Below are 72,089 nucleotides of genomic sequence, written 5' to 3' on the forward strand. Positions count from 1 at the left end.
ACAGAAGAAAATATATGGATTCTTTTATGAATTTTGACTTATTGTTGCTTTTTTTCTTTTCTGAGGTGTTGTTTTTGATTGAAGCATTCAGAATATTTTTAAGCTTTTTCTCCAGTTTGGGTTCTTTTTTTTTTTTTTTTGTAAACAAGGTTTATTAGCATTCTCAAGTGCAATATATACAAAAATAAGATTTCATACCTCACAATGGCAGAAGAAAATATATGGATTTTTATATAAATTTTGCTGAATTGATGGTGTGTTTTTTTCTGAGGTGTTGATTTTGATTGAAGCGTTTCTCATATTCAGAATAGTTATGTTTTTCTCCAGTTTGGATATATTTTTTTTTAATAATCTTTATTAGCATTCTCCAATGCAATATATACAAAAATAACAGATTCCATACCTCACAATGGCAGAAGAAAATATATGGATTCTTTTATGAATTTTGCTGAATTGATGGTGTGTTTTTTTCTGAGGTGTTGGTTTTGATTGAAGCGTTTGTCTTATTCAGAATATTTATGGTTTTCTCCAGTTTGGATTCATTTTTTTTTTTTTTAAATAATCTTTATTAGCATTCTCAAGTGCAATATGTACAAAAATAACAGATTTCATACCTCACAATGGCAGAAGAAAATACCGTATATGGATTATTTTATGAATTTTGACTTATTGCTTTTTTTCTTTTCTGAGGTGTTGTTTTTGATTGAAGCATTCAGAATATTTTTAAGCTGTTTCTCCAGTTTGGATTCTTTTTTTTTTTTTGTAAACAAGGTTTATTAGCATTCTCAAGTGCAATATATACAAAAATAACAGATTTCATACCTCACAATGGCAGAAGAAAATATATGGATTCTTTTATGAATTTTGCTGAATTGTTGGTGTGTTTTTCTGAGGTGTTGATTTTGATTGAAGCGTTTGTCATATTCAGAAAATTTATGTTTTTCTCCAGTTTGAATTCTTTTTTTTTTTTTAATAATATTTATTAGCATTCTCAAGTGCAATATATACAAAAATATCCATACCTCACAATGGCAGAAGAAAATATATGGATTCTTTTATGAATTTTGCTGAATTGTTGGTGTGTTTTTCTGAGGTGTTGATTTTGATTGAAGCGTTTGTCATATTCAGAAAATTTATGTTTTTCTCCAGTTTGGATTCTTTTTTTTTTTTTTTTTAATAATCTTTATTAGCATTCTCAAGTGCAATATATACAAAAATATCCATACCTCACAATGGCAGAAGAAAATATATGGATTCTTTTATGAATTTTGCTGAACTGTTGGTGTGTTTTTCTGAGGTGTTGATTTTGATTGAAGCGTTTGTCATATTCAGAAAATTTATGTTTTTCTCCAGTTTGGATTCTTTTTTTTTTTTTTTTAATAATCTTTATTAGCATTCTCAAGTGCAATTTATACAAAAATATCCATACCTCAAAATGGCAGAAGAAAATATATGGATTCTTTTATGAATTTTGCTGAATTGTTTGTGTTTTTTTCTCAGGTGTTGATTTTGTTTGAAGCATTTGTCATATTCAGAAAATTTATGTTTTTCTCCAGTTTGAATTCTTTTTTTTTTTTAATAATATTTATTAGCATTCTCAAGTGCAATATATACAAAAATATCCATACCTCACAATGGCAGAAGAAAATATATGGATTCTTTTATGAATTTTGCTGAATTGTTTTGTTTTTTTCCTGAGGTATTGTTTTTCATTGAAGCTGTTCTCGCATTTAAAACATTATTTTTCTACAGTGTAGAGTCTCTCATGGAGTCTAAGGTTTTGCATTTGGCACCCCAGTCTCAGCTTTAAAGAGTGCCAGAATCTTCTTTTTCCACCTGTTGTATATGAAAGAGTAACAGCATTGTCAGATACAAACAAATATGCTACCCTAGTTGTCTCTTTCACCTACTTCCACTGTTTTTCATGCCTTTATCAGAGTGAATCTTCTGCTATCTAAATCCCACGGCATAGGAAAGGGAATGGGGTCTTGTATACTGCCTTTTTGTGGCTTTGGCATGCAAAGCTGAAATTCAAAGCAGTGGGCACTGGAGGATTAAGTGACTTGCCCAGGGTCACAAGGAGCAGCACTGGGATTTGATCTCACAACCTCTATCTGCAGAAGCAGCATCTCTACTTGTTAGCCACTTAGTCATATCAGAGTTCTTCCTCCACTAAATTTAGCCCCTTCAGAAGAGTGAGAGATCGCAATTTAAGATTTCAAAGTTTAGCTTCCTAGATTTAAGAATGATCAAACGTGATCACCTTATCTGCCTGTGCCTTAGTACTAATCCCAAACATGCCTGTCACTCTCTGATTGACCCTGGGAAGGTTATTTTAGCTCTATGCCTCAGTACTCACCGTGGAGAAGAACATAGTGTAGATGTAGACAGATGCCACCGGAACCCCCCCAAACCCACCTAGACCCCAAAATACCTCATTATAAGTTGGCTGACCAGACGGATGCTTTCTCTGTCCGTCCGGCAAGCCCGCCTTCACTGAATGGTGGTCCTAGTCCTTAGGCCCTTTTGTCCCAAGGGCCTAAGGCCCTCACATAGGAGGGGCATTAGGTGCTTGGGCCCAACGGAATCTTAGGCCGGTCCCACAATGCATTCTGGGATGCACTGGGAGTGGCCTAAGATTTTTTTGGGGGGTGGCCTAAGGGATCTGGCCAATCGGAATCTTAGGCTACTCCCAGCGCATCTCTGAATGCACTGTGAAACAGGTCTAAGATTCCGGTTGGCCCAAGGTACCTAAATTTTGGTGAGGTGTTCCAGTAGGAGGAATTGGGCATCTCTCCTCCCTACAATCTTTGCTCCCCGCACCAAACTGATCGCACCTCGGAGATATCCGAGCTGTGATCAGCTCAACAGCAACCCAATCCAGCACTTATACCAATCCAGCACTAAGTCACAAGGTACAAGTTCTGTCCAGGCAACCTTGTAAAACTTTCGGTTATCACTGTAGGACAACTTAGTCTAGATCAGCCCACATCCTGCTCACCTCCCACCCTAACCACTCCTCCAAAACCACCCCTTTTGAGCTATGGGCGCACAGCAGAATTCAGAGGCCTAAAAAGTCTCTGAATACATCCAAAAACCCGTTTTGATTATCGGTACTTAGACGACTTATTTTTTAGGTCATCCAAGTACTGACTTAGGTCGGTTTAAGGATGTATTTTTGTTTTGATTATGAGCCTCATAGCCTTTGCCAGGAGGGAGGATTGACCCTGGGTAGGTTATTTTATTTCGATGCTTCAATACTCACCGTGGAGAATAACATCGTATAGATGTAGACAGATGCCGCCAGGAGGTAGTGGCTGTGTATGGCTTTGGCGAACAGAGGCATGACCATAAAGTTCATGAGAATTTGCAGCAGAGTGGAGCACAGATGGTATCCATAGGAGCAGGCCTCGATGTTAGAAGTGAAGCCCTGCTGTTCCAGCCTTTGTGAGGAGACAGACCTGGATAGATAGATTGAGTGAAAAATATTTTCTCTAGTTTGTTGTAAAATTGCATATTATTAACTTTGTGGTGTGTCCCCTCATCTTTGTACTTCTTGAAAGACAAGTAAGTCCTTCAGCTTTGCCCATTCCATTCCACCTCTCTACTCCACTAAATTTAGCCCCTTCAGAAGAGTGGCAGATCGAAATCTAAGGGTTCAAAGTTTAGCTTCCTAGATTTAAGAATGATCAAACGTGATCACCTTATCCCCCTGTACCTCAGTATTAATCCCAACTCTGCTTGTCACTCTCTGATTGACCCTGGGTAGGTTATTTTATCTCTATGCCTCAGTACTCACCGTGGAGAAGAACATCGTGTAGATGTAGACAGATGCCGCCAGGAGGTAGTGGCAGTGGATGGCTATGGTGAGAGAAGGCAAGACAATAAGGCTCATGAGGGAAGCAGCAGCGTGGAGCGCGGCTGGAATCCTTAGGAGCAGGCCTCGGTGTTAGAAGTGAAGCCTGGCTTTTCCAGCCTGAGTGAGGAGACAGAGCTGGATAGATAGATTATAGATTGAGTGAAAAATATTTTCTCTAGTTTGTTGTAAAATTGCGTATTACTAACTTTGTGGTGTGTCCCCTCATCTTTGTACTTCTTGAAAGACAAGTAAATCCTTCAACTTTGCCCATTCTATTCCACCACTCCACTGCACTAAATTTAGCCCCTTCAGAAGAATGGCAGCTCGAAATCTAAGGGTTCACAGTTTAGCTTCCTAGATTTAAGCATGGTCAAACGTGATCACTTTATCTGCCTGTGCCTAAGTACTAATCCCTCTCTTTCCATTATTCGCTGTGACCCCGAGTGAATAACTTTATTTCCCTAAACCTTAGTGATCTTCTCCAATCAGTTGGCCTTCCAACTCTGCCTGTCACTCTCTCAGGGACCCCCAAGTAGGGTTTTTTTAAATCTCTATGCCTGAGTACTCACCGTGAAGAAGAACATGAAGAAGATGTAGACAGATGCCTCCAGGAGGTAGTGGCAGTGGATGGCTATGGTGACAGGAGACACATAAGGTTACTGAGGGAAAGCCGCAGATTGGAGTGCAGCTGGAAACCATATAAAGGCCTCGGTGTTGTCAGTGAAGCAATAGCCGTTCCTGCCTGTGTGAAGAGACAGAGCTGGGATTAGAACTCGAGGAGATGCACACAAATATAGAAACCGATGCACATATTCATATATACAGCTCAGGCAAGAAAAGAGTTGGATCAGAACCAGAGGAGACAGATACCTATACACCCACCGATACAAACGAAGAGAGAGCTCGGATTTGAACCAGAGGAGACACGCTCACATGGACACAGAAATGACACACCAACATACATCCATACAATATTCTATAAGCAAAGACAGACAGATCAGAACCACAAATTACTCACAACCTTAGACATACAGCCTGTGCAAGCCTTCCATTCTTGAGGCAGGTAAATTTCCATTGAAAGAGGGGCATATAACATGTGACATGTCTCAAGGTTATTCATGCACAGTTGTATCTCAGTGTGAGTCTCACATTCCAAGAGACAGGATGTCAAAAGAGTCCTCATGCGCACAGTTCAGTGATAAAATTTCTCACAAAAGGAGGGAAAAAGCCAAAGTAGATCCATGAACGCATGATTGCAGTTTTTGGTGAGTCTGCTCCATTTTCAATAAAGTAATATTTTGGAGCAAGCAATGTAAGTGCGGGTAGAGAACCCATTGAAGATGGCCCTCACCCTGGACGGCCTGTTGGAGCAACTTCAACAGAAGTATGCAAGAAAATAGAAGATTTAATTTTGTTTGACAGACGAGTTAAGATTTCCCAAATAGCTGAAAAAGTGGGCATCTTGGCAGGTACAGTTTAGAAAATAATTCATGAAAAGTTGGGCATGTCCAAGGTTAATGCAAGATGCGTTCCAAGAATGCTGACGCCATGTCAGAAGGCCTAGAGGCTTCAGTGCTGTCAAGAGAACTTGGAGGTGCTCTGTGAAGACCAAGTGAATTTTTTTGCAATGCAGTGGAAGCACAAGTCATCCCCCACCCCCAAAATGTTCAAGACAGAAAAATCTGCAGGAAAAGTCATGGCAACTGTCTTCTGGGATGAACCACCCACCCTACGGTCCTGACCTGGATCCCTAGGATTATTTCCTGTTCCGTGTTTTGAAGAAATCTCTCTGTGAATAGCGGTTTTCAAGTGATGAAGACGTCAAGGAAGCTGTAATGTCCTGGTTGGAAGGGATTAAAGTCATTGCAGGAAAAGTGGATGGAGTATATGGAGCTATTTATTGAAAACTCTTTCCTTTCCTACTGAGGTAGATAAATTATTGAACGCTCCTTGTATTTGTTAGAAATCTTACCTTTCACTGACATTTAAAACAGGCACGCATATTCTGCCACATTCTTTTCAGTCTGAATATAATAAAGCAGATAATAAAACAGATTATTTTAAGTATAATAGGCAAAATAAATTATAATCAAATATAGCCCAAGAAAGTTATCAGTCAAAATGAAGTTCCATCTAGTCTGTCCAGTACTTTGCCTGTTCACCCTATTTGCACCGAGACCTCAAATAAATCCTTTCCTTAAGGGAATTTTGGTTTTGAGTTCTCCAGAATCATTCTGAGGTCACTATTCAGAGTCTCCTGCCCACTTAGGCCCACTGAGCGGACCAGCTGCTGAAATTCTGCTCTTAACTACAAGCTCAGACTACACAGGCCATATACGGAAAGGCCATATTCTGGGTTGGTGCCCACATAGCTAAGTGGCCAGACAGAACTGCACAAAACGTTAGCCTATCTTTCTGTGCTTAACTATGTGGATGTCTGCTTCCTGAATATGGATCAGCACCTGCACAGCTTCAGGGTCACTAATCTGTTTCCCTCCCATGATCTCCCCATTCCCCCACTTGGTTCCTACAATCCCCTGGGTTCCAGAAACAATCCCATCAGTTGACTCCCCAATCCAATCCAATCTGTAATTTAAGTTCTGGAATTCGATTGAAAATGATCCTAAAGAAAAGTCCATAAACCATCCTTAAGATGGACTTGGGAAAATCAACTGCTTATTTCTGGGTTCAGCAGCATGAAATAGAATCTGTTTTACTCTTTGGGGTCTTACCAGGTACTTGTGACCTGATTTGTCAATGTTTGTTTGAAACAGGATATAGGGCTTGATAGACCTTCAGTTTGCCCAATATAGTGAATCATTTTATAATTACACCCCCTGCTCCCCAATCCCTTAGCCCCCCTGGATCTCCATCCACCCCTAGAACTTATCCAAGGTGATCCTAGGTTGCTAGTGGGCCCCGTCTAGCACAGGGTTCCAAAAGGCAGTTATAACAAATAGTAGTAGTCTCACAGTACTACCACTAGGGGTCAGCCTTTTATACAAGGGCAAAAGTATTTTTAAAAAAACCTCCTTTATCAATATTTTAAAAAAATTGACTATAATTACCCATTCCTTATTCTCCTCATTCTCCCGTGTCTCCTGGAAAGAAAAGAGTGAAAACTAATTTAGGATTTTTCTATACTATCTTTCTGTGGTTACAATAGAAACAGTTTTCATATTCTATACACTCTCATTTATTTACATACTTATCAAGTCAGTTTTAATGGGGTCTTGTCAGATACTTGAAGTAATCCTTGTGGAGTTCATCAAGGATCCCCTCTTTCCCCAGTATTTTTCAATATTTATCTTGCCTTCCTGAGTTCAAGATGATCAAATTTTGATATCAATTTTTTAATTATGCAGATGACATAACTTTAGTAATTCCTGTTTTCTAATCTTTCATCAGCTTCTCAGTTAATTTTAAAGGTTTTCAGACTGTAGATTATTGGATGAGGGGTTTTAAATGAAAGCTTAACCCAGATAAAACTACATTTTGCTTTGCATCTCCTACCAAACGTACAGAACATTTGACTCTGAATGGAGTGTCCTACCCTATTACCCCAACAATCAGGATTTTAGGGGTATACTTTGAATTAAAAAAAATCTATCCATGAGTGATCAATCACATTGATGTTCTAGTTCGAAAAAGCTTCTTTACATCATGGAAACTATGAACAATTAGATCATACTTCAATATTACTCCACTCAGGTTATTGGTACAATCATCAGTGTTGAGTATTTTGGACTATTGCAATATACATCTGGCAGGTTATCGTAAACATTTTCAAAGATTACGTATTGTTCAAAATACTGCCCTGCATTTAATATTTAATTTGGGAAAACTCCCCAGATCATATTACACCTTCACTGGTTGCCAGTAGAGGCTAGGGTGTTTTTCAAGTTTGGAACCACGTGTTATTAGGCCTTGCATGGTTACATATACCCAATTATCCAGTTGATCAGTTTACGTTCACTCATTTCGAGCCACTGCAATGCCTGTTTTCCCTTCTGCTCGTGGTTGTACATAGAAGAGATTTTTGACAAAGATTGCTGTCTTACCAAGCAGCTACTTGGGATGCAGAGTTTCACGGACTGTTATCTCTTTCTTCCTCTTGTATGGAGAATTGACTTGTTAATCACTGAGATTGTTCAGTCTTCTTAGTTTTTAAACCGCACAGAACTGAAAGGTTTTGTGATATACGTATGATTTTATATTATGCTATGAACTGAAAAAAACCACATCAAAATGGTTTTTGTTGTATCTTCCACAGAACTCGGTCGATTCTTATGAAATTTAGTGCGTCGTATTCTGAATGAAGTTGACTTAAAATGTTGAAACTATTTCCTACCGCACCACAATACTGCCTTGTGAAAATGAATTGTGAACTGAATAAAAACACATAAAACAGTTTTATGGCGTATATTGCAGAAAAATGTAAAGTCAAAAAGAGGGAGAGTGTGGCGCAGTGGTTAAAGCTACAGCTTCAGCACCCTGAGGTTGTGGGTTCAAACCCACACTGCTCCTTGTGATCCTGGGCAAGTCACTTAATCCCCCCCATTGCCCCAGGTACGTTAGTTTGTGAGCCCGCTGGGACAGAGAGGGAAAAACTGTTTGAGTACCTGAATAAATGCATGTAAACCGTTCTGAGCTCCCCTGCGAGAACGGTACAGAAAATTGAATAAATAAATAAAAAAGTAATGTTTCAGTTAACTCCCTTTCCTCAAAGGCACACCATCAGCCTTGGCCGCCAATGATCTATGGACTTGTCAATGACGCCCTGTTTCAGCTCAGCCCAAACAGAGATGAGATGCTGTTTGACATAAGACATAGATCTAGTACTTACAAACGGAGAAAGCGTCTCGGAGGTCTCGGTGGGAGAAACGCTAGCCTCCAGTGACCATAACATGGTATGGTTCAACCTTAGGAAGGGCTTCCCTAAATCACAAACAAAAACGAGGATACTCAAATTCCGGGGCGCGGACTTTGCACGCATGGGAGATTTCGTCCAGCAAACGCTACAGGTTCAGGAGGAAACTGATAATGTGGAAGCTATGTGGTCAATCCTGAAACTGACCCTACATAAAATCAGCCTTGGCCGCCACTGATCTATGGACTTGTCAATGACGCTCTGCTTCAGCTCAAGCCAAAGAGAGATGAGACGCTGTTTGACGTAAGATATCGCTGTCTGGTAGTTGCGTTCCTCTATCAGCCCCCAGATCCGGTAGTCAACTGGACTTAGATTTGATGAATTCGCAGGCCAGAGGTCTGGACCAATGAAGTCTGGGGTCTCCCGAAGTAGCAGTTCTAAGGTGTTCTTTGTCTGATTAACTGGGGCATTGTCCTGTTTGAAGCTGTGACATGCGACTTATCGCTGGCAACAGCTTCTGCATCAAGAAGATGTCCCAGTAGTATGCGTCGCTGATCTTAACTCCAGGATCAATGAAGAAGAAATCTGTAAATCTGAGATTGCGACCGAGATCATGACTGATTGGCTGGAGGTCGGGCAGGTTCGTAGTAGGCGATTGGCATTAACCTCACGCTTCAGTGTTGTTGAAGGTACGAATAGGCAATCATTCTGTGTGTTAACCGGTAAATATCTTTTCATCTGTAAACCAGATGAAGCTGACACTCTGCTCTGTGCACTTGGTCAAAAGCTGATTGCACCATTTTAGTCATGTATCTTTGTTCTGGACACGACACATTTTAAGACACTTTAATTTCAGATCATCATGAATTATTCCAACCACAGTTGACTGGCTTATTCCAGTTTCTCTTGCTATTTGGCGAGTTCTTCGGTGTATTTGCAGCGCATCCTACTGGCTCAGTACAAGATCGCGTACAACTTCAATGTACTCTTGTGTGCGAACCGAGCGCAGTCGTCCGCTGCCTTACGATCCACAGTGCTGGTTGCTCGGATCTTGCATAGCAGCACACCAAGGCCGTTGTTGTCCCAACCCTTCTGTGGGAACGCTTTCAACATTCGTTGACTGCTGTAACTTTTGAGCTCTTACATCTACCCCCACCCCAAGGTAAAAACACCACTAAAATTATTTCTGTGACATCTCAGAATCGTACCTCAGGTCACTCTGGACTCCTTGCTCTCTGAATTGGAAAAAGAGAGAATATATTTCAGATTTAAACTTAGAGTACACAAACCAGTATTATCTACACATAATTAGATAAAGTGAAGTTACTCATCTGTAGCAGGAGTTCTCCCAGGACAGCAGGACACAAATTCTCATACATGGGTGATATCATTCGATGGAGACCCAGTGCAGACGCCACTCTGTATTCTAGAGTTTTCTGAAGCTTTTTGCAGCATCCACTACACGTGTAACCAGTGCCTTCCCACCCAGCATGGGACCAGCAGTACATGGGCTAGATTCACTAATGTCAGGTTTAGCGACAATCCTTCCTGCCATCTTTTTGGGGTTTGGGGGGATGGTAGCTCACGCTTTAGGGGCTTTTTCTCTAATGGGACAGGATATGTGAAGTTACAGTGACAGGAGGCTGCTTACCCTGTCACTACTGCTAGGGATCTGGATTGTGTCAATCACTCAATGAGGGATTGAGTCGGTGGATTTGCATGCAGACTTGAGAGTGAATCAATCGCTGTTGGAGAATCGGTCAACAGCGATTGAGTCGCTATCTTTAGTGAATCTAGCCCAATATGAAAGCAAAAGAACACAACTCCTAGGGAAGGCGGGAAAGGAAGTCCTCAGAGAACACCTGCTAAGGGTGAGTAACTTTGATTGCTCAGAGGACAAGCAGGGCAATGATTCTGATGCAAGGCAATCCCTCCATGCATCCAAAAGAGGAGAAAGAGGATGGGATTTGATCGTCCCCTTTTCGGTGGTTACAAGCAAGGCAGTTGACATATTATATACAAGTGCTCAGTTTGTACCTGGGAGTGTTAAGTGACTTGGCCAGAACTACAACAGCCGCAGTGGGAATCGAACCCAGTTCCCCAGGAGGTGAGGAGTGGCTTAGAACTGTTGCCTCAGCACCCTGAGGTTGTGGGACTGAATCCCAGCGCTTCTTCTTGTGACCCTGGGCAAGTTACTTAACCCTCCATTGCCCAGGTACAAAATAAGTCCCTGTATATATGTAAACTGCTTTGAATGTGCAACCACAAAAGAGCATAGACAAGTCCCTTTCCTTTCTCAGATTGCTCTCCTGTGGTGGGAGGAATCTAAGGCTAGGCCTAAAGATAGGGTTACCAGATTTCCTCTTTGAAACAGAAAGATTTTATTTCTCAAACACAAACCACGTTGCACTTGTTCTGGTCAGCCAGGAACAGCAAGAGGTGGTAGTGGTTTGGTGAGGTTACCCTTAAACCCGGAGGCCGGGACTCCCCTGTCCCTGTGCCTTTAGGCATGCAATGGATAAATCTGTCCCTGACTCTCACTATATGGGTTAACTCTGCCAAATGAAAATTAAATGCACATCTTTCCATATCGGCCACAGGAGCACACAGAGGTGAGAAGGTGAGTGGAGGGAGCCGGGGAGACTGAAGGAGAAAGGGGAAAGAAGGCCTAATGGGGACCTCTAGAGTATCGTAGATTTTCTGAATACTCACGTGGCCGCACGCATCTCTCGATCTTGTCTCTGACAAAAAAAGAACAATGAAGCCATCAGTATCTGGAGAATTGATTCTTCAAACTTGAAGCAGAAAACACAATTTGGCAAATGTTTAAAGTTACTTTTCCTACTGCATTTCTCAGATTATATAAAATTGAAAAATGAGCAAACTGATAATTATGTGGTCACGTCTCATCCTGCTACAAATCTAAACCCTTTAGCACATATCCACCCACTTATTCAGACTTTGCCAACTAGTCTCCAATCAGATAACCAGGAGCTCACAAACTCATCCCTCCTGCCACATTCATATGGAACTCTTTTAACCCAGTAACACAAGACGGCCTTGACAAAATCCCAAGACCTGCTCCCTCCATCCCTGGCAGAATCCCCTATAGGAGGGAAAAATACACTTTTCCACAGAGTCCTCATGCAAGATGACGCCTTTGTTGTATCGTTCAACTAGCTTCAGGATTCCTGCAGAGAAGGTTTTTGGCTCTCCCGAAGCCAGGTGAGCACCGCTTCCTTTACTTCATCGTGCTTTGATCTATGGGTTGGAGTGAGGCACCCATGTCTCGTCGCCGGTGAAAATTCTCTCCAGAATACTCAGATCTTCTTCATACCGTCTCAGGAACTGGGTCGCAAACTCCACACCATGTTGCTAAGCTGTTTGGGAACCCATCGTGCACAGACTTTCCTGAATCCCAAGTCATCACGCATTATGGCACAGGCAGATCCATAGCCGATATCCCAATTTGCAGCCGATTGAGACACCGTTATGTGTCGGTCTTCTCTAATCAAGGCATCAGCCCTGTCAATGTGCTCATGTGTGTTGATGGGCAGCCAGAATGACCTTCATGGGTTACACATGTTCTTCCCGCTTTAAACCTTTTCTCCCACTCATAAACCTTTTCTTGATTCATGGTGTTCTCTAGATACTGAGTCAATATCTGAAGGTGGCTTTCCACAGATGTCACTCCCTCTGCCAAAAGAGAGAGCACCACTGCACGTTGTTCTTCGATGGTGCAATCTTCCAATGGAGCGTCCATGTTTCTGACCTTGTGGCTGCCACATGACTAAAGGCCGAGCGCTGCACTATGTGTGGACAAACTATTGTGACATTTCCGCTCCCTGAGACGATCATGTCAGAGTGATACCCCATAGTAAATCCTTTGACCGAGATCAGAGACTGACCGAGAATGATCAGGCAGGAGATCCTGAAAGCAGAGTTGCCTATCCTGAGCAGGAGCCAGAATACAGGTTAGCTCCACGTCCCAGTAAAAAACCCAGCTCCCTTAAGAGGTTTAATCAGACTCCCAGTTGTATTCTGGGGGGGAGCCAAAGAGCAAGAAAGCTAGGAAAACAGACACCTAGAACAGGGAGTGGCACAAACTCTCTTAAACAGCTCTCCAAGGCAGTAAGGCAGGCTGCACACGAGGACCTGGCAGAGAAGGTTCTCCGGGCCAGGCAAAGGCCAGACCTCACACAGGAGCCTATGGAATGGGAGGATTCCATTGACCAAGAGTCAGCTGAGCAGTTGGGGGCTCCAGAAAGTATGGACACAGCTGAAGAAAATGTGCCTGGAGCTGAGAACGTGGAAGCCATGGATGTCCGCTTGGCAGTCTCTCACTAAGGACTGGAGGTACTGGTTTCCATAAGGAGATAGTTATTGGGACTGTTAGTTTTGGTTCTACTGAAAAACCAAGCTGAGAGCAGTGCTGCAGCAGCATTCAGCATTAATTACATTGTGCAAAAGCCAGGGGCAACTCAAAGGAGTTTTCTTTTGGGCTTGTGGAGCAGTTTCCCTGTTGCCTGTTATATTCCAAGGGACTTTCAGGATTGGGGTAGGATCCCCGAAGATCTGTGGGAGCTTGTTAAAGCTATTGAATAAAGGGGAACCAGCAATTCTGCTGCCCAACTGGAGACTAGCTATTGCTGGAATGACAAGAGCCTGCAGTAAGGCCTTACTTTTCTTTTCATGTTTGAAGTTTGCTTTGCAATGTGAAGAAACAGGATTATATGACTGAAAGTCCAGGACTCAAGAGTATTCTTGAGGACTTTTCCTTTTTGGGACTAGTTTTGTTTTCTCTTGCTGGGGAAGCCGCTAGAACCTTTATTGTGGACTTCTATGGACTTACCTACTATAAGAACTGCTGTTCTTCCATTGAACTCTTTTGGGAGGATAGAAACCTTTTTCCTTTGGAGCAAAAGGAAGATAGTGCTAGTGCTTCCTTGTATGATTTTTGTTTTTTGTTTTTGGTGACAAATTAAACCTTGGACATTTTTTATTTGACTTGGCTCTCGCTGTGGTTTATTGTAGCGAAGCCCGGAGTATTGGGACACCAGTGAGGTCTTCCACTTTGGGAGCCACGCCAGGGTCGTGCTGCCGCCTGTCGGTGGTCTTCCACAAGCTTCCAGAGACCCCGGCAGGTGACACTATCCAACAGGGAATTTATGAGTACATATGTTGAATTTTGCTAGCTCTGTTCTGGTTATCGTGTAATTTAAGAACTGCCTTTCATTTTTGATTCACCCTCGTAGTAAATTACCATTCAGTTCATAGAGGAAAAGTTCATAGTCTGCTACTATCTATTACGGACTTTTCCTCCAGGAAGTTGCCCAAATCTTTTTTGGACCTGATACACTAACCACTGTTACCACATTACCAGAGGATGCGTTCCAGAGCTTAACAATTAATTGAGTGAAAAAATAGAAAATGGGGAGCAGAGAGGGGAAGACATAAGAACATAAGAATAGCCTTACTGGGTCATACCAACGGTCCATCAAGCCCACTAGCCTGTTCTCACAGTGGCCAATCCAGGTCCCTAGTACCTGGTAAACATTCCATGCTACCGATCCAGGGCAAGCAGTGGCTTCCCCTTGTCTTTCTCAATAACAGACTATGGACTTTTCCTCCAGGAACTTATCCAAACCTTTCTTAAAACTTGCTACGCTATCCGCACATCACTACCCCCATGTAACCTAATCTATCTCTATTAATTCTAAACATAGTAACTTTCATGTGAACTTAGATATTTCATTATTATTTGATGTATATTACATGAAGCTAAACTGTAAACTTTGAGCAGGATCAAAACAGCCCAACAGTTCTGGAGTCTGAAAAGAAATGGTGGATCTTTCATTCACACTACGAGGGAGTCGTGAGGGAAGGATGTCAAGAGATCAGCCAAGAGTGTATTGTTCAAAAAACCCACTTTCTTGATGGATATGCCGTCTCTGAGACTTACCTGACAAGCCGAACTGTTTATAATGTACTCAGTGGATGGCCCACCATCAACTTCGTGGCGATGGAAGCATTTATGGCAGATGTTAAGCCCCAAGTTGAGCATAATAAAAGATGCCTCTAAAATAAAACAATGCTTTAATAAGCAAAATATCCCTAACAATATTATTATCAACAACTTAATATACTAGAACTGAAAGTTAAAGGTGGAATAGAAGTCAATAAATGTAATGTAATATGCATTTACGCCTCCTAGGTATTTAAATGTCTCTATCATATCATCTCCCCCTTCTGCCTTTCCTCTAAAGTGTACAGATTGAGATCTTACAGTCTGTCCCCATACGCCTTATGATGAAGACCCAGGTCTATGGGACTCCCATGGGGACTCCCACGGGGAACCGGATTCCCTGGGCCTGAAAAGAGAATTAGTAGAAGAGAGACAAAAGCAGAAACTGGGACCAAGATGATGGAAAAACAAAATGTCCCACCAGCTACAGCAAGGGAGATGTTCATTTTGAGGGGGGAATTCCCCTCTCTTGGTTATGCCACCAATTGTGTTTAGTCCAAAATGAAGAACTTGCTGAGTTTGTTTTGGGGCTTCCAGTACAGTTTTGGCCCATTTTTCTTAGGCAACCCTTGTCCTGAAAAGTGCTTGAAATGATTTTGATGCTGAATTGTTTGATTCTTTACTCGTTGCTGCATTAAAAACCATTTGTGGATCTTGGAAGGACCTCTCACAAGTTACCTGTGCCAGACGGTGGAACCAGATTTCTTTGCTCTACAGATATGAGCTTTATATTGCCCAACAAGAAATGGTCGACCCTACAGTCACATGACCTAATGTCTATTCTAATTCTTTATATTGTATTTTATTGTTGGTTTAAATAAACTAAGACTTTAAAACCAAATCAGAACTGTCAGAAGTAATTGCTGCTTTTTATGGGGACAGGAGTTTGGTTTTCGCTTAATAGTGAAGTTACCTCCAGCGCCACATTCAGCGCATCCTTTAGGGGACTGATTATAGACCATCCACTGAAATCGATGCTCCACAGCATATCTGTTGGTTCGGAGCATGTTCCAGATAAAACGATGGCACTTGTCCATCGCTTTCAGCCATCTAAAAGAAAAAAGAAAGAAAGAATCTAAGCTAAAAGCCAAAACAAAGTGGAACAGTCGCTCCTGGAAGCAGCAGATAAAGGAACGAAGTCTTTTAGAGAACGTGTGCCTTACGCCTCGTTATGCTCCGTGCTGGCATGGATGGTGTAGGATTTTTCAGCTGCAGGAGACAGAAAATAGAAATCAGTCAGCAAAAAGTCCCCGCTATGAATGCTGGCATCTTTTGGGTACTTTTTTTCAACCTAAGCCAAAAATCAGAGACCTTAAATTCAAGCTGTATGCTGCTAGATATGGCCATCTTGAGAGAAACATTTTGAGCCAAGGGAAAGTTTTGTTCCGCACTGTTTCAGTTTATCCCCTGACGAAGCCGGTAAAGGTGAAACAGCGGCCCCGCAGTGGTGTTCAATACCGCTAACAAGATAAGTGTTGTTTTGATTTTTTGATATATATTTGAAAACTACAAATATTCACGAAGTATGAGCCAATGATCAAGATTCTGACCTGTTAACACATCTAGCAGCATACTGCTTGAATTTAAGGTCTCTGAGGCTTGTCTTCATATAGTTATTTATTCACTAAGGTGCTATCAGAGGTGATTTTTGGCTTAGACTGATTATTTGTACCTCTTTTGTATTTGTTTTTCTATTTTTTTTCAACCACAGCAGAAACTTACGAGTAAGGATTAAGATGATGTGCTCATCATCCGTCTCCTCCAGCCGGCAATTCAGAGCATATTCCTTATTAGGAGGGTCTTCTCCCTAATTAAAGCAAAAAAAAGAGACAAGAATCAGTATAAAGAAACCCCAGGTTTTTGAACAATCCCAGTCTATTCCCGAACTAGTGGGTTATGCATCCCATTTCGCAAGATCTCTTGTAGGAAGCCTCCTTTACATATTTTTGATCCTCCCCTCTGACTTCCAGACTTCCACGCTCTCCTGCAATCCCGACTGACCCCCCACCCATGGCAGAATGGAAGGAGGGATGCCTACCGTCTCCTGCCATGAAGGACCTCCCACACCAATGGCCCCCCAACACTCCCCCTGGAGCAGGCTAATGATTCTGCATATTAAAAGATAAGTATTAAACAACAGTATGTATTGAGAAAGACATCAAGGAGAAGGTGAAAATAAGGTTCAAAGACGAATATCATTGCCCACTGAAATATGCATTTGCAATTAAGTGGATTTCACCATATTTGACACTCGGAAGTGGGGTGTTTTGTTATTGTGGATGTTGCCATTTCAAAAAAGACCTAACAGCAGTGACAGGAGGCTCCTTCCCTGCTGGAGAATCGGCCAGAGAATCAACCAACAGCGATCGAGTCGCTATCTCTAGTGCATCGAGCCCTTTGAGGACAGGAGGCATTCCTATAATTAAGTGCCTCTGTTTAGGTAATGCAAAAGCATTCAGTAGATGTCTATTCTATTCCAGAACCAAGGTCCATATTACCATAACTTGGAATTAACAGGCCAAAAACATTTATCCCCACCCCCACCCGCCTTTACTAAGCCCGACATAAATACTGGCATATTACTTACTAAATATATTGTTAAATATGTCTTGGACAGATCGAGTCTGATTGGCCACCAGTCACTAAAAGTATAAAAATAAATAACATTAAAAATTTCATAGACTAATAAAGTTCAAATCATTCACATACAGTAATCATTTTATTTATTAAATTTGCATTCCATTCAAAGTACAACATTCTTTAATTTTATATTTATAATGAAAATCTACTTACTTTCCTGTGGTCCCCATGACTTCAGACCTCTGAAAAATGATAAAGAATGTATTAGAAATGATGCCTGATATCAGCAAATAAACTGCACCATGTTTATTTCCTAGAAAGCTATTGTAGTTTCGGGAAAGGGATCGGGACTTGTTCTACGACCACACTCAAAGTGGTTGACAGATATACAGGAGGAGGAGAGAGACCGGACTGCAGGGGGAAGATTCAGGAACATAGGAAGGAGAGGGAAAAAGATCATGGATCCCTGGGTTAGGGAGGCTGATATTTGAGAGGAAACAGGGGATGGTGACAGGTGCCAGAAATGTAGGCCAGAGTTTTACAGGTCGACATTTCCGCTGCCCAGGGTCCTTCCTGAATCGCGGCCAGTGGCTGAAGTCCGGCACCGGCCCAGGGTCCTTCCTGAAACGCGGCTAGTGGCTGAAGTCTGGCACCGGCCCAGTGTCCTTCCTGAAACGCGGCTAGTGGCTGAAGTCTGGCACCGGCCCAGGGTCCTTCCTGAATCGCGACCAGTGGCTGAAGTCTAGCACCGGCCTAGGGTCCTTCCTGAAACGCGGCTAGTGGCTGAAGTCTAGCACCGGCCCAGGGTCCTTCCTGAATCGCGGCCAGTGGCTGAAGTCCGGCACCGGCCCAGGGTCCTTCCTGAAACGCGGCCAGTGGCTGAAGTCTGGCACCGGCCTAAGGTCCTTCCTGAATCGCGGCCAATGGCTGAAGTCCGGCACCGCCTCTAACCATGCCTACTTCTGGGCTTCGGCATCATTAGGTACCAGTAGCCACCAGTGACCCAGGTGCTGGTCCTGGAGGCTACATTGCGACGGCTATTTATTTTTTTTAACAAGGGTTTAATTGGTTTTAAATGGGGCCACTAATTATTCCACCGCTGAAGCCCAATTACAACAATTAAGTTAGGTGGAGGTAGGGTGGCAACCACCGCCTAAACCTTCTGCGGCTTTTGTAGAATCTGAATCTATCCTGTAACTATGACAAATTGTAATCGGTTGACTGTGTATTATGTATGTCAAGCTGTAACCCGTTCTGAGCTCTTTGGGGAGAACGAGAGAGGAAACAAATTAATTCAATAAATAAATATCACTAACCAATTAATTGAAAATGAGGGAGGCTTCAGAGCATGTGTGGCACCTACCAGTAACATGGGGTCCACGAAGTTCCGCTTCTCTGTCCTCTTCGCCATTCTGTGGATGTAAAGATAAATGAGAAATTAAATAAAATAAGCAATTAACCCTCCCCTGTCCCTCCTTTCCTCTAGGGTCTACATAGTCATGGCTTCCAGTCTTCCTTCATACATCTTCTGGCACAAACCTCCTACTGTTTTCATCGCCTTCCTCTTTTTATGTCCTATGGTATCATCCGCAAAAAGGCAAACTTTTCCTTCTAACCCTTCAGCAATGTCACAACGGGTGGCACACCATGTCAGGAATCTCCCGCCTTCCTCTGCCACTGCTGCTTTCCTGAACCAGCAACAGCGACAGTAACCTTTATATTCAGTCATTGCGGGATCTTACTGAACTTCCATCTGGCTGCCGGTCCACTCCCTCTGACACCACTTCCTTGTTCCAGAGCAGAGCCAGCAGCCAGGGAGGTGCAGCAAAGCCCCACAATGACTTTATTTAAAAGTTTTACAACCGCTGCTGCTGTTTTGAGAAGGATACAGTAGAGGTGGGGAGGTGAGGGGGAAGATACTGGATGGCATTGGGGTGAAGGGGAGAGAAAGGGTTTGAAGGTCTGAAGAGAGGTTTGAAAGGGAGGTGGAGGGAGAGAAAGGGGTCAGATGCTGATGGAACTGGAGTGAAGAATGCAGTAAAAGATCAATGCACTTGTACCCGTTCTACACCACTCAGGATTTTGTAGGCTTCAATCATCTACCCTCAGTCATCTCTTTTCCAAGCTGAAAAGCCCTAACCTCTTTAGTCTTTCCTCATACGAGAGGAATTCCATCCCCTTTATCATCTTGGTTGCTCTTCTTTGATCCTTTTCTAGTGCTGCTATATCTCTTTTGAGATAAGGAGACCAGAACTGAATGCAATACTCAAGATGAGTCTCACATTCTCAGTCTTGTTTACCATCCCTTTTCTAATAATTCCACCGCAGGGATTCCCTGCCCCCCTCTACCCCACACCTTTAAATTCAAGGATGGCAGGAGAGAAACAGAAACCTGATGACAGATAAAGGCCAAATGGCCTATCTAGTCTCTCTGAGAGGAAGAGACAATGGTTACTCCGCATGGGCAGACTGGATGGGCCATTTGGCCTTTATCTGCCATCAGGTTTCTATGGAGACTAGCTAGATTAAAGCTTGCTCTTTTAAGATCTAAACTGCCAATATAATGGAACCAGAAATTAACTTTTCACCCCAAACTTATCAAAGCTCAGATCAAAATAATGTATACTTACCCAGCGATATAGACTCTCTTCCTCTCCTCTCAGAAAGATGTTACAAAAATAATAAATTAAAAAATAAAAATTTTTACAAAATTAAATGTACAAAATTTTTACAAAAATAAAAGTAGGTAAAATAAAAAATTAAAAAATTAAATTTTTTACAAAACTAAATTTACAAAATTTATACAAAATTAAAAGAAGGTAAAATATAAAATTAAAAAATAAAATTTTTTCAACAAACAGGGGATAAAAGACAATTATGATATAAAAACACTAAAGAAAATGAGGGAAGGAAAAAAAATGGATTAAATACAATATAAAAATAAATGAAAGGGTGGGTAAGGAAAAACACAAAAGGCAGTAAACAAACAACTTTCTAAAAATCGCGGTGATCACAGCAAAAACACACCCAACTCCCAACACTCTGATCACTGATATGAGCTGCTGGTCAGTGCTTACTCTTTCTGACATTCAGCTATGACATCACGGGTCCCATGTCACAATACTCTCTGACTGACATCATTGCTCAAGGTTTTAGCTAGCCATCCTCAAACATCCACATGTAACCACAAGCCTCTCTCCACAGCAAGCTGGAGGGCTACAAAATTTAGCAAATCTCCAGCTATACTACAGCTAAAATGCAAAAAATAAAAATGTAAATACCCAAATAAAAGCTCCAATTAAATTTAAATATCAAGAAATAGACACCAAACCAGTGCCGTTTATAATTAAAAGCAATGTTCACATGCATCTCCTTCCATCCTACTTCTGGACCCCTTTTATAAAACCGCAGTAGTGATGCCGCACGAAGCCCATAAGAACTGAATGAGCTTTGGTGCATTTCCACGGCTCTCGGTATAAGGGGTCTTCTATTAAAATGTTCATGCTGCCAAGCTAGCCTTTACGTATTCACAGTGGCTTACAAATTGAGTAATATAAAATAACAATCATACCAGCTAACATCAAAATTCCTAGCTCACCCTCACTATAAGGTCACTTAAGAATGAACCACTAGACCCCGGTAGAAGCTGATTCTGGGAGACCGTAATGTCTCATAACTTCAATAGACCCTGCATAGTTAACTTCCCCCCCCCCCCCCCATGCACTAATAAAACTGATTATCTCTTTACTTCTTTAATCATTGCAATCGCAAGCCAAAGATCTCTTGCTCCAATGCAATGATTATTGGTATGAGCTGCAGGTCAAAATTGACTCCCCCCAACTCCCCCGGGCCTCAGCCATGACCCATAGCACCGCCCCCAGGCCCACCCCCATTATTTATTTATTTAGATTTCTATCCTGTTTTCCCGGGAGCTCAGAACAGGTAAGAATTGACATTCACAGTAAAGTTACAGGACAAAAAAATTATAGGCATTCGAAGAAGAGGCAAGTGAGGGGACGTAGAGAGAGAAGGGTAGAGGGAGCAAGACCCCAGCCCTGGCCCCACCCCCTCAAACTGTTCTTGGGAGGGAGGGCATCTGCGCATGTGTGGTGCCCTCCTGACACAGTCCCAAAGTTGCAGCACTGGATTTTTAAAATATATGTTTTAAATAGTTCTCTTTTTAAGTACTGCTCTCAGATTTTGACATCTGCTGTTCTCTTTCTTATTTTCAGTATAACATTATTATTTTTTTTCCTTTTTGTCTCTTTATAGATTTTTATAAGACAGCCAAGGTATGTCCTCAGTGAAAACCCCCATAAGCCTAGGGGAAGAAGAGGGAACCAATAGGCAACCAGTAACAGAGAGACCTATCAGAGTAAAGGTGGTAGAGGTGACCAGGAAGTACAGCAGTGAGACCAAGGACTCAAGCTTAGGTGAGAGGAAAAGGGAGGCGGTCTTAGGAGAAAGACCACTAGAAACAAAGCAGGAGTGGCTGCAGTATGGATTAGACTACATTTCCCATAATGCTTTGCTCACACACTATGGCAGGAAATGAGGGCCCAAAAGAGAGCAGAGCAGTCCAAGGGAATTTGATTGATTTCTAAATAGGTTAAAACCATCAAGACTTGGCACGGAGTCCTAAAGTCTTCAAGAGTCCTAAAGTCTTATTTTACTAATATATGGACAAATATAAAGAAAACAAAATTAAAAACACATGAATAAATCAAATTCAATCACAGATAACCAAACGCATACCTTACAATGCTAGAAATCACCTATGAGGCCTAGTTAAGTCAGCAGAGGAATATTCATGCCAGAAATATTAGTACATCAAATCCCCCCTCCCCACCTCCCCATATTTTCCTTTTTATCTCTAGCCCTTCTGCTTGGATCTGGGAGGAAATCCAGATCGCTGCCCCTCCCTTGTGAGGTTCCTTTTTCTTGGAAGCACAGATGATTCTGTAGTAATCTTTCTGCTGTCAGCCCTTCTCCTGAGATTAGTGTCCTGCACATAGAAGTACAGGGAGATGAGGACTACAGGCTCCTCTTCCACCCTCTCGATGGGGAACCAGCACCTCTCTGCCCCGCCACACCACACTCGTGCCATCCCTCCCTTCCCCTACCTCATACCTCTGTAGATCTTCACCAGCATGAGCAACTTTTCCTGCCTGTTGCTCGCGCCAGCATGGTTCCCCTCTGAATCGCTTCCCGGTCGTAGGGCCAGGAAGTGACATCAGAGGGAAACCCAACACTGGTGTGAGGACATGCTGGAGAAGCCAATTTACTAGCGAAGATTTACAGAGATACGTGGGGGGAAGGGAGAGCGTAAGCGTAGAGTAGGGGGGTGGGGAAGGAGTGGTGGGGGAGTGGTGTGTGCTGTGAGACCGGGATCCTGGCGAGGCCTAGTAGCTCCACAGAATCCTAGTTTTGGCGCGAGCGTAAAGGTGGTGGAACACAGCTTGCCTGGTGTCTCCCATAAATTGCACACCAACATGGCCTGGTTTGTCCAAATATTACACTTTTATTCAACATCAATGAAAGTTCCAAACAAAAAGGTCAAAATTTGGCATCCATAAAAAAACCAAACATTCCAGTTTTCTCTGCTGCTTCTTTTCTCATACATGCAAGTTCCAATCCCAGCACCGGCTGTGCTTTCAGAAATAAGTTCAAAAGAATAATAACACAAAACCCAATTCATCCTATATGCCACCTTCTAGAACAGTTCATGCCTCTGGTAATGGTTTAGAATATAAGGCTTTTAACAGTACTAGCTCTAAAGCTGGTTTGGAGTAACCTTGAACAGCAGCTCCCCCTAATAGCAGGAGCAGAGAGGCCGGTTCTCCTACAGGTGTTGCCACTCTTTCCAATCATCTAAACTCAAGGCAAATTCTGCAGCTTCCAGCACAGGTTCAAAACAGTGTATAAAAATACTTTCACAACACAAAACTCCAAAAAGAAAAACCCCTTCACAAAGGAAAAGAAAATTCAGGCTTTCCATTCCATGGGGTGCTCTTCCCCCTGAGGCATAACATTGTTCTCCAGCCAGTCCATAATTCAGGATTTTCCATTTCCCAATCCTTGTGAGAACCTTCCTGTGCTGGCCATAAGTTAGCTGCTCTAGCTGACTTCCTTCTCAGCTTCCAGTCCCAGCTGCCTCTCCTCTCCTTCTGATGAGGGAAGCTCAGAAAAAGGGAGACTCGGCCAGCAACCATGCCCCCTAACAGCAGAGTCAGCTAAATTCTTAAAGAGCCCTGTCCTTCTAGTTCCTGCCTGAGCTCTGTGAACTTTTAAAGGGGCAGGCTCACTCTTGACATTGTGCACAGGATTTCCACTATACCCAGGATGTTTCTTCCACTTAGTCACTGGAACTTTAGTGATGTTTACAGGAGCTTTTCTCTTGGCTTTATTAGGCCTAGCTGGATCCCTGTCACAGTGCGGGTGGGGGGGGGGGAGGAGGACCACCGCCCTGGGCACCTCTTACCCTTTCTATGCCACTGATTGAGAGTACAGCCCTTTTACACTGAAACTAAGAATTTTAAAATGCAGCCTCCCTAGAAAGTGAACAAAGAATAATATCGCAACTCAGTTAATACAATTCCAATAAATCAACAATCAATTATCACCACAATACAATCACAGTAAAGTACCTCCCAACACTCCCTCCCCCTTCCACCTCCACCCTACCCAATTCCAAAATATTACTAATAAATAGTGCTTCACTTTCTGATTACAAATGTAATGAGTTCACTACAAAACTGCCTGCTCTGACTGATAATTCCCAGGTCATCCAAAATTTACTGTTTTTTATAAGATGGGGAGGTCGCCCTATCTTCCATAATCATAAGAGCCTCCAAGGCCAAAATGAGGATAGACTTTCTTCCAAACAATGTGTTAAAATACATTTTTGACCTATAATAAAGGATTTACGAAATAATTCCCTAACCCCTTTCTTAAAAATCCTGTCCCATTGAAGAAATAATACCATCTGGGGGAAGGAACCACAATTGTAGAAATAATTGATCCAAGAAAAACACAAATAACATTCCAAAAATTCCAAATTCTGGGACATAACCAAAAAGCATGACCCAATGTATTATCCTTTTTTTAATTACATTTTAGGCATATTCTTCTCTCAACACAACCAAAATGTAAAGCCTGAACCTGAGAAACATAAAAGCTTTCATAACCATTCGAAATAGACTCTCTCTTTAATAAACTGTCTAATTGAAGAGCCTTTTCTATTATTACCTCACTAATTTCTACTCCAAATCCCTCAGTCCACTTATCTGCAAACCGTTTATAGCTCATATGTGGATATACAAAGTCAAGGGTCTTTTTAAAGTATGAAATTCAGGTTAGAGCTTCCAGATGTTCAAACAACGTTCCTAGGCTATATCCCACTCGAAATGTCAAACCTTCATTTTTCAGTGTGGTAATATAATGAACTAATTGCGCATAAGCATATGTCTGTGTGCCTCACTCCCAAATTAGTCAATAATACGTCCAATGAAAGTATATTGTTGTCTTCTCCTACAAAAGAAAATATATGTTCTAAGAAAGAATCTGCCCATCTGCGAATAGGGCCCTGTTCCATCCCAGGAGGAAAGGTGGAATTCCCCACTATTGGAAGAGAATCAGTATGCGGTCCCTTAATTTTCCAAACCGTCATCAAAGCAGTCCATATCATCCTCATACATTTCAATATCGGATGATCCCTATAATCAATGGGTCAATTACAAAGATGTTTTTGTAGAAGAATTGAAGGTTCAAAGGCCGAAAAAGAGAGCGTTCCGTCTCACACCATGTATATTCCCAAGTTCCTAGAAACCAATCTCTAAGATGTCGAAGGTCACAAGCCAAATTATACATATGAAGAGTGGGCACCCCCATCCCCGTCTTTTTCCAACTCCCCATCATATAATCCAATCTCAATTTAGGTTTCTTCCCCTTCCCAAAAAAATGTTGTAAAAAAGAAGCCAAAGCAACAAGTCACTCCCATGGGCCAATAAGAGCCTTAGCCCCTCCCTGAATACACCAGGAAGGGGATGGCCCATCATTTTGGTTTGGAGAGCCTGCCAGCTGGAGGGAGTAAGCATCTCTCAGAGGATGTTTCTCAGAGGTAAGGGGAGTGTCAGGGTAGATTGATCTTAGGTATCTGGCCAGAGTCTTAAGCCACTCCCAATGTATCCAGAATGCACCAGGAAGGAGGTCAAAAACTCATAATGCACCAGGAAGGGGAAGGCTTGTTTTGGAGTGGCTGGCTGTTGGCCTGAGGATGTAAGCATCCCTCTGACTCGATTTTCTTCTCAGAGGTAAGGAGGGGGTAGGTGGTCAGGCTAGATGTAAGGATGCAGGGTGGGGGGTCTCCAGATTTAGGGGGTTGTTGTGGGAGTGCAGGTTTGCAGAGTGTCAGTGGTTCCGGGAGGTGTTGGAGGATCTGGGGAGGGGTTAGCATGAGGGTGTGGATAACCCTCTTGCTGGTCTTCAATAGTGGGGTTTGGGGACAGGAGGTAGTGGGCATCCCTCCTGCCCGGCTGCTTCTGGAGGGCAAGGGTTTGACTATAGGAGGGAGTGGGCACCCCTCCTGCCAATTTTGGCGGGACTTGTGGTGGGGCCCTGCCACATCAGCTCAGCTGATCACAACAGGGATATTCCCTTGCCACGATCAGCTCAGCAGCTGCATCTGTTTGAAATGTAGTCAGTTTGCTGGCCTATATTTCAGGTGTCCTTTGCGGCCCTAAATGCCATCTAGTAGCATTTCTATCAAATTCTTTATCTTGATTTGGTACCTTTAGAGACCAGTAGAGCATTCTGGGATCTGCAGTCCTATTTCTACCCCAGAATCCCAAATTTCAGAGGCTCAGATTAAAAATCTCCCTGCTCTTCCCTTTCACATTACTGGCTTAAATTTTTAAAAAGACCAGAGGTCCATCTAAGTCCAACCAACTACTGATATCATGGAAACAGTTCTTTTCTACAAGAACAACTTATCTAAAAAACAACTTCGTTCATTAGAACGAAAATGGAGAAAAGATAAAAATCAATCAAACCTTTCAAAATATAAAGAACATGCTGCATTCTATAGAGAAAAAATACTTCATGCTAAATCGAAGTATTATTCTAAACAAATCATTCAGGCTAAAAATATCACGGTACTATACAGCATTTTAAAATCAATTAATCAACATTCCAATAGCTCTACTATTGACATTAAATCCCTTCCTACTGCGCAAGAATTAGCTGACACCTTCGTTGATAAACTTAAAAAAATCAGAAATAATTTTACGATACAACAATCATCATCAACTAAAATAGAACACGAATCAAATTCAATACTTAATGCAAAATGCTCTCAATTTAAACCTCCTAACCTCAAAGAATTAGAAACAATTATTAAAACTATCAATCATAAAGGAACATTTAATGAATCAATACCTCCTCTTATCCTTAAGAAATACTTTTCTATATTTGGTCCTTATTTACATACATTAATCAAAATCAGTTTGCAACACAGTAAAGTTCCATTAGACTGGAAGAAATCTCATATACGCCCAGTTATCAAAGATCAAAAGATAGGCTCTGATATAAAAAATAATTATAGGCCCATTGCCAATATTCCATACTTAGCTAAAATAACTGAAAAAATTGTTTTCAACCAAATATCTGAATTCATTGAAAAAACAAATGTGCTACATCCAAATCAAACAGGATTTAGATTAAACCATTCTACCGAACACTCCTTAATCGGTTTGACAACATCAATCCTATACCATCTAGATCACCATTCTTCCGTCATTTTGATTTCTCTTGATTTATCGTCTGCCTTCGACACCATTGACCACACCCTTCTAATAAATAGACTTCAGTCGATCGGGCTTACAGATCAGGTTCTACTTTGGTTCCAGTCTTACTTTGATAACCGTACATCGATTGTTTCCTTTAACAATACCATTTCAAATAGTTTTTCTCTTTCTTATGGAATCCCTCAAGGCTCCATCCTTTCGCCTATTTTATTTAATATTTTCTTAGCCCCTCTGTTGACTCTGTGCCAATCCATTGGATTCACAGTATATGCGTATGCAGACGATATCCAATTAATACATCCAATTAACACTAAAAATCCACAAGAAATAGCAACAATAAATGAGAAACTAAACCAAATTCATTGCTGGCTTGAAACCAACAAACTCGCCTTAAATATTCAGAAATCAAATCTTATGTTTTTCTCGTGGAAAGATGGTGAAATACTTTCTTCGCCTATATCTATTAAGGGCATTACTTTGCAGATGGCTAGGAACATCAAGATCCTAGGAGTAACATTTGACAATAAATTGTCTTTCCATGATCACATAAGCCAAGTGGTAAGATCTACTTTTTATAGACTTCGCCAGATTCGATCGATATCAAAATTTTTATGTGCAAAATCTTTAAATATCTTAATTCATTCCCTTGTAGTCTCTAAAATTGACTACTGTAATGCATTACTTATAGGTTTACCACAGAAAGAGCTTAGGCGGTTACAATTAATTCAGAATGCCGCTATTAAAATAATTTATAAAGCCAAAAAATTTGATCATGTTTCACCCCTACTTAAGAAAGCACACTGGCTTCCAGTAGTACATCGCATATTATATAAACTATGTTTACTTACTTTTAAAGCTATAGAATACAAAACTCCAGCCTTTATATATAGACTTTTGATACCTTATACCACCTCTAGATCTCTTAGATCGCAAGACCAATTCCATCACTAAAAGTTATTAACACAAGACGTAGCACAACCTTTTCAATAACAGCCCCTCAAACCTGGAACAACCTCCCACTATACCTAAGACAAGAAAAAAACCTGTTAAAATTTAAGTCTGAACTAAAAAGTTTTCTATTTATAGATGCTTTTAACGATTAAATCCTTCATACTCTTAGTTTAATTATTAGGCCAAATTTCTTCGTTTCCCCTTCCTAATGTTTTTCCCCTGAATTTAATGTTTTTAATAGCGATTGTAACCATTAAATAATTTTCCTTTTCTTTCATTATAGTTTGTAGAAATTCCCTCTAAAATGTATTGTAATCTGTATACATAAGTTTATTATTTTTTAAATTTAATTATTGTATGTACATTAACAAAAACTTTTATTTACTTGTACATCGCCTTGAATTTTGAATAGGCGATAAATCAAAATATTTAATAAACTTGGAAACTTGGAACTGACATGTAGGGTACAGAGACATTCTTACTAAGGAGCTTATCACCCCTCCCCCACTGTTGCCCTTCCACCAAGTGGCCGCTTAAGTTCGCCTACCGCTGCCTACAATCTCGATGCCCATTTGTAGAATAAATCCTTTAGTCCAGCGAGTTTCTAGTTTTTTTGTATCGTAGGAAAAATAGCTTACAAAAGAAACCTGGAAACTCGCTGGACTCATTCAATTTTCTATACCGTTCCCCCAGAAGAGCTCAGAACGGTTTAAATGAATTTATTCAGGTACTCAACCATTTTTCCCTGTCTATCCCAGCAGGCTCACAATCTATCTAACGTACCTGAGGTAATGAGAGGGATTAAGTGACTTGCCCAGGGTCACAAGGAGCAGCGTGGGTTTGAACCCACAACCCCAGGGTGCTGAGGTTGTAGCTTTAACCACTGCGTAACACTCTGTCTCTTTCCCTGTCAACTAAGTGTATAACCCTCGATGGAGACTATGTTGTTTAACTTGCTTTTTTACCAAACTTTTCAAACCACCCTCATATATTTAACCACATTACAAGCCAATATTGAACTCTTTTGTGCTTGTTTGAAACTCTACATGTACCTTTCAGGTACACATATGTGAAATCCCCTGCCCCCAAGAGTTCCTCAGCTGTAGAGAAGGTGGGAGATTCTTTAGGGAGTCATTGACTACGTATGTAGATAGAAGAGCTGTGTGGCACGAGTTAGAAGGCCCTGACCTGTTTAGTTGGAGGGAAGATCAAATAAAAGGCAGGACAGGAGAAGAAGCAGGGTTTCTGGTTATCCTGCCCTCCCGCAAGAGCCCCCACTACTGAGGGAGACTCTTGGAAGTGTGATCAGCTCATGTGGTGAAAGTCCGAGTGAGTTTGCCAGTGAGCAGAAGGCTGTTTCAGCTGGGCGAGGAAAAAAGGGTGGCCTTGTGCTGAGGGCAGAGAATGAGATTGTGTGGCTTACTGAGCATTAATGCAAAGGGACCCTTCACCTGAGGGTTGATACCAGGAGGGGACAAAGACTGTTAGTGTGGATACCCACCTCTGTGGGGCGAATAAAGGACTATGCTTATGGTGGAGCCCCAGTGGAGTGTTACAGCTTGGCTGGAAGAGGGTGAGAACCAGAACAGTTCACCGCGAAAATTGAAAGAATTGGTGTGAAAAGGTTGGGAAACACAATGAAGACACGATAGATTTGACTGTATCATGAAAGCTTTTACCAATTTCCGTATTCTAGAACCAAGATGTAAATAGTTACCAGTTGGACCTACAAGTCAGCTGTTTCACCTGTTTCAGCTTGAATTATTCCATTTGAGTGACAGACTGGTGGGAATGATTGAACCTAAAGGAAAGCATGCTGTACCTGTCACCATCACCTCCCCCCATACACACTCAGGTCTTTCTCTTTCCTTGCCTTCCTGCATGACTTCCCTCCTGAATCTTGACCACCATAAATCATACAGGTATTCTGTGAGCGTGTCAGTGACACCTCAGCCCTCTTCAGCGATGCCACAGTGACAATTTGACTCAATGACAGGATGGAGCCTGTAAGTCAGCATTCATGCTCACGGAGCCTGTGGGGGACCCATGGCTTCCTGCTGCATGAGAGGTGAGGCTGCCACAAGACCTATGCGCTTGTACACTCACTCATAGGCTTCACACTGATTTTTGCTCAAGTTATTGCTGCAGCTGGTGGCAGCAGGCCTAGAAGAGAGTGGAAATGCTCCTGCATCTATCAAAATTTGGCGCTAGGGGTGATTGTCTATGTTTCCTGGGCCTGCTATCAATTTACCAAGTTTGGTTTTCTACAGAAAAAAACAAAGTAATGCTTTATATACAGTAGATGGAATAGATCTTTTTCTGTCTAAAACTGCCATCTAGTGGCATTTCTATAAACTGCAGTTCTATCACATTCTTCATCTAGATTTGGTACTTGTAGAGACCACTAGAGCATTCTGGGATATGCAGTCCTATTTCTCCTGCATAATGCCACATTTCAGAGGTTCAGATTAAAAATCTCCATGCTCTTCCCTTTTTTTAAAATTTGTAAATCAGTTTTGAAGAACATAACTCCAACAAAAACTGAACCATGAACAATTCTTGAAGTATCTCTTCAAAGTTCTTTACAAAATTACATTACAGGACTTGTTGCCTTTTGCATTTTTTCTAGCCAATTTTTGGGGGACTTGAGGAAGAATCAGGAATAAGACCTGCATGAATATGTAGGCGAAGACCTCTGAGATCCCAAAAATAAAGTTATACTTTTAAGAGAAAAAACACAAAAAGGCAACCTAGTCACATACTTTTAAGAGAGACATAGTGCTTATGAATTCAAGCCTCTGGACAATCATATTTCTGCCTGTCAGCAGGAGACAATATACTCTATGAGAGATTCATGTGTGCTCTAGTAACTGGCAGAGATCTGCTGTGATGTCATTGGATAAACTCAAGCAACTGTACAAGATAAAATGTCCTACCAAAAAATTATCAGAACTATTGACAGAACTACAATCAAGCTCAGGACAGAGAAGGCTTGTCCTCAGAAATTAGTGCCTTAGTATTAAGAATGCAGTGTCAGGGAAATAGAAAGGTCAGTTTTGACACTAGGTGATGTCATGCTTCAATATGATAACTGTATGGACCATATAGCCAATAGAAATGATGCATGTAACAAACCAATGGAAAGTGGGTATGTAATCTGTAACTAGGTGTTACCCTAGGCTACTGAACTAAAGTATATAAGTGGCAAGTTAGCTGGCATAGCCTGTGGGGGGAGAGAGGGAGAACGGATCCATGAACAGAAGCAGGACACTTTCTATGTATGTTTTACTTTTAGCTCAATGTGCTGTACTTTTATTGTTTCATGTAAGCTGCCTTTTGTTTATTGCTAATAAACCTGAATTATAACAGCAATTGGGTAGTTGCGAGGTCAGTTTATGAAAAGATCTGCAGCCTATCTTTTCAGACTTCCAGCCAGTCTTGCTGCTGTGTTGGTTCTCTCTGGGTCTTTTTGGCTCTTCAAAGCTCAGTTACTTTACTTCTTGACTAGCAGACTCCTGAGTTGAGCCTTATAACTCATTTTAGGGCCTTCAGCCAGTTTTCCTGCTTAGTTGGCACTCATGAATTGTTTTAGGGCCTTCTAGCCTTTCCTGGCACTGTGCTGGAATTCTTTTGGCATATTTTGGCCTTTCATCCTCTCTTGCTTCTATATTGACAATGCGCAGATATTTTAGTGTTTCTCTAGACCCCTCAATAATGATAAAACAATTACAAACAGTACAAAACACAGCCCTGAGACTAATCTATTCACTAAGAAACACTACCACATCACCGAGATATACCTCGACTCACACTGGCTCCCAATTCAAGCAAGAATACTATTTAAATTCTACTGTCTACTATTTAAATCCATAAATGGTGACAGCCCAGCCTACTTGAACAACCGCCTAATCCAAACTACAGGAGAACCCAGACATACCCTCCAATCAGAGATATCAAACTGAAAAAACTGTACGAAGGCCTTCTAGCCACACAGGCAGCAAAACTAGACCACCAACTCTCAAATCTACTAATCGCGACCCCAGACTACAAAACTTTCAGAAAAGAAATAAAAAACCCTGCTATTCAAGAAATCCATGAAGACTAACTAACACCGTATGAAACATTTCAATCCTCTGAAGCAACCCGCACTACTCTGTAACACCTCTGGACATGCCCAGAAATCCTCTTCTGTAATCCACCTTGAACCGCAAGGTATGGCGGAACAAAAATCACTAATGTAATGTAATATATATCGCAAACTGTGTGGCGCGGCAAATTAGGCCATTTTGTAATTGCTTGGTTTTAATTATTTTAAGGTATAGGTTTAAGATTGTCTACTGTATGCTGTTATTTTATAATGATCTGCCATGTTCTGTTTATTGATGTCATGTTTTGTTTTTGTTTTAATTATGTACGTATTGTTATCTGCATAGATATATATGGGCTATAAGTGTAATAAATAAAACCAGTACTCGACATCGCAGAAAAATACAAATCAAAATCCACTCGGATGCAGACGACATACAGCTTTACCTCCCCCTAGGTCAACATCGAGATGCACAAAGAAAAAACTGTATGACTGCAAATAAAGTACAGCTCAGCGCGTCAAAAACAGCTTCTCTGGATACACAAGGACGCCTGCGCATACCCCCGCCCATCTCTTTCTTGGGGAAATGACACTCTCACGCCAAAGACAACATCCGCAGCCTAGGAATGAATCTCAACTCAAACCTGTCACTCTCAGATCATGTATCAAAATTAGTGTCTTCATCCTTTTATTACCTTCGCCAACTAAAGTGCAGCCGCGCCTATTTTTCAGAAGACGATTTTGCCCAATTACTATATGCGTTTGTATTATCCCGCCTAGATTACTGTAATACTCTACTAGTGGGCCTACCAGCAAAAACACTCTCCCGTCTCCAATGGGATAAAAAACGCCACAATCCGACTCCTAACAAACCTGGGCTTCTGCGACCACATCACCCCTGTACTAATTTCCATGCACTGGCTGCCTATCCAAAAATGATGCGCTTTTAAAGCCTCGGTGTTAGCCTTCAAGACTTTCCACAAGATGACACCAAACTACATCGCATCAAAACTACAAATTTATGTCCCCAACTGATCACTGAGATCTCAAACAGAAAAACGGCTGATCCTGCAACCTGAAACAACCAGAAGACGCTCTTATTCTCATTACTTATCTAAATTATGGCACACCATCCCCCCATCCATTAGATCTCTAGACAGTCTTTGGAACTTCAGGAAAGCCGTGAAAACCTTCCTCTTTACAAACTCAGCTCCTTAACGACCCACGTCCACATCCCTGATGAATGGATTACAAAGACACCACCAAATACACCAAACAGAATCTCACTAAAACTCGCTTGCCACCGCAAATATAACCATAATTAGTACCACATTTGAAGGGACACGTCTTGTAGTTTTCCATAGAGTGTTTTGAAGCTGTAAGAAAACCAGACCCTGTATGTTTTTCCTTCTCTAATGTTTGATAAGATGTGTGTTATCTTGTTGTGAAGTGACTTCAATTGTTTTCATAAAGCCATATTTGCAAACAGCTTTAGATAAGCTCTGCTGACCACAGCACCCTCTGTGGACTTGTCTATAGCTAAGAAAAATGCTGATTTCTTTAAAGTTTCATGTGACCTGTGTCCATATATGGTTTGCATTTACGTCACATGCTGACACATGCTGACAACACTGATTCATGTAGAATGATATAAAAGAGATGTAAAGCTCACAATAAAATTGGACATGTTTTGAAAGATGATTTCTGGTCTTTAAGATATGTCCCCAGGTGCACCTAACTTCCAAATGGCAGAGAAAGTATGGGGCAGGAATTGGGACCTAATCCTTTTCAACATTCTCAAACAATCAAAGATTCACCCACCTGCTAAGAAAAGCTACTTTACCTCCATGTCTACTAAGTCTGTATTCTAAGTCTGTAAATGCTGACATCTAAGACCCTTTGTCTATACTGTAAATGTTGTAAACTCTGTATTTCTCATAAAGTGTGTCCTACCCATACTTTGAATGTACTCTTGTAACCCGTTCTGGGCTCCTTTGGGAGGACGGACTAAATAAATAAATAAATATCAGTGTGCCTCCTGAGATTTCAGGTGTGCCACGAGACACTGGGGAGGAGAGGCATCGGCGCTGGCAACCGCCTACAAGATGTGCCGCTCATGGCGAGAGGCACGTCCTTCAGGCAGTCGGTGCCAGCGCCTCTCCTCTCCGGCCATTTTCCCTGCTGGCCCATCTAGCGGGCTTTTGCGCAGGTGCGAACGTTGACATGACTCCGGGTACCTCGAGCCACTACGTTTAGTGTGCTGCAGCTCGAGATAATTAGCGGGACACTGATCTAGAAAGTCTTACTACCTTGTTGCACTTATGACATGTTCAGGACCTTTCAGTCTTGTGGTTCTGTTGGCTCACGGGTGATATTGTGGGGAGTGTGTGGCGCTGTGTTTAAAGCTACAGCCTGAATACCCTGGTGTTGTGGGCTCAAACCCACATGCTCCTTGTGACCCTGGGCAAGTCACTTAATCCCCCCGTTGCCCCAGGTACATTATAGAATGTGATCCCACCAGGACAGACAGGGAAAAGTGCTTGAGTACCTGAACAAATTCATGTAAACCGTTCTGGGCTCCTTTGGGAGAACGGTTTAGAAAATTGAATAAATAAATACATTTTTGATGTTGTAGCCTCTCCTACTGCTTTGAAGACCACCTCAGGTGTTTTTGGACCTTCCAGTCTATCTTCCTGCTATGATGGCACTGTTCCAATGCTTTTGGCCTTGCAAGGCCAGTCAAGCTCCTGTATTGGCACTCTTCAGGTCTGACTGAATGATTTTGGTCCTTCAAGTCTGCCTTCCAGTTGTACTGGCTCTCTTCAAAGTTATTTGTCAAATTTCCACTAGCGTACGTGTTGACAAGCAGTCTCCCACCACTATTACAAACCTTTTCTTTAGGTGCTTGGCTTTACCTACTGGAATTCACATGATCTACTTGGCATAAATACACACGAGGCAAGTCTTTTTCAATTCGTTATAAGACGTATGGGGACAGACTTAAAGATCTCAATCTGAATACTGTGGAGGAAAGACGGGAGAGGGGAGATATGATAGAGATGTTTAAATACCAATGTGGCATAAATGTGCATGAGTTGAGTCTCATTCAATTGAAAGGAATTCTGGAATGAGAGGGCATAGGATGTCTGTCATGTTAATTATGAGTGTTTCTTTGTAATTCGCTCAAAACTGTAGGATGTCAGCGAGTAAGAAATTTAAAAAAAATAAAAAAATAAATAAGCTGTGATAGGCTCAGGAGTAATCTAAGGAAATACTTTTTTACAGAAAGGGTGGTAGATGCATGGAACAGTCTCCCAGAAGAGGTGATGGAGACAGGGACTGTGTCTGAATTCAAGGTGTGAGGTAGGAACTTGCAATCTCTTAGAGAAAAAGATAATGGTTACTGCGGATGGGCAGACTGGATGGGCCATTTGGCCTTTATTTGCCATCATGTTTCTATAACCATAAAGCTCTATGACCTCACAATACAGGTGTAAAGAGCCTTAGCCTATAGAACAAGGAGATGACAATGTTAAGAGCCTTAGCCAATAGAGAGAGGAGGAGAAAGAGGGTGCTGTGGATGGGCAGAGTGGATGGGCCATTTGGCCTTTATCTATCATCATGTTTCTAAAAGGAAATTCCAGAGGAAGAGGACATAGCATATAACGTTCTATAATGTATAGCCTCCACGCCTATGCATGTTCCCACCATACTATGTCTGACTATAGCCTGGAGTTCGCAGCAGAGGAGAAGGGTCCAAATAGGAGAGACTTTCCCGATGAATTGAGTTCCAGGCAAGGAGTATAGGAAGAGAGGAGTTGCAGATTGAATGCACTTGTAGGTCAATAAGAGGAATTTGAACTGTTTGTGGAGCTGTATATTGAGCCAATGAAGTTAGTTGAGGAGGAGGGTAGTGTGAGCATAGCAACTCTGGTGGAATATAAATTGTGCGAATTTTGAACAGATTAAATGGGAGAGAGATGGTTACGCGGAAGAGCTGTGAGAAACAAGTTGCAGTAGTCCAGGTGAGAGGTGATCTCATAGAGGAAGGGTAAGATGTTGGTATTTTAGAGATAGAAATGGCAGGTTTTGGTGGTCTTTGGATTTATGCAAAGAAAGTCAATATAATCAGACAGATAAGTTATATTTTATTAGCATCAAATTCAAAGCAGTTCAAAAAGAATGTGCAACATACAGCAAGATAAAATACAGTATTACTACTCCTATTTATTATTTCTATAGTGCTACCGAATACATGCAGCACTATACATCAAATACACAAGAGACAGTCCCTGTCCAAAAGAGCTTACAATCTAACTATGAAAGACAGATTTTGTAAACAATCTTTATTAGCATTTTCAAGTGCAATACATACAAAAATTTCAGATTCCATACCTCAGAATGACAGAAAAAAATATATGGATTCTTTTATGAATTTTGATGAATTGTTGTTTTTTTTCCTGAGATATTGTTTTTGATTGAAAGTGTCACATTCAGGATATTTCTATGTTTTCCTCCAGATTGGATTCTTTTTAAATAATCTTTATTAGCATTCTCAAGTTCAACATACAATATATAAACATTAGATTCCATACTTCACAATGACAGAAGAAAATATATGGATTCTTTTATGAATTTTGACTTATTGTTGCTTTTTTTCTTTTCTGAGGTGTTGTTTTTGATTGAAGCATTCAGAATATTTTTAAGCTTTTTCTCCAGTTTGGATTCTTTTTTTTTTTTTTTTTGTAAACAAGGTTTATTAGCATTCTCAAGTGCAATATATACAAAAATAACAGATTTCATACCTCACAATGGCAGAAGAAAATATATGGATTCTTTTATAAATTTTACTGAATTGATGGTGTGTTTTTTTTGGAGGTGTTGATTTTGATTGAAGCGTTTCTCATATTCAGAATAGTTATGTTTTTCTCCAGTTTGTATATTTTTTTTAAAATAATCTTTATTAGCATTCTCCAATGCAATATATACAAAAATAACAGATTCCATACCTCACAATGGCAGAAGAAAATATATGGATTCTTTTATGAATTTTGCTGAATTGTTGGTGTGTTTTTTTCTGAGGTGTTGGTTTTGATTGAAGCAATCAGAATATTTTAAAGCTTTTTCTCCAGTTTGGATTCTTTTTTTTTTTTTTTTGTAAACAAGGTTTATTAGCATTCTCAAGTGCAATATATACAAAAATAACAGATTTCATACCTCACTATGGCAGAAGAAAATATATGGATTCTTTTATAAATTTTGCTGAATTGATGGTGTGTTTTTTTCTGAGCTGTTGATTTTGATTGAAGCGTTTCTCATATTCAGAAGTTATGTTTTTCTCCAGTTTGGATTCTTTTTTTTTTTTTAATAATCTTTTTTAGCATTCTCAAGTGCAATATATACAAAAATAACAGATTTCATACCTCACAATGGCAGAAGAAAATATATGGATTCTTTTATGAATTTTGACATATTGCTGCTTTTTTCTTTTCTGAGGTGTTTTTGATTGAAGCATTTGTTATATTCAGAATATTTTTAAGCTGTTTCTCCAGTTTGGATTTTTTTTTGTAAACAAGGTTTATTAGCATTCTCAAGTGCAATATATATAAAAATAAGATTCCATACCTCACAATGGCAGAAGAAAATATATGGATTCTTTTGTGAATTTTGACATATTGTTGCTTTTTTTCTTGAGGTATTGTTTTTTGATTAAAGCGTTTGTCATATTCACAATATTTATGTTTTTCTCCTGTTTAGATTCTTTTCTTTTTAATAATCTTTATTAGCATTTTCAAGTTCAACATACAATATATAAACAGAAGAAAATATATGGATTCTTTTATGAATTTTGCTGAATTGTTGGTGTTTTTTCTGTGGTGTTGATTTTGATTGAAGCGTTTGTCATATTCAGAATATTTATGTTTTTCTCCAGTTTGGATTCTTTTTTTTTTTAATAATCTTTATTAGCATTCTCAAGTGCAATATATACAAAAATAAGATTCCATACCTCACAATGGCAGAAGAAAATATATGGATTCTTTTATAAATTTTGCTGAATTGATGGTGTGTTTTTTTCCGAGGTGTTGATTTTGATTGAAGCGTTTCTCATATTCAGAAGTTATGTTTTTCTCCAGTTTGGATTCTTTTTTTTTTTTTTATAATCTTTTTTAGCATTCTCAAGTGCAATATATACAAAAATAACAGATTTCATACCTCACAATGGCAGGAGAAAATATATAGATTATTTTAATGAATTTTGACATATTGCTGTTTTCTTTTCTGAGGTGTTTTTGATTGAAGCATTTGTCATATTCAAAATATTTTTAAGCTGTTTCTCCAGTTTGGATTCTTTTTTTTTTGTAAACAAGGTTTATTAGCATTCTCAAGTTCAATATATACAAAAATAAGATTCCATACCTCACAATGGCAGAAGAAAATATATGAAATTCTTTTGTGAATTTTGACATATTGTTGCTTTTTTTCTTGAGGTATTGTTTTTGATTAAAGCGTTTGTCATATTCACAATATTTATGTTTTTCTCATGTTTAGAATCTTTTCTTTTTCTTTTTTAATAATCTTTATTAGCATTCTCAAGTTCAACATACAATATATAAACAGAAGAAAATATATGGATTCTTTTATGAATTTTGACTTATTGTTGCTTTTTTTCTTTTCTGAGGTGTTTTTGATTGAAGCATTCAGAATATTTTTAAGCTTTTTCTCCAGTTTGGGTTCTTTTTTTTTTTTTTTTGTAAACAAGGTTTATTAGCATTCTCAAGTGCAATATATACAAAAATAAGATTTCATACCTCACAATGGCAGAAGAAAATATATGGATTTTTATATAAATTTTGCTGAATTGATGGTGTGTTTTTTTCTGAGGTGTTGATTTTGATTGAAGCGTTTCTCATATTCAGAATAGTTATGTTTTTCTCCAGTTTGGATATTTTTTTTTTTAATAATCTTTATTAGCATTCTCCAATGCAATATATACAAAAATAACAGATTCCATACCTCACAATGGCAGAAGAAAATATATGGATTCTTTTATGAATTTTGCTGAATTGATGGTGTGTTTTTTTCTGAGGTGTTGGTTTTGATTGAAGCGTTTGTCTTATTCAGAATATTTATGGTTTTCTCCAGTTTGGATTCATTTTTTTTTTTTTTAAATAATCTTTATTAGCATTCTCAAGTGCAATATGTACAAAAATAACAGATTTCATACCTCACAATGGCAGAAGAAAATACCGTATATGGATTATTTTATGAATTTTGACTTATTGCTTTTTTTCTTTTCTGAGGTGTTGTTTTTGATTGAAGCATTCAGAATATTTTTAAGCTGTTTCTCCAGTTTGGATTCTTTTTTTTTTTTTTGTAAACAAGGTTTTTTAGCATTCTCAAGTGCAATATATACAAAAATAACAGATTTCATACCTCACAATGGCAGAAGAAAATATATGGATTCTTTTATGAATTTTGCTGAATTGTTGGTGTGTTTTTCTGAGGTGTTGATTTTGATTGAAGCGTTTGTCATATTCAGAAAATTTATGTTTTTCTCCAGTTTGGATTCTTTTTTTTTTTTTTTTTAATAATCTTTATTAGCATTCTCAAGTGCAATATATACAAAAATATCCATACCTCACAATGGCAGAAGAAAATATATGGATTCTTTTATGAATTTTGCTGAATTGTTTGTGTTTTTTTCTCAGGTGTTGATTTTGATTGAAGCATTTGTCATATTCAGAAAATTTATGTTTTTCTCCAGTTTGAATTCTTTTTTTTTTTTTAATAATATTTATTAGCATTCTCAAGTGCAATATATACAAAAATATCCATACCTCACAATGGCAGAAGAAAATATATGGATTCTTTTATGAATTTTGCTGAATTGTTTTGTTTTTTTCCTGAGGTATTGTTTTTCATTGAAGCTGTTCTCGCATTTAAAACATGATTTTTCTACAGTGTAGAGTCTCTCATGGAGTCTAAGGTTTTGCATTTGGCATCCCAGTCTCAGCTTTAAAGAGTTCTGTTCTGGGGTTTCTTCTTTTTCCACCTGTTGTATATGAAAGAGTAACAGCATTGTCAGATACAAACAAATATGCTACCCTAGTTGTCTCTTTCACCTACTTCCACTGTTTTTCATGCCTTTATCAGAGTGAATCTTCTGCTATCTAAATCCCACGGCAAAGGAAAGGGAATGGGGTCTTGTATACTGCCTTTTTGTGGCTTTGGCATGCAAAGCTGAAATTCAAAGCAGTGGGCACTGGAGGATTAAGTGACTTGCCCAGGGTCACAAGGAGCAGCACTGGGATTTGATCTCACAACCTCTATCTGCAGAAGCAGCATCTCTACTTGTTAGCCACTTAGTCATATCAGAGTTCTTCCTCCACTAAATTTAGCCCCTTCAGAAGAGTGAGAGATCGCAATCTAAGGTTTCAAAGTTTAGCTTCCTAGATTTAAGAATGATCAAACGTGATCACCTTATCTGCCTGTGCCTTAGTACTAATCCCAAACATGCCTGTCACTCTCTGATTGACCCTGGGAAGGTTATTTTAGCTCTATGCCTCAGTACTCACCGTGGAGAAGAACATAGTGTAGATGTAGACAGATGCCACCGGAACCCCCCCAAACCCACCTAGACCCCAAAATACCTCATTATAAGTTGGCTGACCAGACGGATGCTTTCTCTGTCCGTCCGGCAAGCCCGCCTTCACTGAATGGTGGTCCTAGTCCTTAGGCCCTTTTGTCCCAAGGGCCTAAGGCCCTCACATAGGAGGGGCATTAGGTGCTTGGGCCCAACGGAATCTTAGGCCGGTCCCACAATGCATTCTGGGATGCACTGGGAGTGGCCTAAGATTTTTTTGGGGGGTGGCCTAAGGGATCTGGCCAATCGGAATCTTAGGCTACTCCCAGCACATCTCTGAATGCACTGTGAAACAGGTCTAAGATTCAGGTTGGCCCTAGATGCCTAACTTTTGGCGAGGTGTTCCAGTAGAAGGAATTGGGCATCTCTCCTCCCTACAATCTTTGCCCCCCGCACCGAATTGATGGCACCTGGGAGATATCCTAGCTGCGATCAGCTGAACGGCAACCCAATCCAGAACTTATACCAATCAGGCACTAAGTCACAAGGTACAAGTTCTGTCCAGGCAACCTTGTAAAACTTTTGGTTATCACTGTAGGACAACTAAGTCCAGTTCAGTCCACATCCTGCTCACCTCCCGCCCTAACCACTCCTCCAAAACCACCCCTTTGAGCTGTGGGCGCGCAGCGGAATTAAGAGGCCTAAAAAGTCTCTGAATACATCCAAAAACCCGTTTTGATTATCGGTACTTGGACGACCTGTCTTTTAGGTCATCCAAGTACTGACTTAGGCCGGTTTGGGGATGTATTTTTGTTTTGATTATGAGCCTCACAGCCTGGGTAGGTTACTTTATCTCGATGCCTCAATACTCACCATGGAGCAGAACATCGTGTAGATGTAGACAGATGCCGTCAGGAGAAAGTGGCTGTGGATGTCTTTGGCGAACAGAGGCATGACTATAAAGTCCATGAGGGTTTGCAGCAGAGTGGAGCACAGCTGGTATCCATAGGAGCAGGCCTCGGTGTTAGAATTGAAGCCCTGACGTTCCAGCCTTTGTGAGGAGACAGACCTGGATAGATAGATTATAGATTGAGTGAAAAATATTTTCTCTAGTTTGTTATAAAATTGCATATTACTAACTTTGTGATGTGTCTCCTCATCTTTGTACTTCTTGAAAGACAAGTAAGTCCTTGAACTTTGATCATTCCATTCCACCTCTCTACTCCACTAAATTTAGCCCCTTCAAAAGAGTGGCAGATCAAAATCTAAGGGTTCAAAGTTTAGCTTCCTAGATTTAAGCATGATCAAACGTGGTCACCTTATCTGCTTGTGCCTCAACATTAATCCCTCTATTTCCATTATTCGCTGTGTGACCCCAAGTGAATAACTTTATCTCTCTGTACCTCAGGGATCTTCTCCAATCAGTTGGCCTTCCAACTCTGCCTGTCATTCTCTCAGTGACCCCCAAGTAGGATTTTTTAAAATCTCTATGCCTCAGTACTCACCGTGGAGAAGAACATGAAGATGTAGACAGATTCCGCCAGGAAGTAGTGGCAGTGGATGGCTATGGTGACAGGAGGCACATAAGGATACTGAGGGAAAGCCGCATATTTGAGTGCAGCTGGAAACCATAAATAGGCCTCAGTGTTGTCAGTGTAGCCCCAGCCGTTCCTGCCTGTGTGAAGAGACAGAGCTGGGATTAGAACTCGAGAAGATGCACACAAATACAGAAATTGATGCACATATTCATATACACAGCTCATGCAACAAAAGAGTTGGATCAGAACCTGAGGAGACGGATGCCTATGCACCCACCGATACAAACGACCCAGGAAGAGATAGCTCAGATTAGAACCAGAGGAGACACACTCACATGGACACCGAAATGACACACCAGCACACATCCATACAATATTCTGTAAGCAAAGACAGTCAGATCAGAACCACAAATCACTCAGAACCTTAGACATACAGCCTGTGCAAGCCTTCCATGCTTGAGGCAGGTAAATTTCCATTGAAAGAGGGGCATATAACATGTGACATGTCTCAAGGTTATTCTTGCACAGTTGTGGCTCAGTGTGAATCTAACATTCCAAGAGACAGGATGTCAAAAGAGTCCTCATGCGCACAGTTCAGTGATAAAATTTCTCACAAAAGTAGGGAAAAATCCAAAGGAGATCCATGAACGCATGATTGCAGTCTGCTCCATTTTCAATAAAGAAATATTTTGGAGCAAGCAATGTAAGTGCGGGTAGAGAACCCATTGAAGATGGCCCTCACCCTGGACGGCCAATTGGAGCAACTTCAACAGAAGTATGCAAGAAAATAGAGGATTTAATTTTGTTTGACAGACGAGTTAAGATTTCCCAAATAGCTGAAGAAGTGGGCATCTTGGCAGGTACAGTTTAGAAAATAATTCATGAAAAGTTGGGCATGTCCAAGGTTAATGCAAGAAGCGTTCCAAGAATGCTGACGCCATGTCAGAAGGCCTAGAGGCTTCAGTGCTGTCAAGAGAACTTGGAGGTGCTCTGTGAAGACCAAGTGAATTTTTTTGCAATGCAGTGGAAGCACAAGTCATCCCCCACCCCCAAAATGTTCAAGACAGAAAAATCTGCAGGAAAACTCATGGCAACTGTCTTCTGGGATGAACCACCCACCCTACGGTCCTGACCTGGATCCCTAGGATTATTTCCTGTTCCGTGTTTTAAAGAAATCTCTCCGTGAATAGCGGTTTTCAAGTGATGAAGACGTCAAGGAAGCTGTAATGTCCTGGTTGGAAGGGATTAAAGTCATTGCAGGAAAAGTGGATGGAGTATATGGAGCTATTTATTGAAAACTCTTTCCTTTCCTACTGAGGTAGATAAATTATAGAACGCCCCTCGTATTTGTTAGAAATCTTACCTTTCACTGACATGTAAAACAGGCTCGCATATTCCCCCACATTCTTTTCAGTCTGAATATAATAAAGCAGATAACAAAACAGATTATTTTAAGTATAATAGGCAAAATAAATTATAATCAAATATAGCCCAAGAAAGTTATCAGTCAAAATGAAGTTCCATCTAGTCTGTCCAGTACTTTGCCTGTTCACCCTATTTGCACCGAGACCTCAAATAAATCCTTTCCTTAAGGGAATTTTGGTTTTGAGTTCTCCAGAATCATTCTGAGGTCACTATTCAGAGTCTCCTGCCCACTTAGGCCCACTGAGCGGACCAGCTGCTGAAATTCTGCTCTTAACTACAAGCTCAGACTATACAGGCCATATGCGGAAAGGCCATATTCTGGGTTGGTGCCCACATAGCTAAGTGGCCAGACAGAACTGCACAAAACGTTAGCCTATCTTTCTGTGCTTAACTAGGTGGATGTCTGCTTCCTGAATATGGATCAGCACCTGCACAGCTTCAGGGTCACTAATCTGTTTCCCTCCCATGATCTCCCCATTCCCCCACTTGGTTCCTACAATCCCCTGGGTTCCAGAAACAATCCCATCAGTTGACTCCCCAATCCAATCCAATCTGTAATTTAAGTTCTGGAATTCGATTGAAAATGATCCTAAAGAAAAGTCCATAAACCATCCTTAAGATGGACTTGGGAAAATCAACTGCTTATTTCTGGGTTCAGCAGCATGAAATAGAATTTGTTTTACTCTTTGGGGTCTTACCAGGTACTTGTGACCTGATTTGTCAATGTTTGTTTAAAACAGGATATAGGGCTTGATAGACCTTCAGTTTGCCCAATATAGTGAATCATTTTATAATTATACCCCCTGCTCCCCAATCCCTTAGCCCCCCTGGATCTCCATCCACCCCTAGAACTTATCCAAGGTGATCCTAGGTTGCTAGTGGGCCCCGTCTAGCACAGGGTTCCAAAAGGCAGTTATAACAAATAGTAGTAGTCTCACAGTACTACCACTAGGGGTCAGCCTTTTATACAAGGGCAAAAGTATTTTTTAAAAAACCTCCTTTATCAATATTTTAAAAAAATTGACTATAATTACCCATTCCTTATTCTCCTCATTCTCCCGTGTCTCCTGGAAAGAAAAGAGTGAAAACTAATTTAGGATTTTTCTATACTATCTTTCTGTGGTTACAATAGAAACAGTTTTCATATTCTATACACTCTCATTTATTTACATACTTATCAAGTCAGTTTTAATGGGGTCTTGTCAGATACTTGGAATAATCCTTGTGGAGTTCATCAAGGATCCCCTCTTTCCCCAGTATTTTTCAATATTTATCTTGCCTTCTTGAGTTCAAGATGATCAAATTTTGATATCAATTTTTTAATTATGCAGATGACATAACTTTAGTAATTCCTATGTTTTCTAATCTTTCATCAGCTTCTCAGTTAATTTCGAAGGTTTTTCAGACTGTAGATTATTGGATGAGGGGTTTTAAATGAAAGCTTAACCCAGATAAAACTACATTTTGCTTTGCATCTCCTACCAAACGTACAGAACATTTGACTCTGAATGGAGTGTCCTACCCTATTACCCCAACAATCAGGATTTTAGGGGTATACTTTGAATTAAAAAAAATCTATCCATGAGTGATCAATCAAATTGATGTTCTAGTTCGAAAAAGCTTCTTTACATCATGGAAACTATAAACAATTGGATCATACTTCAATATTACTCCATTCAGGTTATTGGTACAATCTTTAGTGTTGAGTATTTTGGACTATTGCAATATACATCTGGCAGGTTATCGTAAACATTTTCAAAGATTACGTATTGTTCAAAATACTGCCATGCATTTAATGTTTAATTAGGGGAAAAAACCCAGATTATATTACACCTTCACTGGTTGCCAGTAGAGGCTAGGGTATTTTTCAAGTTTGGAACCACGTGTTATTAGGCCTTGCATGGTTACATATACCCAATTATCCAGTTGATCAATTTACGTTCACTCATTTCAAGCCACTGCAATGCTTGTTTTCCCTTCTGCTAATGGTTGTACATAGAAGAGATTTTTGACAAAGATTGCTGTCTTACCAAGCAGCTAGTTGGGATGCAGAGTTTCACGGACTGTTATCTCTTTCTTCCTCTTGTATGGAGAATTGACTTGTTAATCACTGAGATTGTTCAGTCTTCTTAGTTTTTAAACCGCACAGAACTGAAAGGTTTTGTGATATACGTATGATTTTATATTATGCCAACCACACTAAAATGGTTTTTGTTGTATCTTCCACAGAACTCGGTCGATTCTTATGAAATTTAGTGTGTTGTGTTCTGAATGAAATTGATTTAAAACGTAACTATTTCCTACCACACCACAATACTGCCTTGTGAAAATGAATTGTGAACTGAATAAAAACACATCAAAAAGTTTTATGCTGTATTTTGCAGAAAAATGTAAAGTCAAAAAGAGGGAGAGTGTGGCGCAGTGGTTAAAGCTACAGCTTCAGCACCCTGAGGTTGTGGGTTCAAACCCACACTGCTCCTTGTGATCCTGGGCAAGTCACTTAATCCCCCCCCATTGCCCCAGGTACGTTAGTTTGTGAGCCCGCTGGGACAGAGAGGGAAAAACTGCTTGAGTACCTGAATAAATGCATGTAAACCGTTCTGAGCTCCCCTGCGAGAACGGTATAGAAAATTGAATAAATAAATAAAAAAGTAATGTTTCAGTTAACTCCCTTTCCTCAAAGGCACACCATCAGCCTTGGCCGCCACTGATCTATGGACTTATCAATGACGCTCTGCTTCAGCTCAAGCCAAACAGAGATGAGACGCTGTTTGACGTAAGATATCGCTGTCTGGTAGTTGCGTTCCTCTATCAGCCCCCAGATCCGGTAGTCAACTGGACTTAGATTTGATGAATTCGCAGGCCAGAGGTCTGGACCAATGAAGTCTGGGGTCTCCCGAAGTAGCAGTTCTAAGGTGTTCTTTCTCCGATTTACTGGGGCATTGTCCTGTTTGAAGCTGTGACATGCGACGGATCGCTGGCAACAGCTTCTGCATCAAGAGGATGTCCCAGTAGTATGCGTCGTTGATCTTAACCCCAGGATCAATGAAGAAGAAATCTGTAAATCTGAGATTGCGACCAAGATCATGACTGATTGGCTGGAGGTCGGGGAGGTTCGTAGTAGGCGATTGGCAATAACCTCACGCTTCAGTGTTGTTGAAGGTACGCATAGGCAATCATTCTGTGTGTTAACCGGTAAATATCTTTTCATCTGTAAACCAGATGAAGCTGACACTCTGCTCTGTGTACTTGGTCAAAAGCTGCTTGCACCGTTTTAGTCATGTGTTTTTGTTCTGGACACGACACATTTTAAGACACTTTAATTTCAGATCATCATGAATTATTCCAACCACAGTTGACTGGCTTATTCCAGTTTCTCTTGCTATTTGGCGAGTTCTTTGGTGTATTTGCAGTGCATCCTACTGGCTCAGTACAAGATCGCGTACAACTTCAATGTACTCTTGTGTGCGAACCGAGCGCAGTCGTCCGCTGCCTTACGATCCACAGTGCTGGTCGCTCGGATCTTGCATAGCAGCACACCAAGGCCGTTTTTGTCCCAATCCTTCTGTGGGAACGCTTTCAACATTCGTTGACTGCTGTAACTTTTGAGCTTTTACATCTACCCCCACCCCAAGGTAAAAACACCACTAAAATTATTTCTGTGACATCTCAGAATCGTACCTCAGGTCACTCTGGACTCCTTGCTCTCTGAATTGGAAAAAGAGAGAATATATTTCAGATTTAAACTTAGAGTACACAAACCAGTATTATCTACACATAATTGGATAAAGTGATGCACCAGAGAGGGGCCTAAGGCCCAGTGGTCGTCGGCGAGAGAGGAGGAGCAGGTGTTATCAGTACCTCTGGGTCTCAACTTTTAAGGTAGGGGGCCTGGGGGCCTAGAGGTAGAGGTCACCTTTCTGGCAGGAGAGAGTGGGCATCCCTCCCTGTTTTGCCACGGGGGTGGTGAGTCAGTCGGGATGGCAGGAGGGAGTGAGCATCCTTTCTGCCATCTTTTTGGGGTTTGGGGGCATGATGGCTTTTGGGTGGTAGACAGTGGGGGCTTTTTTCTAATGAGACAGATGGTACGTGTTTAACACATGCACAACATCTGGGCCATTAAAAAAAACCCAAAAGCCCTAACAGCAGTGACAGGAGGCTGTTTCCTCTGTCACTACTGTTAGGGCTCTGTATTGTGTCAATCACTCAATGAGGGATTGAGTCGGTGGATTTGCATGCAGACTTGAGAGTGAATCAATCGCTGTTGGAGAATCGGCCAACAGCGATTGAGTCGCTATCTTTAGTGAATCTAGCCCAATATGAAAGCAAAAGAACACAACTCCTAGGGAAGGCGGGAAAGGAAGTCCTCAGAGAACACCTGCTAAGGGTGAGTAACTTTGATTGCTCAGAGGACAAGCAGGGCAATGATTCTGATGCAAGGCAATCCCTCCATGCAGCCAAAAGAGGAGAAAGAGGATGGGATTTGATCGTCCCCTTTTCTGTGGTTACAAGCAAGGCAGTTGACATATTATATACAAGTGCTCAGTTTGTACCTGGGAGTGTTAAGTGACTTGGCCAGAACTACAACAGCCGCAGTGGGAATCGAACCCAGTTCCCCAGGAGGTGAGGAGTGGCTTAGAACTGTTGCCTCAGCACCCTGAGGTTGTGGGACTGAATCCCAGCGCTGCTTCTTGTGACCCTGGGCAAGTCATTTAATTGCCCCAGGTACAAAATAAGTCCCTGTATATATATAAACTGCTTTGAATTTGCAACTGCAAAAGAGCATAGACAAGTCCCTTTCCTTTCTCAGATTGCTGTCCTGTGGTGGGAGGTATCTAAGGCTAGGCCTAAAGATAGGGTTACCAGATTTCCTCCTTGAAAAAAAGACACCTGGCTCCACACCATTCCGCTTCAGCCATGCCCTGTTCAGCCCCCTGCCCAACCCCCAGAAACCTCATCTCTTTTCCGTATCTGGAGGGTCTGTGAGCATTCATGGATGCAATGTGATGATGTCACACACATGCATGTGATGTCATCACATCGCATCCACTCATGCTCGGAGGCCCTTCAGATGCAGCCCTGAGCTCAGGGCTCTCCAAATACCCAGTTTTGGAAGTCCATCTGGGCGCTTTTAATTAGTTTGGCCACTGAACTCCTGCCATTTTGTTTTGTTTTGATAAACTTATACTTCCCAAGAAAACAGAATGATCTTCTGACCACTATATTAGATTCATTTCTCTAGCAAGACAGGGAGCCAACCCAGATGTAATTGAAATGGAAATGGTAAAAGCCCATTTCTAAACTGTCTAATGCAACTCCTGGGACATATCGATGAGCCAATGATGACTTACTTGAACTTGTAACTATGACCTAACTGTCCTGATCTACCTGTTCTAGCAACTCTATTGAATGTCTGTGTCAAACTGTCCATTGCAACTTCCTGATTCAACCTCTTGTAATATAATCCAGCCTTAAACTGAATAGGTAAAGGCGGAATAGAAAACCTGGTTAACATAACCCTCAATCATTATGTTGCATTTGTTCTGGTCAGCCAGGAACAGCAAGAGGTGGTAGTGGTTTGGTGAGGTTACCCTTAAACCCGGAGGCCGGGACTCCCCTGTCCCTGTGCCTTTAGGCATGCAATGGATAAATCTGTCCCTGACTCTCACTATATGGGTTAACTCTGCCAAATGAAAATTAAATGCACATCTTTCCATATCGGCCACAGGAGCACACAGAGGTGAGAAGGTGAGTGGAGGGAGCCGGGGAGACTGAAGGAGAAAGGGGAAAGAAGGCCTAATGGGGACCTCTAGAGTATCGTACATTTTCAGAATACTCACGTGGCCGCACGCATCTCTCGATCTTGTCTCTGACAAAAAAAGAACAATGAAGCCATCAGTATCTGGAGAATTGATTCTTCAAACTTGAAGCAAAAAAGACAATTTGGCAAATGTTTAAAGTTACTTTTCCTACTGCATTTCTCAGATTATATAAAATTGAAAAATGAGCAAACTGATAATTATGTGGTCACGTCTCATCCTGCTACAAATCTAAACCCTTTAGCACATATCCACCCACTTATTCAGACTTTGCCAACTAGTCTCCAATCAGATAACCAGGAGCTCACAAACTCACCCCTCCTGCCACATTCATATGGAACTCTTTTCACCCAGTAACACAAGAGGGCCTTGACAAAATCCCAAGACCTGGCAGAATCCCCTATAGGAGGGAAAAATACACTTTTCCACATAGTCCTCATGCAAGATGACGCCTTTGTTGTATCGTTCAACTAGCTTCAGGATTCCTGCAGAGAAGGTTTTTGGCTGCTCCCGAAGCCAGGTGAGCACCGCTTCCTTTACTCCATCGTGCTTTGTCTTTTGATCTCCGGGTCGCAGTGAGGCACCCATGTCTCGTCGCCGGTGACAATTCTCTCCAGAATACTCGGATCTTCTTCATACCGTCTCAGGAACTGGGTCGCAAACTCCACACCCTGTTGCTAAGCTGTTTGGGAACCCATCGTGCACAGACTTTCCTGAATCCCAAGTCATCACGCATTATGGCACAGGCAGATCCATAGCCGATATCCCAACTGAGCCGATTGAGACACCGTTATGTGTCGGTCTTCTCTAATCAAGGCATCAGCCCTGTCAATGTGCTCTTGTGTGTTGATGGGCAGCCAGAATGACCTTCATGGGTTACACATGTTCTTCCCGCTTTAAACCTTTTCTCCCACTCATAAACCTTTTCTTGATTCATGGTGTTCTCTAGATACTGAGTCAATATCTGAAGGTGGCTTTCCACAGATGTCACTCCCTCTGCCAAAAGAGAGAGCACCACTGCACGTTGTTCTTCGATGGTGCAATCTTCCAATGGAGCGTCCATGTTTCTGACCTTGTGGCTGCCACATGACTAAAGGCCGAGCGCTGCACTATGTATGGACAAACTATTGTGACATTTCCGCTCCCTGAGACAATCATGTCAGAGTGAAACCCCATAGTAAATCCTTTGACCGAGATCAGAGACTGACCGAGAATGATCAGGCAGGAGATCCTGAAAGCAGAGTTGCCTATCCTGAGCAGGAGCCAGAATACAGGTTAGCTCCACGTCCCAGTAAAAAACCCAGCTCCCTTAAGAGGTTTAATCCGACTCCCAGTTGTATTCTGGGGGGGAGCCAAAGAGCACGAAAGCTAGGAACACAGACACCTAGAACAGGGAGTGGCACAAACTCTCTTAAACAGCTCTCCAAGGCAGTAAGGCAGGCTGCACACGAGGACCTGGCAGAGAAGGTTCTCCGGGCCAGGCAAAGGCCAGACCTCACACAGGAGCCTATGGAATGGGAGGATTCCATTGACCAAGAGTCAGCTGAGCAGTTGGGGGCTCCAGAAAGTATGGACACAGCTGAAGAAAATGTGCCTGGAGCTGAGAACGTGGAAGCCATGGATGTCCGCTTGGCAGTCTCTCACTAAGGACTGGAGGTACTGGTTTCCATAAGGAGATAGTTATTGGGACTGTTAGTTTTGGTTCTACTGAAAAACCAAGCTGAGAGCAGTGCTGCAGCAGCATTCAGCATTAATTACATTGTGCAAAAGCCAGGGGCAACTCAAAGGAGTTTTCTTTTGGGCTTGTGGAGCAGTTTCCCTGTTGCCTGTTATATTCCAAGGGACTTTCAGGATTGGGGTAGGATCCCCGAAGATCTGTGGGAGCTTGTTAAAGCTATTGAATAAAGGGGAACCAGCAATTCTGCTGCCCAACTGGAGACTAGCTAGTGCTGGAATGACAAGAGCCTGCAGTAAGGCCTTACTTTTCTTTTCATGTTTGAAGTTTGCTTTACAATGTGAAGAAACAGGATTATATGACTGAAAGTCCAGGACTCAAGAGTATTCTTGAGGACTTTTCCTTTTTGGGACTAGTTTTGTTTTCTCTTGCTGGGGAAGCCGCTAGAACCTTTATTGTGGACTTCTATGGACTTACCTAGTGCAATCCTCCGTTCTCAGCATACTGGACTATTGTAATATCATTTACCTGAGCTCCACGAAGAAAACTACCAGAAGACTCAGAATGATCCAAAACACCGCTGTCCGCCTTATATTCGGCTTGAAAAAATGGGACCATGTCACCCCTTTCTACCACAAACTTCATTGGCTACCACTGGAATCCAGAGTCCTATTTAAATTTGCCTGTTTCTGCTACAAAACAGTATTCGGCCTAGCCCCAAACTACATCAACCCACACTTCATCCTGAATCACAGAAACAAGAACTCCCGCAGAATCCAGTTATTTGCTTTCCCCTCCCTAAAACTCTGTCACTCCAATAAATTCTTCGACAAAACCCTCGCCTTCCAGGCCGCCAAGCTAAACCCATGGATAACCCAATTGATCCTCGAGGATCCAACCTACCTCAGCTTTAGAAAACTACTCAAAACACACCTCTTCCAACGCCACGACACTTAAAGGCCCCCTCCCCAAAGAATCCCCCCTCCTCCCCCTTTTTCTTTCATCTTGCCACACCCCCCGACCCACCTTATCCTACTCCCCAATTTCATCTTCTCCGCTGCCTGCATCCCTGCTCATTTTAACACCTAACTCTATGCAATTCTGTTCAATTATTACTTAACTGCATATAACTATGTTTAATTAATGTGAACCGCATGTAACGATGCATGTAATTATACTTAACTAATGTAAATCTGTTCAACTATTCTCAACCGCATGTAATCCATGTTTAACTAATGTGAACCGCCTAGAACTCACTGGGTATGGCGGTATACAAGAATAAAGTTATTATTATTATTATAAGAACTGCTGTTCTTCCATTGAACTGTTTTGGGAGGGTAGAAACCTTTTTCCTTTGGAGCAAAAGGAAGATAGTGCTAGTGCTTCCTTGTATGATTTTTGTTTTTTGTTTTTTGTTTTTGGTGACAAATTAAACCTTGGACATTTTTGATTTGACTTGGCTCTCGCTGTGGTTTATTGTAGCGAAGCCCGGAGTATTGGGACGCCAGTGAGGTCTTCCACTTTGGGAGCCACGCCAGGGTCGTGCTGCCGCCTGTCGGTGGTCTTCCACAAGCTTCCAGAGACCCCGGCAGGTGACACTATCCAACAGGGAATTTATGAGTACATATGTTGAATTTTGCTAGCTCTGTTCTGGTTATCGTGTAATTTAAGAATTGCCTTTCATTTTTGATTCACCCTCGTAGTAAATTACCATTCAGTTCATAGAGGAAAAGTTCATAGTCTGCTACTATCTATTACGGACTTTTCCTCCAGGAAGTTGCCCAAATCTTTTTTGGACCTGATACACTAACCACTGTTACCACATTACCAGAGGATGCGTTCCAGAGCTTAACAATTAATTGAGTGAAAAAATAGAAAATGGGGAGCAGAGAGGGGAAGACATAAGAACATAAGAATAGCCTTACTGGGTCATACCAACGGTCCATCACTGTTCTCACAGTGGCCAATCCAGGTCCCTAGTACCTGGCAAAACATTCCATGCTACCGATCCAGGGCAAGCAGTGGCTTCCCCTTGTCTTTCTCAATAACAGACTATGGACTTTTCCTCCAGGAATTTATCCAAACCTTTCTTAAAACTTGCTACGCTATCCGCACATCACTACCCCCATGTAACCTAATCTATCTCTATTAATTCTAAACATAGTAACTTTCATGTGAACTTAGATATTTTATTATTATTTGATGTATATTACATGAAGCTAAACTGTAAATTTTGAGCAGGATCAAAACAGCCCAACAGTTCTGGAGTCTGAAAAGAAATGGTGGATCTTTCATTCACACTACGAGGGAGTCGTGAGGGAAGGATGTCGAGAGATCAGCCAAGAGTGTATTGTTCAAAAAACCCACTTTCTTGATGGATATGCCGTCTCTGAGACTTACCTGACAAGCCGAACTGTTTATAATGTACTCAGTGGATGGCCCACCATCAACTTCGTGGCGATGGAAGCATTTATGGCAGATGTTAAGCCCCAAGTTGAGCATAATAAAAGATGCCTCTAAAATAAAACAATGCTTTAATAAGCAAAATATCCCTAACAATATTATTATCAACAACTTAATATACTAGAACTGAAAGTTAAAGGTGGAATAGAAGTCAATAAATGTAATGTAATATGCATTTACGCCTCCTAGGTATTTAAATGTCTCTATCATATCATCTCCCCCTTCTGCCTTTCCTCTAAAGTGTACAGATTGAGATCTTACAGTCTGAACCCATACGCCTTATGATGAAGACCCAGGTCTATGGGACTCCCACGGGGAAACTTCCCCCCCCCCAAAGGCTCCCACAGGGATGGAACCAGGATTCCCTGGGCCTGAAAAGAGAATTAGTAGAAGAGAGACAAAAGCAGAAACTGGGACCAAGATGATGGAAAAACAAAATGTCCCACCAGCTACAGCAACGGAGATGTTCATTTTGAGGGGGGTGGGGCTCCCCTCTTTTGGTTATGCCACCAATTGTGTTTAGTCCAAATTGAAGAACTTGCTGAGTTTGTTTTGGGGCTTCCAGTACAGTTTTGGCCCATTTTTCTTAGGCAACCCTTGTCCTGAAAAGTGCTTGAAATGATTTTGATGCTGTATTGTTTGATTCTTTACTCGTTGCTGCATTAAAAACCATTTGTGGATCTTGAAAGGACCTCTCACAAGTTACCTGTGTCAGACGGTGGAACCAGATTTCTTTGCTCTACAGATATGAGCTTTATATGGCCCAAAAATCCAACTCTTTGAACAAGAAATGGTCGACCCTACAGTCACATGACCTAATGTCTATTCTAATTCTTTATATTGTATTTTATTGCTGATTTAAATAAACTAAGACTTTAAAACCAAATCAGAACTGTCAGAAGTAATTGCTGCTTTTTATGGGGACAGGAGTTTGGTTTTCGCTTAATAGTGAAGTTACCTCCAGCGCCACATTCAGCGCATCCTTTAGGGGACTGATTATAGACCATCCACTGGAATCGATGCTCCACAGCATATCTGTTGGTTTTGAGCATCTTCCAGATGAAACGATGGCACTTGTCCATCGCTTTCAGCCATCTAAAAGAAAAAAGAAAGAAAGAATCTAAGCTAAAAGCCAAAACAAAGTGGAACAGTCGCTCCTGGAAGCAGCAGATAAAGGAACAAAGTCTTTTAGAGAACGTGTGCCTTACGCCTCGTTATGCTCCGTGCTGGCATTGATGGTGTAGGATTTCTCAGCTGCAGGAGACAGAAAATAGAAATCAGTCAGCAAAAAGTCCCCGCTATGAATGCTGGCATCTTTTGGGTACTTTTTTTCAACCTAAGCCAAAAATCATAGACCTTAAATTCAAGCTGTATGCTGCTAGATATGGCCATCTTGAGAGAAACATTTTGAGCCAAGGGAAGGTTTTGTTCCGCACTGTTTCAGTTTATCCCCTGATGAAGCCGGTAAAGGTGAAACAGCGGCCCCGCAGTGCTGTTCAATACCGCTAACAAGATAAGTGCTGTATTGATTTTTTGATATATATTTGAAAACTACAAATATTCACGAAGTATGAGCCAATGATCGAGATTCTGACCTGTTAACACATCTAGCAGCATACTGCTTGAATTTAAGGTCTCTGAGGCTTGTCTTCGTATAGTTATTTATTCACTAAGGAGCTATCGGAGGTGATTTTTGGCTTAGGCTGATTATTTGTACCTCTTTTGTATTTGTTTTTCTACTTTTTTTCAACCACAGCAGAAACTTACGAGTAAAGATTAAGATGACGTGTTCATCATCCGTCTCCTCCAGCCGGCAATTCAGAGCATATTCCTTATTAGGAGGGTCTTCTCCCTAATTAAAGCAAAAAAAGAGACAAGAATCAGTATAAAGAAACCCCAGGTTTTTGAACAATTCCAGTCTATTCCCGAACTAGTGGGTTATGCATCCCATTTCGCAAGATCTCTTGTAGGAAGCCTCCTTTACATATTTTTGATCCTCCCCTCTGACTTCCAGACTTCCACGCTCTCCTGCAATCCCGACTGACCCCCCACCCATGGCAGAATGGAAGGAGGGATGCCTACTGTCTCCTGCCAATGGCCCCCCAACCCTCCCCCTGGAGCACGCTAATGATTCTGCATATTAAAAGATAAGTATTAAACAACAGTATGTATTGAGAAAGACATCAAGGAGAAGGTGAAAATAAGGTTCAAAGACGAATATCATTGCCCACTGAAATATGCATTTGCAATTAAGTGGATTTCACCATATTTGACACTCGGAAGTGGGGTTGCCATTTCACAAAAGCCCTAACAGCAGTGACAGGAGGCTCCTTCCCTGTCACTGCTGTGAAGGCTCTGCGCATGTGTCAATCGCTCACTGAGTGAATGATCAGTTGTTCAAATCATTTGCATGCAAACGATCGCTGCTGGAGAATCGGCCAGAGAATCAACCAACAGCGATCGAGTCGCTATCTCTAGTGCATCGAGCCCTTGGAGGACAGGAGGCATTTCTATAATTAAATGCCTCTGTTTAGGTAATTCAGTCTATTCTATTCCAGAACCAAGGTCCATATTACCATAACTTGGGATTAACAGGCCAAAAACATTTATCCCCACCCCCACCCCGCCTTTACTAAGCCCGACATAAATACTGGCATATTACTTACTAAATATATTGTTAAATATGTCTTGGACAGATCGAGTCTGATTGGCCACCAGTCACTAAAAGTATAGAAATAAATAACGTTAAAAATTTCATAGACTAATAAAGTTCAAATCAATCACATACAGTAATCATTTCATTTATTAAATTTGCATTCCATTCAATGTACAAATCTTTAATTTTATATTTATAATGAAAATCTACTTACTTTCCTGTGGTCCCCATGGCTTCAGACCTCTGAAAAATGATAAAGAATGTATTAGAAATGATGCCTGATATCAGCAAATAAACTGCACCATGTTTATTTCCTAGAAAGCTATTGTAGTTTCGGGAAAGGGATCGGGACTTGTTCTACGACCACACTCAAAGTGGTTGACAGATATACAGGAGGAGGAGAGAGACCGGACTGCAGGGGGAAGATTCAGGAACATAGGAAGGAGAGGGAAAAAGATCATGGATCCCTGGGTTAGGGAGGCAGATATTTGAGAGGAAAAAGGGGATGGTGACAGGTGCCAGAAATGTAGGCCAGAATTTTACAGGTCGACATTTCCGCTGCCCAGGGTCCTTCCTGAATCGCGGCCAGTGGCTGAAGTCCGGCACCGGCCCAGGGTCCTTCCTGAAATGCGGCCAGTGGCTGAAGTCTGGCACCGGCCCAGGGTCCTTCCTGAATCGCGACCAGTGGCTGAAGTCTAGCACCGGCCTAGGGTCCTTCCTGAAACGCGGCTAGTGGCTGAAGTCTAGCACCGGCCCAGGGTCCTTCCTGAATCGCGACCAGTGGCTGAAGTCTAGCACCGGCCTAGGGTCCTTCCTGAAACGCTGCTAGTGGCTGAAGTCTAGCACCGGCCCAGGGTCCTTCCTGAATCGCGGCCAGTGGCTGAAGTCCGGCACCGGCCCAGGGTCCTTCCTGAAACGCGGCCAGTGGCTGAAGTCTGGCACCGGCCTAAGGTCCTTCCTGAATCGCGGCCAATGGCTGAAGTCCGGCACCGCCTCTAACCATGCCTACTTCTGGGCTTCGGCGTCATTAGGTACCAGTAGCCACCAGTGACCCAGGTGCTGGTCCTGGAGGCCACATTGCGACGGCTATTTATTTTTTTTAACAAGGGTTTAATTGGTTTTAAATGGTGCCACTAATTATTCCACCGCTGAAGCCCAATTACAACAATTAAGTTAGGTGGAGGTAGGGTGGCTACCACTGCCTAAACCTTCTGCGGCTTTTGTAGAATCTGAATCTATCCTGTAACTATGACAAATTGTAATCGGTTGACTGTGTATTATGTATGTCAAGAAGAGGAGAGCAGAAAGGACTACAGGGTGAAATTGAAAGAAGCCAAGAGAGAAATACGTTTGGCGAACGCACAGGCGGAAGAACAAATGGCTAAAAATGTAAAAAAGGGAGATAAAAATTTTTTCAGATATATTAGTGAAAGGAGGAAGATAAAAAATGGAATTGCTAGGCTAAAAGATGCTGGGAACAAATATGTGGAGAGGGATGAGGAGAAAGCAAATGTGCTAAACAAATACTTCTGTTCTGTGTTCACAGAAGAAAATCCTGGAGAAGGACCGCTGCCAGAAGGATTCTGGGCTGTATAAAGAGAGGCGTAGTCAGTAGAAGGAAGAAGGTGTTGATGCCCCTGTACAGGTCATTGGTGAAGCCCCATTTGGAGTATTGTGTTCAATTTTGGAGACCGTATCTGGCGAAAGACGTAAGAAGACTTGAGGCGGTCCAGAGGAGGGCGACGAAAATGATAGGAGGCTTGCGCCAGAAGATGTATGAGGAGAGACTGGAAGCCCTGAATATGTATACCCTAGAGGAAAGGAGAGACAGGGGAGATATGATTCAGACGTTCAAATACTTAAAGGGTATTAACGTAGAACAAAATCTTTTCCAGAGAAAGGAAAATGGTAAAACCAGAGGACATAATTTGAGGTTGAGGGGTGGTAGATTCAGGGGCAATGTTAGGAAATTCTACTTTACGGAGAGGGTGGTGGATGCCTGGAATGCGCTCCCGAGAGAGGTGGTGGAGAGGAAAACTGTGACTGAGTTCAAAGAAGCGTGGGATGAACACAGAAGATTCAGAATCAGAAAATAATATTAAAGATTGAACTAGGCCAGTTACTGGGCAGACTTGTACGGTCTGTGTCTGTGCATGGCCGTTTGGAGGAGGATGAGCAGGGGAGGGCTTCAATGGCTGGGAGGGTGTAGATGGGCTGGAGTAAGTCTTAACAGAGATTTCGGCAGTTGGAAACCAAGCACAGTACCGGGAAAAGCTTTGGATTCTCGCCCAGAAATAGCTAAGAAGAAAAAAAAAAAAAATTTAAATTGAATCAGGTTGGGCAGACTGGATGGACCATTCGGGTCTTTATCTGCCGTCATCTACTATGTTACTATGTTACTATGTAACCCGTTCTGAGTTCTTTCAGGAGAGGAAACAAATTAATTCAATAAATAAATATCATTAACCAATTAATTGACAATGAGGGAGGCTTCAGAGCATGTGTGGCACCTACCAGTAACATGGGGTCCACGAAGTTCCGCTTCTCTGTCCTCTTCGCCATTCTGTGGATGAAAAGATAAATGAGAAATTAAATAAAATAAGCAATTGACCCTCCCCTGTCCCTCCTTTCCTCTAGGATCTACATAGTCATGGCTTCCAGTCTTCCTTCATACGTTTTCTGGCACAATGGTTACTCTGCATGGGCAGACTGGATGGGCCATTTGGCCTTTATCTGCCATCAGGTTTCTATGGAGACTAGCTAGATTAAAGTTTGCTCTTAAGATCTAACCTGCCAATATAATGGAACCTACAAATTAACTTTTCACCCCAAACTTATCAAAGCTCAGATCAAAATAATGTATACTTACCCAGCGGTATAGACTCTCTTCCTCTCCTCTCAGAAAGATGTTACAAAAATAATAAATTAAAAAATAAAAATTTTTACAAAATTAAATGTACTAAATTTTTACAAAAATAAAAGTAGGTAAAATTAAAAATTAAAAAATTAAATTTTTTACAAAACTAAATTTACAAAATTTATACAAAAATAAAACTAGGTAAAATAAAAAATTAAAAAATTAAATTTTTTACAAAACTAAATTTACTAAATTTATACAAAATTAAAAGAAGGTAAAATATAAAATTAAAAAATAAAATTTTTTCAACAAACAGGGGATAAAAGACAATTATGATATAAAAACACTAAAGGAAATGAGGGAAGGAAAAAAAATGGATTAAATACAATATAAAAATAAATGAAAGGGTGGGTAAGGAAAAAGACAAAAGGCAGTAAACAAACAACTTTCTGAAAATCGCAGTGATCACAGCAAAAACACACCCAACTCCCAACACTCTGATCACTGATATGAGCTGCTGGTCAGTGCTTACTCTTTCTGACATTCAGCTATGACATCACGGGTCCCATGTCACAATACTCTCTGACTGACATCATTGCTCAAGGTTTTAGCTAGCCATCCTCAAACATCCACATGTAACCACAAGCCTCTCTCCACAGCAAGCTGGAGGGCTACAAAATTTAGCAAATCTCCAGCTATACTACAGCTAAAATGCAAACAATAAAAATGTAAATACCCAAATATAAGCTCCAATTAAATTTAAATATCAAGAAATAGACACCAAACCAGTGCCGTTTATAATTAAAAGCAATGTTCACATGCATCTCCTTCCATCCTACTTCTGGACCCCTTTTATAAAACCGCAGTAGTGATGCCGCACGAAGCCCATAAGAACTGAATGAGCTTTGGTGCATTTCCACGGCTCTCGGTATAAGGGGTCTTCTATTAAAATGTTCATGCTGCCAAGCTAGCCTTTACGTATTCACAGTGGCTTACAAATTGAGTAATATAAAATAACAATCATACCAGCTAACATCAAAATTCCTAGCTCACCCTCACTATAAGGTCACTTAAGAATGAACCACTAGACCCCGGAAGAAGCTGATTCTGGGAGACCGTAATGTCTCATAAGTTCAATAGACCCTGCATAGTTAACCCCCCCCCCCCCCCCATGCACTAATAAAACTGATTATCTCTTTACTTCTTTAATCATTGCAATCGCAAGCCAAAGATCTCTTGCTCCAATGCAATGATTATTGGTATGAGCTGCAGGTCAAAATTGACTCCCCCCAACTCCCCCGGGCCTCAGCCATGACCCATAGCCCCGCCCCCAGGCCCACCCCCATTATTTATTTATTTAGATTTCTATCCTGTTCTCCCGGGAGCTCAGAACAGGTAAGAATTGACATTCACAGTAAAGTTACAGGACAAAAAAATTATAGGCATTCGAAGAAGAGGCAAGTGAGGGGACGTAGAGAGAGAAGGGTAGAGGGAGCAAGACCCCAGCCCTGGCCCCACCCCCTCAAACTGTTCTTGGGAGGGAGGGCATCTGCGCATGTGTGGTGCCCTCCTGACACAGTCCCAAAGTTGCAGCACTGGATTTTTAAAATATATGTTTTAAATAGTTCTCTTTTTAAGTACTGCTCTCAGATTTTGACATCTGCTGTTCTCTTTCTTATTTTCAGTATAACATTATTATTTTTTTTTCCTTTTTGTCTCTTTATAGATTTTTATAAGACAGCCAAGGTATGTCCTCAGTGAAAACCCCTTAAGCCTAGAGGAAGAAGAGGGAACCAATAGGCAACCAGTAACAGAGAGACCTATCAGAGGTGACCAGGAAGTACAGCAGTGAGACCAAGGACTCAAGCTTAGGTGAGAGGAAAAGGGAGGCGGTCTTAGGAGAAAGACCACTAGAAACAAAGCAGGAGTGGCTGCAGTATGGAATAAACTACATTTCCCGTAATGCTTTGCTCACACACTATGGCAGGAAATGAGGGCCCAAAAGAGAGCAGAGCAGTCCAAGGGAATTTGATTGATTTCTAAATAGGTTAAAACCATCAAGACTTGGCACGGAGTCCTAAAGTCTTCAGGAGTCCTAAAGTCTTATTTTACTAATATATGGACAAATATAAAGAAAACAAAATTAAAAACACATGAATAAATCAAATTCAATCACAGATAACCAAACACATACCTTACAATGCTAGAAATCACCTATGAGGCCTAGATAAGTCAGCAGAGGAATATTCATGCCAGAAATATTAGTACATCAAATCCCCCCTCCCCACCTCCCCATATTTTCCTTTTTATCTCTAGCCCTTCTGCTTGGATCTGGGAGGAAATCCGGATCGCTGCCCCTCCCTTGTGAGGTTCCTTTTTCTTGGAAGCACAGATGATTCTGTAGTAATCTTTCTGCTGTCAGCCCTTCTCCTGAGATTAGTGTCCTGCACATAGAAGTACAGGGAGATGAGGACTACAGGCTCCTCTTCCACCCTCTCGATGGGGAACCAGCACCTCTCTGCCCCGCCACACCACACTCATGCCATCCCTCCCTTCCCCTACCTCATACCTCTGTAGATCTTCACCAGCATGAGCAACTTTTCCTGCCTGTTGCTCGCGCCAGCATGGTTCCCATCTGAATCGCTTCCCGGTCGTAGGGCCAGGAAGTGACATCAGAGGGAAACCCAACACTGGTGTGAGGACATGCTGGAGAAGCCAATTTACTAGCGAAGATTTACAGAGATACGTGGGGGGAAGGGAGAGGGTAAGCGTAGAGTAGGGGGGTGGGGAAGGAGTGGTGGGGGAGTGGTGTGTGCTGTGAGACCGGGATCCTGGCGAGGCCTAGTAGCTCCACAGAATCCTAGTTTTGGCGCGAGCGTAAAGGTGGTGGAACACAGCTTGCCTGGTGTCTCCCATAAATTGCACACCAACATGGCCTGGTTTGTCCAAATATTACACTTTTATTGAACATCAATGAAAGTTCCAAACAAAAAGGTCAAAATTTGGCATCCATAAAAAAACCAAACATTCCAGTTTTCTCTGCTGCTTCTTTTCTCATACATGCAAGTTCCAATCCCAGCACCGGCTGTGCTTTCAGAAATAAGTTCAAAACAATAATAACACAAAACCCAATTCATCCTATATGCCACCTTCTAGAACAGTGCTAGAACAGTTCATGCCTCTGGTAATGGTTTAGGATATAAGGCTTTTAACAGTACTAGCTCTAAAGCTGGTTTGGAGTAACCTTGAACAGCAGCTCCCCCTAATAGCAGGAGCAGAGAGGCCGGTTCTCCTACAGGTGTTGCCACTCTTTCCAATCATCTAAACTCAAGGCAAATTCTGCAGCTTCCAGCACAGGTTCAAAACAGTGTATAAAAACTCCAAAAAGAAAAACCCCTTCACAAAGGAAAAGAAAATTCAGGCTTTCCATTCCATGGGGTGCTCTTCCCCCTGAGGCATAACATTGTTCTCCAGCCAGTCCATAATTCAGGATTTTCCATTTCCCAATCCTTGTGAGAACCTTCCTGTGCTGGCCATAAGTTAGCTGCTCTAGCTGACTTCCTTCTCAGCTTCCAGTCCCAGCTGCCTCTCCTCTCCTTCTGATGAAGGAAGCTCAGAAAAAGGGAGACTCGGCCAGCAACCATGCCCCCTAACAGCAGAGTCAGCTAAATTCTTAAAGAGCCCTGTCCTTCTAGTTCCTGCCTGAGCTCTGTGAACTTTTAAAGGGGCAGGCTCACTCTTGACATTGTGCACAGGATTTCCACTATACCCAGGATGTTTCTTCCACTTAGTCACTGGAACTTTAGTGATGTTTACAGGAGCTTTTCTCTTGGCTTTATTAGGCCTAGCCGGATCCCTGTCACAGTGCGGGGGGGGGGGGGGGGGGGGAGGACCACCGCCCTGGGCACCTCTTACCCTTTCTATGCCACTGATTGAGAGTACAGCCCTTTTACACTGAAACTAAGAATTTTAAAATGCAGCCTCCCTAGAAAGTGAACAAAGAATAATATCGCAACTCAGTTAATACAATTCCAATAAATCAACAATCAATTATCACCACAATACAATCACAGTAAAGTACCTCCCAACACTCCCTCCCCCTTCCACCTCCACCCTACCCAATTCCAAAATATTACTAATAAATAGTGCTTCACTTTCTGATTACAAAACTGCCTGCTCTGACTGATAATTGCTGTATAAAAGGTTCCCAGGTCATCCAAAATTTACTGTTTTTTATAAGATGGGGAGGTCGCCCTATCTTCCATAATCATAAGAGCCTCCAAGGCCAAAATGAGGGTAGACTTTCTTCCAACCAATGTGTTAAAATACATTTTTGACCTATAATAAAGGATTTACGAAATAATTCCCTAACCCCTTTCTTAAAAATCCTGTCCCATTGAAGAAATAATACCATCTGGGGGAAGGAACCACAATTGTAGAAATAATTGATCCAAGAAAACCACATATAACATTCCAAAAATTCCAAATTCTGGGACATAACCAAAAAGCATGACCCAATGTATTATCCTTTTTTTAATTACATTTTAGGCATATTCTTCTCTCAACACAACCAAAATGTAAACCCTGAACCTGAGAAACATAAAAGCTTTTATAACCATTCGAAATAGACTCTCTCTTTAATAAATGCTGGAAATTGATGAACTGTCTAATTGAAGAGCCTTTTCTATTATTACCTCACTAATTTCTACTCCAAATCCCTCAGTCCACTTATCTGCAAACCGTTTATAGCTCATATGTGGATATACAAAGTCAAGGGTCTTTTTAAAGTATGAAATTCAGGTTAGAGCTTCCAGATGTTCAAACAACGTTCCTAGGCTATATCCCACTCGAAATGTCAAACCTTCATTTTTCAGTGTGGTAATATAATGAACTAATTGCGCATAAGCATTTGTCTGTGTGCCTCACTCCCAAATTAGTCAATAATACGTCCAATGAAAGTATATTGTTTTCTTCTCCTACAAAAGAAAATATATGTTCCAAGAAAGAATCTGCCCATCTGCGAATAGGGCCCTGTTCCATCCCAGGAGGAAAGGTGGAATTCCCCACTATTGGAAGAGAATCAGTATGCGGTCCCTTAATTTTCCAAACCGTCATCAAAGCAGTCCATATCATCCTCATACATTTCAATATCGGATGATCCCTATAATCAATGGGTCAATTACAAAGATGTTTTTGTAGAAGAATTGAAGGTTCAAAGGCCGAAAAAGAGAGCGTTCCGTCTCACACCATGTATATTCCCAAGTTCCTAGAAACCAATCTCTAAGATGTCGAAGGTCACAAGCCAAATTATACATATGAAGAGTTGGCAACCCCATCCCCGTCTTTTTCCAACTCCCCATCATATAATCCAATCTCAATTTAGGTTTCTTCCCCTTCCCAAAAAAATGTTGTAAAAAAGAAGCCAAAGCAACAAGTCACTCCCATGGGCCAATCAGAGCCTTAGCCCCTCCCTGAATACACCAGGAAGGGGATGGCCCATCATTTTGGTTTGGAGAGCCTGCCAGCTGGAGGGAGTAAGCATCCCTCAGAGGATGTTTCTCAGAGGTAAGGGGAGTGTCAGGGTAGATTGATCTTAGGTATCTGGCCAGAGTCTTAAGCCACTCCCAGTGTATCCAGAATGCACCATGAAGGAGGTCAAAGACTCATAATGCACCAGGAAGGGGAAGGCTTGTTTTGGAGTGGCTGGCTGTTGGCCTGAGGATGTAAGCATCCTCTGACTGGATTTTCTTCTCAGAGGTAAGGAGGGGGTAGGTGGTCAGGCTAGATGTAAGGATGCAGGGTGGGGGGTCTCCAGATTTAGGGGGTTGTTGTGGGTGTGCAGGTTTGCAGAGTGTCAGTGGTTCCGGGAGGTGTTGGAGGATCTGGGGAGGGGTTAGCATGAGGGTGTGGATATCCCTCTTGCTGGTCTTCAATAGTGGGGTTTGGGGACAGGAGGTAGTGGGCATCCCTCCTGCCCGGCTGCTTCTGGAGGGCAAGGGTTTGAATATAGGAGGGAGTGGGCACCCCTCCTGCCAATTTTGGCGGGACTTGTGGTGGGGCCCTGCCACATCAGCTCAGCTGATCACAACAGGGATATTCCCTTGCCACGATCAGCTCAGCAGCCGCATCTGTTTGAAATGTAGTCAGTTTGCTGGCCTATATTTCAGGTGTCCTTTGCGGCCCTCTAGTGGCATTTCTATCAAATTCTTTATCTTGATTTGGTACCTTTAGAGACCAGTAGAGCATTCTGGGATCTGCAGTCCTATTTCTACCCCAGAATCCCAAATTTCAGAGGCTCAGATTAAAAATCTCCCTGCTCTTCCCTTTCACATTACTGGCTTAAATTTTTAAAAAGACCAGAGGTCCATCTAAGTCCAACCAACTACTGATATCATGGAAACAGTTCTTTTCTGCAAGAACTGACATGTAGGGTACAGAGACATTCTTACTAAGGAGCTTATCACCCCTCCCCCACTGTTGCCCTTCCACCAAGTGGCCGCTTAAGTTCGCCTACCGCTGCCTACAATCTCGATGCCCATTTGTAGAATAAATCCTTTAGTCCAGCGAGTTTCTAGTTTTTTTGTATCGTAGGAAAAATAGCTTACAAAAGAAACCTGGAAACTCGTTGGACTCATTCATTCATTCAATTTTCTATACCGTTCCCCCAGAAGAGCTCAGAACGGTTTAAATGAATTTATTCAGGTACTCAACCATTTTTCCCTGTCTATCCCAGCAGGCTCACAATCTATCTAACGTACCTGAGGTAATGAGAGGGATTAAGTGACTTGCCCAGGGTCACAAGGAGCAGCGTGGGTTTGAACCCACAACCCCAGGGTGCTGAGGTTGTAGCTTTAACCACTGCGTAACACTCTGTCTCTTTCCCTGTCAACTAAGTGTATAACCCTCGATGGAGACTATGTTGTTTAACTTGCTTTTTTACCAAACTTTTCAAACCACCCTCATATATTTAACCACATTACAAGCCAATATTGAACTCTTTTGTGCTTGTTTGAAACTCTACATGTACCTTTCAGGTACACATATGTGAAATCCCCTGCCCCCAAGAGTTCCTCAGCTGTAGAGAAGGTGGGAGATTCTTTAGGGAGTCATTGACTACGTATGTAGATAGAAGAGCTGTGTGGCACGAGTTAGAAGGCCCTGACCTGTTTAGTTGGAGGGAAGAGCAAATAAAAGGCAGGACAGGAGAAGAAGCAGGGTTTCTGGTTATCCTGCCCTCCCGCAAGAGCCCCCAGTACTGAGGGAGACTCTTGGAAGTATGATCAGCTCATGTGATGAAAGTCCGAGTGAGTTTGCCAGTGAGCAGAAGGCTGTTTCAGCTTGGCGAGGAAAAAAGGGTGGCCTTGTGCTGAGGGCAGAGAATGAGATTGGGTGGCTTACTGAGCATTAATGCAAAGGGACCCTTCACATGAGGGTTGATACCAAGAGGGGACAAAGATTGTTAGTGTGAATACCCACCTCTGTGGGGCGGGTAAAGGACTTTGCTTATGGTGGAGCCCTAGTGGAGTGTTACAGCTTGGCAGGAAGAGGGTGAGACCCAGAACAGTTCACCGCTAAAATTGAAAGAATTGGTGTGAAAAGGTTGGGAAACACAATGAAGACATGATAGATTTGACTGTATCATGAAAGCTTTTACCAATTTCCGTATTCTAGAACCAAGATGTAAATAGTTACCAGTTGGACCTACAAGTCACCTATTCAGTAAAGGTGTTCCAGCTGTTTCACCTGTTTCAGCTTGAATTATTCCATTTGAGTGACAGACTGGTGGGAATGATTGAACCTAAAGGAAAGCATGCTGTACCTGTCACCTTCACCTCCCCCCATACACACTCAGGTCTTTCTCTTTCCTTGCCTTCCTGCATCACTTCCCTCCTGAATCCTGACCACTATAAATCAAACAGGTATTCTGTGAGCCTGTCAGTGCCACCTCAGCCCTCTTCAGCGATGCCACAGTGACAATTTCACTCAATGACAGGATGGAGCCTGTAAGTCAGCATCCATGCTCACGGAGCCTGTGGGGGACCCATGGCTTCCTGCTGCATGAGAGGTGAGGCTGCCACAAGACCTATGCGCTTGTACACTCACTCATAGGCCTCACACTGATTTTTGCTCGTTATTGCTGCAGCTGGTGGCTGCAGGCTTAGAAGAGAGTGGAAATGCTTAGCATCTATCAAAATTTGGCGCTAGGGGTGATTGTCTATGTTTCCTGGGCCTGCTATCAATTTATCAAATTTGGTTTTCTACAGAAGAGATCAAAGTAATGCTTTATATACAGTAGATCAGGGGTGCCCAATACGTCGATCGCAATCGACAGGTCGCTCGCAGAGCGGGTTCCCTTCTCTTTTTTCCCCTCCTGACTGGCCCGCTTCTGAATTCTGTTGCTGCCGCCGCTGCTCAATATTAAAAAAAAAAAACCGGCATGGAGAACTTATGCTCCGGGGGCTAACGTGTGCTTGTACCGGCTTCCCTTCTCTTCCCTCTGAAACCGGAAGTTTTGTCGTGGGGGGGGGGGTGGGAGAAGGGAAGCTAGCAGGCACATGTTAGATCCCCGTTCGCGGGCTAAAGCGGGAGACAGGTCAGTGAAGCTTGCGATTTGCTCTTCTTGCTGCCAGGTCCTGCCTACTTTCTGTTTCCTCAAAGGCAGGAACCGGCAGCATTTTTCCCAATAGGTCGATCTTGGGCCGATCAGCCTTCCTCTCCCCGATGTCAATTCTGCCGTCGGAGAGGAAGTTCTGGCCAACGGAACTTCCTCTCCGACGGCAGAATTGACGTAGGGGAGAGGAATGCTGGTGGGCCCGAAGCAGGGAGAGCTTGGCTGGCGGCGGGCGACTATGGGGGCCTGTTATCCAATGGCAGCGGCAGTGGCAGTGGCTTGGGGGAGGGCAAGGAGGGAGAAAGAAGGCAGGCAGGGAGACAGAAGGAAAGAAGAGAAACAGAAAAAAAGAAAGGGGGCATGAAGAGAGAAAGAGAGGGCAGGGAGAGAGGAAGAAAACGTTGGGGGGGAATGAGGTCAGGAGGAGAGGAAGCATACAGGCTAAAAGAAGGGAAGTAAGATTGGATGCACAGTCAGAAGATGAAAGTGCAACCAGAGACTCATGAAATCACCAGCCAAGGTAGGAAAATTGATTTTATTTTAAATTTAGTGATCAAAATGTATCTGAATTTATATCTGCTGTCTATATTTTACACTGTGGTCCCCTTTTACTAAACCGCAATAGAGGTTTTTAGCGCAGGGAGCCTATGAGCGTCGAAAGCAGCGCTGGGCATTCAACGCAGCTCCCTGCGCTAAAAACTGCTATCGTGGTTTAGTAAAAAGGGTATTTGTCTGTTTTTGTATGGTTGTTAGTGAGGTGAGTGCATAGAGTCATCTGCTTTGACCTCTTTGAAAAACCCTGGAATAGGAATGATGATTAACATTTTCTATGCGTACAGTGTGCTTTGTGTTTTTTTTAAATTTTATTGTTGGTAGATCATTTTGACTTGGTCATTTTAAAAGTAGCTCGCAAGCCCAAAAAGTGTGGGCACCCCTGCAGTAGATGGAATAGATCTTTTTCTGTCTAAAGCTGCCATCTAGTGGCATTTCTACAAACTGCAGTTCTATCACATTCTTCATCTAGATTTGGTACTTGTAGAGCCCACTAGAGCATTCTGGGATCTGCAGTCCTATTTTTCCTGCAGAATGCCACATTTCAGAGGCTCAGATTAAAAATCTCCATGCTCTTCCCTTTTTTAAAATTTGTAAATCAGTTTTGAAGAACATAACTCCAACAAAAACTGAACCATGATCAATTCTTGAAGTCTCTCTTCAAAGTTCTTTACAAAATTACATTACGGGACTTGTTGCCTTTTGCATTTATTCTGGCCAATTTTGGGGGGACTTGAGGAAGAATCAGGAATAAGATCTGCATGAAAATGTAGGCAATGAGGAAGAATCAGGAATAAGACCTGCATGAAACTGTAGGCGAAGAACTCTGAGACCCCAAAAATAAAGTTATACTTTTAAGAGAGACATAGTGCTTATGAATTCAAGCATCTGGACAATCATATTTCTGCCTGTCAGCAGGAGACAATATGCTCTATGATTCACGTGTGCTCTAGTAACTGGCAGAGATCTTCTGTGATATCATTGGATAAACTCAAGCTACAGTACAAGATAAAATGTCCTACCAAAAAATTATCAGAACTATTGACAATCAAGCTCAGCACAGAGAAGGCTTGTCCTCAGAAATTAGTGCCTTAGTATTAAGAATGCAGTGTCAGGGAAATAGAAAGGTCAGTTTTGACATTAGGTGATGTCATACTTCAATATAACTGTATGGACCATATAGCCAATAGAAATGATGCATGTAACAAACCAATGGAAAGTGGGTATGTAATCTGTAACTAGGTGATACCATAGGCTACTGAACTAAAGTATATAAGTGGCATGCTGGTTGGTATAGCCCGCGGGGGGAGAGAGGGAGAACGGATCCATGAACAGAAGCAGGACACGTTCTATGTATGTTTTCCTTTTAGCTCAATGTGCTGTACTTTTGTTGTTTCATGTAAGCTGCCTTTTGTTTATTGCTAATAAACCTGAATTATAACAGCAATTGGGTAGTTGCGAGGTCAGTTTATGAAAAGAACTGCAGCCTATCTTTTCAGACTTCCAGCCAGTCTTGCTGTTGTGTTGGCTCTCTATGGTTCATTTTGGCTCTTCAAAGCTCACTTTACTTCTTGACTAGAAATCTCCTGCTTTGACCCTTAGAACTCATTTTAGGGCCTTCAGCCAGTTTTCCTGCTTAGTTGGCACTCATCAATTATTTTAGGGTCTTCTAGCCTTTCCTGGCACTGTGCTGGAATTCTTTTGGCATATTTTGGCCTTTCATCCTCTCTTGCTTCTATGTTGAACAGATTAAATGGGAGAGAGATGGTAATATGAAAGAGCAGTGAGAAGCAAGTTGCAGTAGTCCAGATGAGATGTGATAAGGGTTTTGTTGGTGTGCTCATAGAGGAAGGGTAAGATGTTGGTGGTAGTTTAGAGATAGAAATGGCAGGTTTTGGTGGTCGTTGGATTTGGGTAAAGAAAGAGAGAGAGTCAAAGATGACCCTGGGGTTGTCAGTTGACCAGAGAGGGAGGATTAGTGTTATCCACTGAGATAGAGAGTAGTAGGACAAGAGAGGTAGTTTTAGATATATATACTGTATATATTTTTAACTTCAGTATATTTATTGATATTTGATAAACAACTAATAAAACAGTCAACATGTAACATTCAGGAAAAGTCAACATAATCAGACCTAACACTCAGGAAAATGATACATCAAGAGGAAAACTTATTTTTATTAGTATCAAGTTCAAAGCAGTTTGAAAAGAATGTGCAACATACAGCAAGATAAAATACAGTATTTCTATTTATTATTTCTATAGTGCTACCAAATGCATGCAGCACTATACATCAAATACACAAGAGGCAGTCCCTGCTCAAAAGAGCTTACAGTATAACTATGAAAGACACATTGGATAAAAATAGTGCTCCTCATGGTACTCATGTTGTGTTCTTTATTCCCTGAGGTATTGTTTTTGATTGAAGCGTTTGTCTTATTCAAAATATTTATGTTTTTCTTCAGTTTGGATTCTTTTTTTCTTTAAAAAAAAAATCTTTATTAGCATTCTAATATGCAATATATACAAAAATTTTAGATTGCATATCTCACAATGACAGAAGAAAATATATGGATTCATGAATTTTGATGTATTTTTTTTTCCTGAGGTACTGTTTTTGATTGAAGCGTTTGGCATATTCAGAATATTTATGTTTTTCTCCAGTTTGTTTTTTTGCTTTTTTTTGCAAACAATCATTAGCATTCTCAATTGCAAGACAAAAACATCAGATTTCATACATCACAATGACAGAAGAAGATATATAGATTCTTTCATGAATTTTTACGTATTGGTTGTTTTTTTTTAACTGAGGTTTTGATTGAAGCATTTGTCACATTCAGAATATTTTTAAGCTTTTTCTTCAATGTGGATTCTTTTTAAAAATTTTTTGTAAACAATCTTTATAAGCATTCTCAAGTGCAACATATACAAAAATATCAGATTCCATACCTCACAATGACATAAGAAAATATATGAATTGTTTTATGAATTTTGAAGAATTCTGTGGTTTTTTTCCTTGAGTTATTGTTTTTGATTGAAGCATTTGTCATATTCAAAATATTTATGGTTTTTTCCAGCTTGGATTCTTTTTTTTTTAATAACCTTTATTAGCATTCTCAAGTACCACATATACAAAAATATCAAATTCCATACCTCACAATGACAGAAGAATATTGACAAATTGGGTTTTTTTTTCCTGAAGTATTGTTTTTGATTGAAGCGTTTATCATATTCCAAAATATTTATATGTTTTTCTCCAGTTTGGATTCTTTTTTTTTTTTAATAACCTTTATTAGCATTCTCAAGTGCAATATATACAAAACTTTCAGATTTCATACTTCACAATGTCAGAAGAAAATAAATGGATTCTTTTATGAATTTTGATGTACTGTTGCTTTTTTTTTCCTGAGGTATTGGTTTTGATTGAAGTGTTTGTCATATTCAGAATATTTTAAAGCTTTTTTTCAAGGTTGGATTGTTTTTTGGTTTTTGTTTTTTTTTAAACAATCTTTATTAGCATTCTCAAGTACCACATATACAAAAATATCAGATTCCATACCTCACAATGACAGAAGAATTTTGACGATTTGTTGGTTTTTTTCCCCTGAAGTATTGTTTTTAATTGAAGCATTTGTCATATTCAGAATATTTCTACGTTTTTCTCCAGTTTGGATTCTTTTTTTTTTTTAATAACCTTTATTAGCATTCTCAAGTGCAATATATACAAAACTTTC

The 72,089-nt window shown here is 41.4% G+C and overlaps 1 protein-coding gene across 1 annotated transcript; it reads right to left on the minus strand.

Annotated features, from left to right (window-relative positions):
- Positions 1–5,834: 5,834 nt before the first annotated feature.
- Positions 5,835–58,897, minus strand: LOC117366643. Its single transcript, XM_033958268.1, has 18 exons — positions 58,850–58,897; positions 55,447–55,531; positions 54,888–54,933; positions 54,638–54,774; positions 53,617–53,732; positions 49,563–49,591; positions 47,404–47,430; positions 44,757–44,789; positions 43,672–43,712; positions 42,265–42,434; positions 16,477–16,561; positions 15,918–15,963; positions 15,668–15,804; positions 14,692–14,807; positions 11,442–11,470; positions 9,938–9,964; positions 6,928–6,960; positions 5,835–5,883 (listed from the first exon to the last, which is right to left on the minus strand). Exons 1-18 carry the CDS (start codon positions 58,895–58,897, stop codon positions 5,835–5,837), a joined length of 1,254 nt encoding a protein of 417 aa, XP_033814159.1.
- Positions 58,898–72,089: the final 13,192 nt, after the last annotated feature.

The sequence above is a fragment of the Geotrypetes seraphini genome, chromosome 1, assembly GCF_902459505.1.
Source record: "Geotrypetes seraphini chromosome 1, aGeoSer1.1, whole genome shotgun sequence".
Taxonomy (NCBI): domain Eukaryota; kingdom Metazoa; phylum Chordata; class Amphibia; order Gymnophiona; family Dermophiidae; genus Geotrypetes; species Geotrypetes seraphini.

Coding starts and splice junctions, on each gene's coding strand:
- LOC117366643 (XM_033958268.1), bottom strand. CDS start 58,897: ATGGCGAAGAGGACAGAGAAGCGGAACTTCGTGGACCCCATGTTACTG. Junction 9,965..11,441: donor CGAGAGATGCGTGCGGCCAC/GTGAGTATTCAG, acceptor TTTCCAATTCAG/AGAGCAAGGAGTCCAGAGTG. Junction 5,884..6,927: donor ATGAGGAGAATAAGGAATGG/GTAATTATAGTC, acceptor TATTATATTCAG/ACTGAAAAGAATGTGGCAGA.